Below are 72,089 nucleotides of genomic sequence, written 5' to 3'. Positions count from 1 at the left end.
ATCCGATGCCCAGCTATTCAATAACACTGAACTCAGAACCATGCTAGAAGAAAACAACCTTGGTTTGCCTGACCCTGATCCACTGCCTGGCGATGACATGAACACCCCATACTTCCTCATTGGAGATGACGCCTTCCCGTTGAGAACTTGGATGATGAAGCCATACTCCAGACGCAACTTGACCAACGAGGAGCGCATATTCAATTACAGGTTAGACAATCTTTTGAATTACTATTGGCAAAATAGCTATGCATTTAATCAGAAATTTGTTCTTATAAACCATCACCATCCTTTCATTTTAGGTTGTCCAGGGCTAGACGAGTGGTAGAAAACGCCTTCGGTCTTCTCGCTATGCGGTTTCAGTGCCTACTTGGCTGCTTGAACCAGATGCCCGAAACCGTTGACTTGATTATTCTTGCATGTGTCACACTGCATAACCTTATCAGCATACGGTACCCTGCCATTGCAAGACTGGCCGTCGACCAAGAGGACGAGCATAACCAATTAGTACCTGGTGAATGGCGCCAAGGAAGACAGTTGGCTGATGGTGATCGGACCCATGGAAGAAATGTGGTGACATCCGCTGGGGTCAGTCAGAGGAACTACATTAAACACTACTTCAACTCCCGAGCTGGTTCAGTTGAGTGGCAACAGAATATGATTTAGTGTGTTAGTTGACACTTGACACACAAAATATAAGTCTAATGACAGTTGTTTGTTCGTATTCGAAGGGAAAGCAAAATCAAAAGCTTAGTACCTCTATCTCAGGAGAAGTCGGACGTTCTTCTACTTGCTCTTTTCTGGTTTGCTCGGCAGAAGAGTCAGTAGGGGGTATAGGCGACTCATTACTCTCTTCCTGGGTGGGTTCCACGATTTCAGGCTGAGGCGCAGCAACTGCACATTTACTCGCAATTGTACTGCCTATCGGCCTTTTGCCTTTTCTCGGCATCTTTAGTTTGTAGTAGAAATGGCTTGGCTGAAGATGTTTTAACAGATATTGGTTTGCTAAAGATGTTATATCTTCAGCGTCCAAACAACTTATGAGACACTGGTCAGCACGCTTTTCTTGCTTTAGTCACGTGAGCTCGTGTATGGTCGAACAGTGATCGGGGTTTGATCGTGTGCGGTCGTGTGTGGTCGTGGAGTAGTCGGGTAGCAGTCTTGATAATCTGGACAAGAGATCGAACAGAGATCTACTTAATCGGGATGCGATCGTATATTACTCGAGTAGAAGTCGAGAAGATCGGTTACAGATCGGGTAAAAGATGTCAATCCGACCAAACAAGATCGCTACACGATTGTTTCTCGATTAACTCGATCTTCAACTCGATCAATACACGATCGCTTCCCGAGCTCTTCTCGACCGCTTGGCTACACGATCGCTACACGAATTTTTTTGACATGTCAAAAAAATTCGGGTAGAAAGCCCGAGCGATGCCGACCAAGGTAGACCTCCCCGACCACTCCCGATCAATCATGCCGACCTACCCAGACAAGTACCCGATCGCTTGATCGGGCTTGATCGAGTTGATCTGATCGGCAGTGGGAGCCCAGCTTAAGGTAACAACATATGGGTTTAAGAATAACACAACACATAGATCATGACTGCCACAAAAAAGCCAAATATAAACCAAAGTATCCACAAGGCATTTCAATAATAACTTAATACATAGATCATTGCTGCTGCAAAAGGAGCTAAATGAATACTAATGTAACAACATACCATTTCGATAATAACTTAATACTTACATCATGGCAGCCAAAAAAAGAACAAAATACAAAGATAACAAAATAGACACTCAAAAATAACTATATACATAGATCATGGCTGCAAAAAAGGCCGCATACAATCTTAGGTAACTACAAAGTGGTTCTATTCTAACTTAATACATAGGTCATGACTGCTGCAAGAAGACCCATATACAAACTAAGGTAGAATGACACTGGTTTAAATTCCCTTAACACATAGCTTATAGCTACAATAAAAAGCCTAATACAAACAAAGGTTAATATATTACATAGTGGCCCAATAATAAATGTGTATATAGTTCAAGATTGCCACAAAAACAGCCAAATACAAAGTATGGTAACATAACACTGGTTAAAAGTCACTAAGTACATGTATAGATCAAGCTGTTGCAAAACAACAGAATAACAACACACCTTAACAGTATAGCGGCTGAACAAAAGCTTAATACATAGATACATAGATCATGGCTGCCACAAAAAGAGCAAAATAAAAATCAAGGTATCAACATAGTGGCTCAACAACAACTTAATACATAGATCATGGCTGCCACAAAAAGAGCCATATACAGACAAAGATGACATAAAAGTGGTTCTATAATAACTTTAAACATAAAGCATGGCTGCCAAAAAAAGAGCAAAATAAAAACTAACACCTTTAAGGCTCAACAATAGTTTAATACATAGATCATGGCTGCCACAAAAAGAGCCAAATACATACTAAAGTAACAACCTAGCAGCTCAACAATAACTTAAAACATATATCATGCCTGCCATGAAAAGGGCATGTACAAACTATGGTAACAACATAGCAGCTCAACAATTACTTAAAACATATAGCATGCCTGTCACAAAAAAAAACATAAACAAACTGAGGAGACAAAAAAGTGGTTTAATAATATCTTGATACATAGATCATGGCTTCCAAAGAAGGTCAAATACAAAACTTAGCAACAAATAGTGGCTAAACAACAACTTACCGGTACTACAAAAAAAGCCAAAAACAATCTATGGTAACAACAAAATGGTTATATAATAACTTAATGCATAGATAATGGCTGCCACAAAAAGAGCCAAATACAAACTACGGTAACAATATAGTGGCTAAACAGTAACTTAATACATAGATCATGGCTACCACAAAAAGAGCCAAATTAAAACCAAGGCAATAACATAGCAGCTCATCACAAACTTTATACATAGATCATGGCTGCCAAAAAAGAGCAAAATACAAACTAAGGTTAAAACATATTAATTAATAGAGTATTTAATGCATAGATCATTGATGCCGTAAAAAGAGCCAAATACAACCTAGGGCAACAACATACCTGTTCACAAACGACAGATTACACACATCCTGGCTGCTCAAAAAGAGCCAAATTAAAACTACAGCAATAACATAGCAACTCAACAATATCTTTATACATAGATCATGGCTGCCAAAAAAGAACAAAATACAAACTAAGGTTAAAACATATTGACTCAAAACGTACTTAATGACATAGATCATTGAGGCCACAATAAAAGCCAAATTCAACCCAGGACAACAACATACCCATTCACAAACGACAGATTACACACATCCTGGCTGCTCAAAAAAGAGCCTAATGCAAATTTAAGTAATATAAAAGCAGTTCAATGAGTATTAAAGACATATATCATGGCTGCCAAAAAGAGCCAAATGCAAACTAAGGTTACAACATACTAGTTCTATAAAAAAATAATACATTGTTCATGGCTTCAACAAAAAGAGCCATTTACAAACTAAGGTAACAAATTAGGGATCAAATAATTACATAATACAATAATACATGGCTGCCACAATAAGACCCATATGCAATCTAAGGTAACAAAATAAGAATCAAATAATAACGTAATACATGAAGACATGGCTCCTGCAAAAAGAGCCATATACAATCTTCGTTAACAACAAGGTGGTTCTATAAAAACTTAATACATAGATCATGGCTGCCACAAAACAGCAAAATACAAATAAGGTACCAGCATAACAGCTCAACAAAACCTTAATACATAGATCATGGCCGCCACAAAAACAGCCAAATACAAATAAGGTACCAACATAACAGCTCAACAAAACCTTAATGCATCAATCATAGCTGTCACAAAAACAGCCAAATACAAATAAGGTAACAGCATAACAGCTCAACAAAACCTTAAAACATAGATTATGGCTGCCACAAAAAAGAGCCAAATACAAATAAGGTACCAACATAAAAGCTCAATAAAACCTTAATACATAGATCATGGCTGCCACAAAAACAGCCAAATACAAATAAGGTACCAACATAACAGCTCAACAAAACCTTAATGCATCAATCATAGCTGTCACAAAAACAGCCAAATACAAATAAGGTAACAGCATAACAGCTCAACAAAACCTTAAAACATAGATTATGGCTGCCACAAAAAAGAGCCAAATACAAATAAGGTACCAACATAAAAGCTCAACAAAACCTTAATACATAGATCATGGCTGCCACAAAAACAGCCAAATACAAATAAGGTACCAACATAACAGCTCAACAAAACCTTAAAACATAGATTATGGCTGCCACAAAAAAGAGCCAAATACAAATAAGGTATCAACATAACAGCTCAACAAAACCTTAAAACATAGATTATGGCTGCCACAAAAAAGAGCCAAATACAAATAAGGTATCAACATAAAAGCTCAACAAAACCTTAAAACATAGATTATGGCTGCCACAAAAAAGAGCCAAATACAAATAAGGTATCAACATAACAGCTCAACAAAACCTTAATACATAGATCATGGCCGCCACAAAAACAGCCAAATACAAATAAGGTACCAACATAACAGCTCAACAAAACCTTAATGCATCAATCATAGCTGTCACAAAAACAGCCAAATAAAAATAAGGTAACAGCATAACAGCTCAACAAAACCTTAAAACATAGATTATGGCTGCCACAAAAAAGAGCCAAATACAAATAAGGTATCAACAGCTCAACAAAACCTTAATGCATCAATCATAGCTGTCACAAAAACAGCCAAATACAAATAAGGTACCAACATAACAGCTCAACAAAACCTTAATGCATCAATCATAGCTGTCACAAAAACAGCCAAATACAAATAAGGTACCAGCATAACAGCTCAACAAAACCTTAAAACATAGATTATGGCCGCCACAAAAAAGAGCCAAATACAAATAAGGTACCAACATAACAGCTCAACAAAACCTTAATGCATCAATCATAGCTGTCACAAAAACAGCCAAATACAAATAAGGTACCAACATAACAGCTCAACAAAACCTTAATGCATCAATCATAGCTGTCACAAAAACAGCCAAATACAAATAAGGTAACAGCATAACAGCTCAACAAAACCTTAAAACATAGATTATGGCTGCCACAAAAAAGAGCCAAATACAAATAAGGTATCAACATAACAGCTCAACAAAACCTTAATGCATCAATCATAGCTGTCACAAAAACAGCCAAATACAAATAAGGTACCAACATAACAGCTCAACAAAACCTTAATGCATCAATCATAGCTGTCACAAAAACAGCCAAATACAAATAAGGTACCAGCATAACAGCTCAACAAAACCTTAAAACATAGATCATGGCTGCCACAAAAAAGAGCCAAATACAAATAAGGTACCAACATAACAGCTCAACAAAACCTTAATGCATCAATCATAGCTGTCACAAAAACAGCCAAATACAAATAAGGTACCAACATAACAGCTCAACAAAACCTTAATGCATCAATCATAGCTGTCACAAAAACAGCCAAATACAAATAAGGTACCAGCATAACAGCTCAACAAAACCTTAAAACATAGATCATGGCTGCCAGAAAAACAGCCAAATACAAATAAGGTACCAACATATCAGCTCAACAAAACTTTAAAACATAGATCATGGCTGTCACAAAAAGAGCCAAATACAAATAAGGTACCAACATAAAAGCTCAACAAAACCTTAATGCATAGATCATGGCTGCCACAAAAAGAGCCAAATACAAACAAAGGTTACAACATTTGACTCAAAAAATACTTAATATAGAGACCATTGAGGCCACAAAAAGAGCCAAATACAAGCTAGGGCAACAACATACCCGTTCACATACGACAGATTACACACATCTTGGCTGCTCCAAAAAGAGCCCAATGCAAAAAAAATAAGGTCACATAATTGCAGCTCAATAATAACTTAAAACATAGATCATTGCTGCCACAAAAATAAAGAGCCATATACAAACTAAGGTAACAACATTTAGGTAAAATAATAATATAATGATCATGGCTGCTGCAAAAAGAGCCATTTAAAATATAAGGTAACAACAAAGTGGTTCTATAACAATTTAATACATAGATCATGGCTGCCACAAAAAAAAGAGTGAAATACAAACTAAGGTAACAACATAACAGCTCAACAATAACTAGGTACGTAGATCATGGCTACCATAAAAAGAATCAAATACAATCTAAGGTAAAAACAAAGTGGTTCCATCTATAGAACCTAAAAACATAGATCATGGCTGTCAAAAAAGGCCGAATACAAACTTAGGTAGAACACAGCAGCTCAATAATAAGTTAAGATGTATACCATGGCTTCTACAAAAAGAGCCAAATACAAACTAGGGTAGCAAAAACCAGCTCAACAACAACTTAATACATAGATTATTGCTGCCACAAAAAGGCCAAATATAAACTTAGGTAACAATATACCAGTTCTATAACAACTTAATACATTGATCATGGCTGCCACAAAAAGAGCCATATACAAAATAAGGTAACAACAAAGTGGTTCACTAAAAATTCAATACAAGATCATGGCTGCCACAAAAAGAGCCAATTACAAACTAAGATGACAAATACCAGCTCAACAAAAACTTAATACATAGATAATGGCTGCTGCATAAAAGCCATATACAATTTAAGGTAACAAAATGTGGTTCCATTATTGAATAACCTTACACTTATATCATGGTTGCCACAAAAAGAGCCATATACAATCTAAGATAACAACAAAGTGGCTCTTTAATCATTCAATACATAGATCATGGGTGCCACACAAGGAACCAAATAAAAACTAAGGTAACAACATAGAGGCTCAATAATAACTTAATACATAGATCATGGCTGAAACAAAAAGAGCCCAATACAAACTAAGGTAACAACAAAGCAGCTCAATAAAAAGCAAATGCATAGATCATAGCTGCCACAAAAAAGAGTCATAAACAAACTAAGTTAAAAAAAACAAAGTGGTTCTATAATGACTTCATTCATAAATCATGGTTGCAAAAAAGAGCCCAAAATACAATCTAAGGTAACAAAAAAGTGGTTCTTTAATATTTGAATTCATAGATCTCGGCTGCAACAAAAAGAAACAAATGTAAACTGTGATTCAATAAATAACATAGATCATGGCTGCTACAAAAAGAGCCAAATACAATCTAAGGTAACAACAAAGTGGGTCTTTAATCACTTTATACATAGATCAAAACAAAGTGGTTATATGATAATTAATACATAGATCTTTGCTGCAAAAGAGAGCCAAATAAAAACTAAAGTAACAAAATAGCGGCAAAATAATAAGTCAATACATAGATGATGTTGCTGCCACAAATATAAACAAATACAAATTAAGCAAGCAACAATTTGGTCCAATAACAGCTTTATACATAGATCATGGCTGCAACAATAACCAAATACAAACTAAGGTAACAACAAAGCGACTCAAAGATAACTTAATACATAGATCATGGTTTCCATAAAAAACATAACCAATCTATGTTAACAACAAGTGTGTTATGATAACTTAATACATAAATCATGGCTGCCAGAAAATAAACAGCAAAATAAGAACTAAGGCAACAACATTAAGCCGCTCAACAATAACAAAATAAATAGATCATGGCTGCCTCAAAAAGAGCCAAATATAATACAATCTATGGTAACAACAAAGTGGTAATATAATAACTTTACACATAGATCATGGCTGCCACAAAAAAAGCAAAATACAAACTAAAGTAACAACATAGCAGCTCAATAATAGGTAAATGCATATATCATGGCTGCCACAAAAAAGAGACATAAACAATCTAAGTTAAAAACAAAGTGGTTTCATAATGACTTAATACATAGATCATGGCTGCAAAAAAAGAGCCAAATAAAAACCAAGTTAACAACATAGTAGCTCAATAATAAGTTTATACATAGATCATGGCTGCCACCAAGAAAAAAGACAAAAATACAAACTCAGTTAACAAAAGTATGATTTAATAATAACTGAATACATAGATTATGGCTGCCACAATTAGAGCCAATTACGAACTAGGGTAACAACAAAGTTGTTATATAATAATTTAAACATAGATCTTTGCGGCAAAAAAGAGCCAAATACAAAAGTATTAAAACAGCAGCCAAATACTAAGTTAATAAATAGATCATGGCTACCACAAAAAGAAACAAATACAAACTAAGTAAGCAACAATCTGGTTCAATAATACATAGATTATTGCTGCTGCAAAAAGTGCCCAATACAAACTAAGGTAAGAACATTGCGGCTCAACAATAACTTCATACATAGATCATGGCTACCAAACAATAAGCCAAATTCAAACTGATATAAAAAATAGCAGTTTAATCATTAATTAATACAAAGATTATGGCTGCCATGAAAAGAGCCATAAACAAACTACGGTAACAACACAGCAGCGCAATAATAAGTAAAGACGTAGAACATGGCTGCAACAAAAAGAGCCATATACAAACTTAAGCAACAATATAGCGCCCAACAATAACTTAATACATTGATCATGGCTGCCACAAATCTAAAAGCCAAATACAAACTAAGGTACAAAAAAGTGGTTCTATAATCACTTAATACATAGATTATGACTGAAACAAAAAAAAGAGCCAAATACAATTTAAGAGAACAACATAGCCCCTCAACAACAAGGTTATACATAGTATTAAAAAGATAATTTAAAACATAGTTCATGGCTGTCTAAAAACACACACACACTGGTTAAAAGTAACTTGATACATAGATCATAGCTGAAGCAAAAACAATAACGTTGACATAAATCAAGGCTGCCACAAAAAGAGCCAAATACAGTCTAAGGTAACATAACACTGGTTTAAAATAACACAACTCATCAAATATGCAAACTATGTTCTGTGATGCTTTCTATAAATATTTGGCACTCGTAAACATTCGTGATCCAGAAGTTTGAATCCATGCAGACCTATCTCTGGCTGGGTGTATCTTGTTGTGATCCAGTTGCTTGAATCCCGGCAGACATATCTCCGGCTGGGTGTATCTTGTTGTGATAAAGTAGCTTGAATCCATGCAGACCTATCTCTGGCTGGGTGTATCTTGTTGTGATCCAGTTGCTTGAATCCCGGCAGACATATCTCCGGCTGGGTGTATCTTGTTGTGATGAAATAGCTTGAATCCATGCAGACCTATCTCTGGCTGGGTGTATCTTGTTGTGATCCAGTTGCTTGAATCCCGGCAGACATATCTCCGGCTGGGTAAATCTTGTTGTGATAAAGTAGCTTGAATACATACAGACCTATCTCAGGCTGGGAGGACCATGCCTAATGCCCAGTTAGATTGTCATGATGTAAAATAACCCTGTCTAAAACCTCTGAATCCCCTTCTTCCTATAGCCCCATTTTCAGTCCTAAACAAAACTTACGGTAACAGCTATTAGCAATTCAATGTCTAAGTTTTCTAACTATACAAAAAATAGCTAATATTTCAGACTGGAAAACTGTATGCTGTTTGAAGAAATGATGTTATGACATTGAACCCATGTATTTAGAGCAATTAGAATTGGTGCTGTTATTAGTCATTAAAATTTATGCAATGGTAGATCCTTCTATTTTCCAGATATGCAACATATGGGATCTATGAATATTTATAATTGTTTGCAAAAGAAAAAAATGCTAATCTTCTTCCATCAATGGGTAAATAAAGATGAAATTGCACAAACTTCTTTATCACCCCTAGTGTAACGCAGCTTCAAGCTAAAAGAGCTGTGAACAAATTAAGGTATGAAGAAAAATATTCAAAAACACTTAATACATTGCAATGGAGCAAACAAACACAACAACTACTAGTTTTAAAACCAAAATTCTAAATGGATAATTAGATATAGACCATGACTGCCAACAAAAAGAATCAAAAACAAACTAAGGTAGTTACAAAATAGATACACGAATCTATATATGAGACCATTGCTGTCTGCAAAAAGAGGTAACAAGAGTACCTCAAAGCTTGTCTGTTTTTTAGTCAATAAAGGGCATAACTCAACATTTCCTACTGGTAATATCAATACGATGTTTCATGTTAATGCCCTGGTTATTTCGTTTTGCCTTAGTGAAGTTTTTGCATCACTTTTTTCAATCTATCAAGGGGCTTAACTTGGCAACTATTAGCTATGGTTATGGGTTTTGCTACACATGTGCATTTTGTCACTTGTAACATGTGATCAATGTTTCATGTGTATCTCTTTATAAACTTAGGTCATGACCATGTTCAGGTTTTTGCATCACTTTTTCAAACTTCCAAGGGGGATAACTCAATAATTATTAAAGCCAAGGTTATTGGTCTTGCTACACATGTGCATTTTGTTACTTGAAGCATGATCAATGTTTCATGTGTTTATCTTTAATAAACTTCAGATAATGGCCATGTTCAGGTTTTTGCTTTTCAAAATTCCAAGGGAGTTAACTCAATAATTAAATCCAGAGTAATGGGTCTTGCTGTACAAGTGTGTGTTGTATGAAGTTAAATGTGCACAAAGTTTCATGTAAATACTATGAATGGTTATAAAGTTATGGTCGAAATAAAGTTTGTGCATGTACAAAAATCAAGGGACATTACAAGACAATTTTTAAAGACCTAGATATGGAACTTGCTGTATATGTGCATATTTTATCTTACAACATTTTTACAAAGTTTCATTTGAATATATTAAGTTTTTTTGAGAGTTTTTTTGAGAGATCTATAGCTAAGGTAAAAGGCTTGGCACAACATTGATGGTGACACTAAGGCTGTGACAATAACTGCACTTCTTTAATTTAAAACATTGACCAGCTAAAGTGTAGATACAACAGAAAAATAAAATGATGAGCTTAAAGTGACAATCCTGTTCAAAATCAATACATACACATTATAACAAACATAGATTTTGAGTGGTAAACCTTTAACTTCTTACTAAATAATGCATTTATGGAAAATATTAATAAATGATAGCAATTTTTTTTTAAAGATTGGTGAGTGCTAAAAGATTAACTGTTTCTACTATCATCTCATAAGGTAGAAATACTTTGTTTTTGTTGTTTGCTGGCATCAGGGACTGATGGTTATTACCGTATTAAAGAACTGAGTAAATTGTTGGTATGAGGCATCAGGCTCATATGGTTAGATCTTGAAGGTCTGTCAATAAATTGCTGTTGGGGGATTTAGGTTCCTATAGTAACTATGATCTTGAAGGTCAGAGGTAATCTTTGTTGGAGGGGGATCTGGTTCATATGTTTTTTCATGGTCTTGAATTCTTGCTGGAGGGATCAGGTCCCTGTTTTTTTATGATCTTGAAAGGCTGAGTAAATTGTTGTTGGCAGGCAACAGGTTCCTACAGTTATATCTTGAAGGACTGAGAAATTGTTGTTTCCTATGATTATTGATTATTATGACATAAAGAACTGGGTATGAGGCATCAGGTTCATATAATTAGATCTTGATGGTTTGAATAAATTGCTGTTTGGGGGTTAGGTTCCTTTAGCAATTATGATCTTGAAGGTCTTGAGTATTTTTTTTTGCTGGGGGATCAGGTTCTTATGGTTTTTATGATTTTTAAGTATTGGGTAAATTGTTGTAGGGATCGGGTTCCTATGCGTTTTATGATATTGAAGGACTGGGGTAATTGTTGTTGGCAGGCAGCAGGTTTCTTTAGTTATATCTTGAAGGACTGAGTAATTGTTGTTGGGTGATTAGGTTTCTAGAGTAACTATGGTCTTGAAAATCTGAGTATTTTTTTGATGGTGGTGGGGCTGGTTCATAAAATTATGGTGTTTATGATCTAGAAAGACTGAGTAAATTGTTGTCGGAGGGGTCAGGTTTCTATGTTTTTCATGGTCTTGAAAGGCTGAGTTCATTGTTATTAGGGGGCATCAGGTTCCTATGTTTTTTCATGGTCTAGAAGGGCTGAGTAAATTGTTGTAAGGAGCATCAGGTTCCATTAATTATATCTTAAAGAACGAGGTCAATTGCAGTTTGGGGGAACAGGTTCTTATGGTCTTGAAAGATAGAGTAAATTGTGGTTTGGGGATAAGGTTCATAAGGTTATACCTTGAAAGACTGAGTAAATTGCAGTTGGGTGTATCTAATTCATATGGTTATTATGCCATGGAGGACAGAATAAGTAGCTGATGGGGGGATTCATTCCTATCGTTTATGATATTGAAGAATTGAGTGAATTGTTATTTGCGGGAATCAGGTTACATATTGAAAAACTGAGTAAATTGTTGTTAAGGGATCAGGTTTCTATGTATTTTATGATTTTGAAGGACTGGGGTAATTGTTGTTGGGGTTACAGGTTCCTATGATTTTAATGATGGTTATAATGGCTATCATGATCTTGGGGGAGTGAATAAATTGCTGTCAGGGGAAATCAGGTTCCTTTGGTGTTATCTTGAAGGACTGAGTCAATTGCATTTGGAGGGAACAGGTTCTTATGGTTATTATGGTCTTGAAGGACTGAGTAAAATTGTTGCTGTGGGTCATCAGGCTAAGGTTTTATCTTGGAGGACTGAGTAAATTGTTGTTGGTCGGCATCAAGCTAAGGTTTTATCTTGGAGGACTGAGTAAATTGTTGTTGGTCGGCATCAAGCTAAGGTTTTATCTTGGAGGACTGAGTAAATTGTTGTTGGTCGGCATCAAGCTAAGGTTTTATCTTGGAGGACTGAGTAAATTGTTGTTGGTCGGCATCAAGCTAAGGTTTTATCTTGGAGGACTGAGTAAATTGTTGTTGGTGGGCATCAAGCTAAGGTTTTATCTTGAAGGAATGAGTAAATTGCAGTTGGGGGATCAGGATCCTATAGTTACTATCCTATTGAAGGACTAGGTGAATTGTTTTTGGGGTATCTGATTTATATGGTTATAAAGATCTTATAAGGACAGAGTAAATTGTTGTTTGGGTGTTCAATTCCTATGATTATTATGCTCTTGAAGGATCAGTAAATTGTGGGCATCAGGTTCCAATGGTTATATATTGAAAGACTGAGTAAATTGTTGTTGGGGTAATCATGTTCCTATGAAAAATATGATCTTGATGGACTGAGTCAATTTATGTTGGGGGAATCATGTTCATATGGAAATTATTATCTTGAAGGACTGAGTCAATTGATGTTGGGGGAACCAGGTTCCTTATAATGGAAATTATTATCTTGAAGGACAAGAAAACTGTTGTTTGGGAATTCAGGTTCATATGGCTATATGTTTAACCAAGTAAATCATTTTGGGGGTGATTGGGTTCCTATTGTTTTATGATCTTGGAGGACTGAGTACATTGTTGCTTGCATGCATCAGATTTCTATAGTTAGTATGAAACTAAAGGACTGAGTAAATAGTTGTCAGTGGGGATGAGGTTCCTTAGGTTATATCTTGGATGACTGAGTAAAATTTTGTTGGTGGGATCTGGTTCCTACAGCAAGTAAGTAAGACTGAGTAAAAGTATTGTTTGTTGGCATTAGGTTTATATTAGGTTATCAAGCTCTTTTGGTTATATCTGAGAAGGGCTGATTTATTGTTGATGGAGGGCATCAAGCTCTGGTTATATCTTGAAGGACTGAGGAAATTGATGTTGGGTGGTCAGGTTCCAATGGTTACTATGATCTTGAAGTAATGAGTGAAATGTTCAGGTTCATACAATTATATGATATATTGAAAGATTAGTTAAATTGTTGTTTGCAGGCATTAGATTCCAATGGTTATATCTTGAAGGACTGAGTAAATTGCTGTCTAGGGGTGTGGGTGCATCAGATTCCAATGGACTTGTTTGAAGGACTGATTTAATTGCTGTTGGGGGGGGGGGACAGGTTTCTATGGTAATATCTAAGGAATGTGTAAATTATTTTTGGGAGGATCAGATTTTATTTTGAGGTCAGGTTCATATAGTAACTATAATTATTCTTGAAGGACGGAGTAAATTGCTGTTGGGGGTTGCAGATCTGGTGTGTATGGTTATTATGATGTTGAAGAACTGAGTAAATTCTTGTTGGGATGATCTATGATATTATTATCTTGAAGCACTTAGTAAACTGTTTTTGAGGGGAGGGGTGGGGCCAGGTTTCTATTATATCTTAAAGGACTAAGTAAACTGTTGTTGAGGGGGGTTGGGGTCAGGTTTCTATTAAATCTTAAAGGACTGAGTAAATTGTTGTTGATGGGGGGGGGGGGGGGTCAGGTTTCTATTATATCTTGAAGGACTTAGTAAACTGTTGTTGATGGAGGGGGGGGGGGGGGGGGTCAGGTTTCTATTATATCTTGAAGGACTGAGTAAACTGTTGTTGAGGGAGGGGGGGGGGTCAGGTTTCTATTATATCTTGAAGGACTAAGTAAACTGTTGTTGAGGGGGGTTGGGGTCAGGTTTCTATTAAATCTTAAAGGACTGAGTAAATTGTTGTTGAGGGGGGGGGGGGGTCAGGTTTCTATTATATCTTGAAGGACTTAGTAAACTGTTGTTGAGGGAGGGGGCGGGGGGGGGGGGGTCAGGTTTCTATTATATCTTGAAGGACTGAGTAAACTGCTGTTGAGGGAGGGGGGGGGGGGGTTTCAGGTTTCTATTATATCTTGAAGGACTTAGTAAACTGTTGTTTAGGGGGTGGGGTGGGGTGAGGTCAGGTTTCTTTTATATCTTGAAGGACTAAGTAAACTGTTGTTGAGGGAGGGGGAGGTCAGGTTTCTATTATATCTTGAAGGACTTAGTAAACTGTTGTTGAGGGGGGTTGGGTGGGGGTGAGGTCAGGTTTCTATTATATCTTGGAAGGACTTAGTAAACTGTTGTTGAGGGGGGTTGGGGGTCAGGTTTCTATTATATCTTGAAGGACTGAGTAAATTCTTTTGGGGGGATATCAGGCTCCTATGATTTTATTAACTTAAAGGACTTAGTAAACTGTTGTTTAGGGTGGGTGGGGGTGAGGTCAGGTTTCTATTATATCTTGAAGAACTTAGTTAACTGTTGTTGGGTGATCAGACTTCTATGATTTTACTATCTTGAAGTACTTAGATAACTGTTGTTGAGGGGGGGGGGGGGGGGTTAGACTTCTATGATTTTACTATCTTGAAGGACTTAGTAAACTGTTCTTTAGGGGGTGGGGTGGGGGTGAGGTCAGGTTTCTATTATATCTTGAAGGACTAAGTAAACTGTTGTTGAGGGAGGGGGAGGTCAGGTTTCTATTATATCTTGAAGGACTTAGTAAACTGTTGTTGAAGGGGGTTGGGGGTCAGGTTTCTATTATATCTTGAAGGACTGAGTAAACTGTTGTTGAGGGGGGTTGGGTGGGGGTGAGGTCAGGTTTCTATTATATCTTGAAGGACTTAGTAAACTGTTGTTGAGGGGGGTTGGGGGTCAGGTTTCTATTATATCTTGAAGGACTGAGTAAATTCTTTTGGGGGGATATCAGGCTCCTATGATTTTATTAACTTAAAGGACTTAGTAAACTGTTGTTTAGGGTGGGTTGGGGTGAGGTCATGTTTCTATTATATCTTGAAGAACTTAGTTAACTGTTGTTGGGTGATCAGACTTCTATGATTTTACTATCTTGAAGTACTTAGATAACTGTTGTTGAGGGGGGGGGGGGGGGGGTCAGACTTCTATGATTTTACTATCTTGAAGGACTTAGTAAACTGTTCTTTAGGGGGTGGGGTGGGGGTGAGGTCAGGTTTCTATTATATCTTGAAGGACTAAGTAAACTGTTGTTGAGGGAGGGGGGGGTCAGGTTTCTATTATATCTTGAAGGACTTAGTAAACTGTTGTTGAAGGGGGTTGGGGGTCAGGTTTCTATTATATCTTGAAGGACTGAGTAAATTGTTTTGGGGGAATATCAGGCTTCTATGATTTTATTAACTTAAAGGACTTAGTAAACTGTTGTTTAGGGTGGGTGGGGGTGAGGTCAGGTTTCTATTATATCTTGAAGAACTTAATTAACTGTTGTTGGGCGATCAGACTTCTATGATTTTACTATCTTGAAGTACTTAGATAACTGTTGTTGAGGTGGGATCAGACTTCTATGATTTTACTATCTTGAAGGACTTAGTAAACTGTTGTTTAGGGGGTGGGGTGGGGGTGAGGTCAGGTTTCTATTATATCTTGAAGAACTTAATTAACTGTTGTTGGGTGATCAGACTTCTATGAATTTACTATCTTGAAGTACTTAGATAACTGTTGTTGAGGTGGGATCAGACTTCTATGATTTTACTATCTTGAAGGACTTAGTAAACTGTTGTTTAGGGGGTGGGGTGGGGGTGAGGTCAGGTTTCTATTATATCTTGAAGGACTTTGTAAACTGTTGTTGAAGGGGGTTGGGGGTCAGGTTTCTATTACATCTTGAAGGACTGAGTAAATTGTTTTGGGGGGATTTCAGACTTCTATGTTTTTATTAACTTGAAGGACTTAGTAAACTGTTGTTGAGGGTGGGTGGGGGTGAGGTCAGGTTTCTATTATATCTTGAAGAACTTAGTTAACTGTTGTTGGGTGATCAGACTTCTATGATTTTACTATCTTGAAGGACTTAGTAAACTGTTGTTGAGGGAGGTTAAGGTCAGGTTTCTATCATATCTTGAAGGACTTAGTAAACTGTTGTTGAGGGGGGGGGGGGGTCAGGTTTCTATTACATCTTGAAGGACTGAGTAAATTGTTTTGGGGGGATATCAGACATCTATGATTTTATTAACTTGAAGGACTTAGTAAACTGTTGTTGAGGGTGGGTGGGGGTGAGGTCAGGTTTCTATTATATCTTGAAGAACTTAGTTAACTGTTGTTGGGTGATCAGACTTCTATGATTTTACTATCTTGAAGGACTTCGTAAACTGTTGTTTGGGTGTTGAGCGATATGCTAAGTGGTAAAGTGAAAAATAACTTAGCAAAATAGAAAAAAAGCATGGACAAGCTAAATCTGCAAAATCTGCAAAAATGCACTTGCTTCTCACCAAGGTGACCCGGGTTCGATTCCCAGCCTAGGTGCATGTGAGTTTGGTTAGTGGTCATTGACACAATGTAATAACATGATGAATTAGGCAACAAATAAAGAGAAATAGTGAACAAAGGATCATGGATGAAAACAGAGATAGAAAGAATAAATATAAGATTGATGAGAATGGATTGATGACAGTTGGGTACATATATACCATTTTGTGAAAATAATTCTAAAGTTTTGGAGCATACAAGACCAAATTTAGGTAATTTCTATAATTAAAGGGAGATAACTCTCAAGTGACTTAAGAGCGATATGGCATCATGTGAACATCTTAAATTATTGGCCAAACGTTTTTGCAGGACTTGTTTAAATTACGAAGGGGGGGGGGGAGACATTTTGTATAAAATGACCTGACATGATTTATACAAAACTTCATGTGATTATATAATCAAAATCCAAATAAGATGATCCTGTCATTTGAGGATGTAGGGAGGAGGAGGAGGAGGGGGAGGAGGAGGAGGAGGATGGTGGTGGTGGCGAAAGGTGTGGGGTGGAATGATTATTTTTTCACTGTCAAAGCATCACTCAGATTAACTATTTACTTACTTTTGTTTCATGAGTCATGGCAACTGTTCATGTTGACCAGGCTTCTGTGCTCAGGAGTGGTTCATGCTGTTCACATGTTCATGTTGACCAGGCTTCTGTGCTCAGGAGTGGTTCATGCTGTTCACATGTTCATGTTGACCAGGCTTCTGTGCTCAGGAGTGGTTCATGCTGTTCACATGTTCATGTTGACCAGGCTTCTGTGCTCAGGAGTGGTTCATGCTGTTCACATGTTCACGTTGACCAGGCTTCTGTGCTCAGGAGTGGTTCATGCTGTTCACATGTTCACGTTGACCAGGCTTCTGTGCTCAGGAGTGATTCATGCTGTTCACATGTTCACGTTGACCAGGCTTCTGTGCTCAGGAGTGATTCATGCTGTTCACATGTTCACGTTGACCAGGCTTCTGTGCTCAGGAGTGGTTCATGCTGTTCACATGTTCACGTTGACCAGGCTTCTGTGCTCAGGAGTGATTTATGTTGTTCCCATGTTCATTTATATTAGTACTTCCAGAACCCTGAAATTTAATTATAAAAGGAAAAAAATTCCTTATTTTGCTTCCATTCAAAACAGTTGTTGGTTTTGCAATTGTTCAGACTTTCTACAATTCAATTACTATTCCCTTTTTTAGGGTGTGCATTTTTCAGTGAAATTGTCACACATTAATTTTAACCCGATCTTATCAACTACTTTATATGTACAATTGTATTTACATTGATTTAACCCTTAGAATTGTGATATTTTTTAAACAATTGACTGTTGAGATAAAGTGTATTTCAATAAGCTACTAAAAATTCTCTTTTATACTCCATGATAAAATGGGGCCTGTAACTTTACAATGAAGACAGAAGTCTTTTATTCAAATTGATTATGATAATCAATATGACTTTTTACCTACTTACCTTCTACAGCTAGCAGTTGTATCTGCTGGTTCATGTTGACATGATCAAGTTGAAGCATTGTTTTCTTCAGTTTATGGTGACAAGTTCATGTCCACACAGATCGAGAATTTGGGTTTACAGATGGTTAGAACTTCCGACATGTGCTGCATACCACATAACTGAAAAAATACAGTTTAAATGTGGTAAGGGGGGGGGGGGGGGGGGGGGGTAATGAGGTCCTCACCAGGAATCGTTGGCAACATTTTAATACCATAGTATGAATTCTGGTGAATTCATTATATTCATATTTCCTCTTTGATATTGACATATAGAAACATTTACTTGGAAACTTCTCACATTACAACCCCTTGAATGATAATAATTTCAGTGAAATATCACTTCCGAGTAACTTTTCATACTTTTGCACGGGTACTTCGTTTTGAAATTTAAATTCATACGAATGTCAATAAATATGCATCTTTATTGCAGTAACAAAACATTCTATTCGTTTCCGGTTAAGATATTATCTTTTTATCAGCGACTTTCTTTAACTGCTGGATTGAAACGTTGTTTTTATTTTTAATTTTTGAAACCATTTGTCAGCCATCGTTTCCGGCAGCGTCGCTCTGCATTTTAATTACCGAATCGACTTTTCGTCATATTTGTCGTCTCGTTCCGGGCGTCCTGAAGAAATCGTTTGGTCATCATCATCATCATCATCATCATCGTCATCGTGTCACCGGTTTGGACTTTTCAACCCTTATATTTTGAAGACTTAACAACCCCCCCCCCCCCCCCCCCCCCCCCTGAAATGCTTTAATTGCCATATTTAATACATTTCAACCCCTATATGTCAGTTGTTATATTTTTATTGTTTTTGTTTGATTGTTGCATATGCCTCAATAAAGATGAAGACAGTAATTAACTATGTGTTCATCAAGTGATCAATGTTATTTTCCCGTATACTGAATAGACATAGATCTGTTATCAAAATATGTGTATCAACTGTATATCAAATCTGGGACCAATAACAATCCTACTCCCAGAGAAGCGGCCCACCAGCCCATCCTTGGTGGCGTCCGATGTTTGAGCTCTAGCGGCGCTCTCTGACAGCTGGTTACACAAACGAAAACAAACTGCGAAGTAGGAGCTGCGATGTACATCTGCCCATGTATCGCATGGTGTGGTTACGTTCGTGGGCGCATTTAGTTGTAGGAATATGTCATTAGTGAAATCGATGTGGGTGATCCTGTTCACCAAAATGTTCCCAGTTTGTTGTCTGACCTTCTTTGCTGTAGAGGGTCACAACCGAGGTTGAATATCATATGGCTGGTGTTGCTGGTGCTTTTGTGGTCGCCAGCGCCGAACCCAGCTGCTATTTAGTTGGACCTCTTCCAATTGTCAGATGTTCCTCCTGCTGGTAGAGTTCAGTCGATCGGCGTATAGATACGGTCAACGTAATCTTGAAATGCATTCAATTGCACGAGCAGAGTATCGAGGACTGTCAGCGTAACTTGTTCCTGCGTTCAAATGTATTTAATATTTCATGAAATTAATTAATTCTGTTCAAAATAACATTTAACATTTGTTCGAACACATCTAAAGCTATGGGTCCAGATAAGATCTCAAACGTTATACTTAAGAGTTGTGCAAGCCAGCTTGCTCCTAGCATATTTTCAATCTTCCAACTACATGTATCAACTACCAGCGGCGTGCTACCAAGCGACTGGGTAAATGCGAACATATCACATGTGTACAAGAAGGGAGACGTTCGCCTTGCTGAAAACTATAGGCCTGTGGCCCTCACGTCAATATAATGTAAGACACTTGAACATATCATTTGCAAATACCTGCTTAATCATATGGAAAGGAATAAGATTTTAACAAACTTGAATCACGATTTCCTCTCATGATATTCATGTGAAACTCCACTCTTAGTAACGCTTAAAGACATCCTTACCGTCAATGACGAAGGTCACCAGACATGTCATCATACTTGATTTTTCTAAGGCGTTCGATACAGTCCCGCACCAAGAACTACTCTGCAAATTAAAAAAGCTTTGGTGTCAAAGGATCTATCTTCAATTGGTTGAAATTCTTTTTGACACAGAGACACATGCAGGTTGTTGTAGAGGGTGAATGCTCCCAGAAAGCCACAGTGGACTCCGGTGTACCCCAAGGAACTGTATTTGGTCCACTCCTTTTCCTATGCTATACAAACGACCTGCCATATTCAGTAAAGTCACAAGTGCGCCTCTTTGCAGACGATTGCCTGCTATATCGGAAAATTAGAAATCAGAAAGACTACGACATACTTCAGAATGACCTTCAAGAACTTGAACGATGGGCTGAAAAATGGGGAATGAAATTTAATGCTAGAAAATGATACATAAAATGAGTGTCAACAACAAAACCCCACATTTTTTACACACCATGCGGACATATATTACAACAAGTTACTTAAAACCCGTACCTTGGACCATCTCCGAGAACTTGACATGGTCAACCCATATTACTAAGATAAAACTAAAAAAACAAAATCAACTATGGCACTCCTAAGAAGAAACTCTTGACACTGCCCAGAGGATTGTAGAAAATCAGCATATCTGGCACTAGTTAGGTCTATCGTTGATTATGGTGCTTTTATTTGGGACCAAGGGTTTGGTGTCAGCACTACCAGGGGCGTAGCTTGACGAAAATAAATATGTAGGCCACTTTCTTGGGGTGTCTCCCCCCCCCCCTCCCGATTTTTATATTAGCTATGTTGTGGTTGGTGCGTTTTGTTGTAAAAACATTAATGAGAACAACAATATCAATCTTTTTTACCTTGAAGTAATTTTATATTAAGGCGCATTTGTCGGGATTTCAAATTTAAGCCCCTAACCCCCTATGCCTTTATTACAGATTTAGCAATTTTATTAATTCGATTTTCTGAAAAATGTGTAGGCCGCGGCCTATACGGCCTAAAGGAAGCTACGCCCCTGAGTCTACCAACTGAGTTCCTACAGCCAACTAGGCAAAATTAGAGCTACTAAATTTCAAGACTGTATTAAAACAAACATTATTGTCAAACAAGTGATTAATCATGACAGAGGATTTATAACTCAACAGTGTAAAACTGAGCAGTTAAAACAATCATTCTTCGTCAAACGTGTCAGGACTGAAACCATCTTAAGATTAGTGTAGTCCACGCACAGACAGTGGAGGGCTTGAGGGCCGCCCTTCATTTTTATTAAACGCCCCCCCCCCCCCCCCCCCCCCCCCCCCCCTACGCCGTAACAGGCACTTCACCGTTATTTTTCTCGTTTCCGACAGTGCTTATAATATGAGAGGTACGTTGTTTATACGGGCATTGCCTTGAAACGATAACGATTTATAAATTGCCGGCTCTATTACTTCCGCTTCCGGTACACGAGAGAACAGGATGGTTATTTTGTGAAAATCATATTTTGTGCCATATTTATGTAGTTGTTCGTGATTTAAGAAAAGACTCAAAAAATATGGCGGACGACAATTTAGATGATTTCTTTGCTAAAAAAGATAAAAGCAAAAAGAAATCAAAATCCTCAAAATTGACTCCAAGTGACATTCTCGCACAAACAGATGAAACTACGAAGAAAGGAAAAAAATCGAAAAAAGACAAAGATAAAACGCAAACAACAAATTCTTCTAACACCACTGATGGCCATGGATTAATTGTAAACCCCGCGGAGGTTTGGATTGGTTATTGATCCACTCCTCTTTCTTATGTGAAAAGTTTTTGTGGCATTTAACCAACATAAATATATTTTGTGCGATTATTTGGTGGCACTAAGTGGTTTGCAGTACCAGTTTATGGTTGTCGAACGGAGTGAACCATTATCACAGTGAATCTTTACAGTGTTGTAGTAAAAATTAAAATATTATTCATTATACAATCTACGGTGACATCAAATCCATCTTCAAACATGTTGCACTATTCTTATTAACTTATTAAGTAACTTAATTTTACTTATACATAAACACCCACTGATTGCACTTTATTGCACTATTCGAATTGAGTGACTCACTATGAAAACTTCTGTTTTGGTCTGTTATAATGTTTGGTTTGGTCATCACTGTTAAATTTTCAGAAAATGTACTTTCAGTTTCTGGCTACCAGACAAATCAGCCCCTTACCAAATCGGCCCCTAGCTCAAACGGTTACCTTTTCGGCCCCTTACCAAATCGTCCCCATCCCGTAGACGTTTCGGCCCCTGATCACCGAGACGTTTCGGCCCTTATTATTTTTTGTTTTTATTTCTAAATATTTCTAAATATAAGTAAAACATGTAATTTCATTTGTTATTTTTATAGACAAAGCTATATACATGCATACAAAGGTATAGATAAAAATAGATTTAAAGAAAATATCTGTACACTTGAAAACATTTTTTTTATTTTATTTCTAAATATAAGTTAGAAACTTTAATTTCATTGTTTTTTATAGACAAAGCTATATACATGCATACAAAGGTATAGATAAAAATGGATTTAAAGAAAATATCTGTACACTTGAAAACATATTTTTATTTTATTTCTAAATATAAGTAAGAAACTTGTAATTTCATTTTTTTTTTATTTTAATAGACAAAGCTATATACATGCATACAAAGGTATAGATAAAAAGTTTAAGAAAATATCTGTACACTTGAAAACATGTAAAGATTTATTCACGAGATAATTTTATAAAACGAAATAGATTTGAAGAAGAAATGTTTAAACTTCATTTTTTTTTTAAATAATTTTTAAAAATTATACATAATTATGTTGCTAATGTTATGTATAATGACATGTCCATTGTCTAACATCAGTCTTGACCAAACACCTATCGCCCGCCGTAGATGGCACCAACATTTTTCAGGAACTCCTCGCAGGCGACCCTATGGGAATCGTATGAGTCCCACTCATCCATGATCCTGGCGTTGATGTCTCTGTAACACTCTCGACATACGTTATACATTTTATGAAATTCAGTTATTTATATTCAAATCAGGCAAGGATGAAAATAACTATTATTAATCTTATATTGAATACGTATGCAAAACCATACTGGCTTAAACGGTGTTTTTAGACAGACGGTCTTATGGCGAATTGTCACATTCCACAAAGGTATCAGGTGTTGGAATTGTGACACTTTGTCTTTACAAGCTTATAAATACGTCTACAAGGTTTGTTCCGACTTTCCCAACCGCTTATTCTCACACTTAAAGATTAACACAAATTATCTCTTCGCACCTCAAACAGAATATTATTTCACTTTTTTATTATGGATATATTGTTTTACTCTTTTTAAAATGCATATTTATTGTAGAATATCTGTAGAACTATCAAGTTGTCACTTGTTTGCAATTCATATCTATAAAACAAACATTATTTCCTAATTATGTATAGATAAAACACTAATTGTGAAAAAATAATAATTAATAATTATTCTGGAGCAATAGTATACCACATAGATAACAAATTAATGGTTGAAACGTAAAGGCATTTTTAAAAACGCAACACGTTTAAAACAAATGGTACCCAATTTTAGAAACGATTTAATATATATACTTACGTTCTTTATATTACTCAAATCTTCTTAAATCAACTGTAAATAACATTAACAAATTAAAGACAATTATTCGTTCACACGTATTTGAATGTCTTTTTCACACCCACAACACAAACAGTTTGCCTTGCAAAAAAGAACGCATGGTTCAAAGACAAATTTTGTTTGACGTCTTTAATGATCAATTAATAATTACTACTACTTATAACAGTTATAACAAATAAACTTTCTTAGATTTTCTAACATTTTATATCAAAAATCAGGGTTAATAGTTATTTAGATTTTAATTATATTTTTTATATCAGTCATATCAATGTGTTTTGTCTATTTGTAAATTTCAAGATTTTATTTACAACTTATTTACAGATCTCATTTACATTTATAAGACGACCTACAATGTTTTTCTTTATACTCAAGATAAAAAATAAAATAAAATTAAGGGGCCGAAATGTCTCAGTTGAAAATCACGAAGGGGCCGAAACGTCTCGAGTCATTTCAATTAAGGGGACGAAATGGCAGGGCCGAAATGTCTTAGGGGCCGATTTGGTAGTAGGCCGATTTGGTAAGGGGCCGATTTGTCTTGCTCCCCAGTTTCTATTTTAAATAATTTTTCATTGTTATTTTTTACTAGTATAACATAATAAGTGAAGCAGTGGCTTAATATGTATAACTGTTTTTTAAACATGTTTTCCACTTGTTATTGTCGTAAAATACAAAAATATTTGGTAGATTCTAAATTCATCAGATATCTCATACGTTCATACTTATTGATAGATGGAATTTTAAGAAAATATTTGGAAAATACAAAATTTTGATTATATTTTTTTCGGCAAGGTGGTTCCTAGTCTAAAATAATAGACGTGTTTTACGGGATTCTTCAAATTCCTAGTGTAAACAGATTTGGTTTTTGAAAAATTTTGAAATTGTATTTAGAGGTGGGGGGGGTCTGAATAAAAGTAAAAAGAGATTAAATCAAATCTTGATATTTGGTTGTGATGCTTATTTTCCTTATGTTTATTTTATAACAGTTGGACACATCCAACCAAGAAAAACTAAATATGATATTAGTGGGATATCACAAAAGAAATAAGGGGCTAAAAAGCAAAATTTAAGTTGATGTCCCTGAATACTGTATATAACTTTGTGACAGATAAAAATTTGTTCTTACTGGATTTTAGTCTTTACCTGCAATTTCCTGTGAAGAAAAGTGTTCATGTTGTCTGAGTCTATGACCTTACTTGTTAGAGAGCCTCACAGGGAACAATTCTTTTTTGTATAAAAAAATTGACTCAAATATGAAATAACATTTCAAGAATTAATGTAAAAATGCCGTCTCCGAGGCCTAGTGGTTAAGGCGTCCGCGTACGGGAGGTCGTGGGTTTGACCCCTGACCGCGTCATACAGAAGATGTTAAAAGTTGTTACAAGTAGCTCCCTTACCTAGCGTTAGGCATTTAAAGGGTAGTGCTTGGAAAAGTGGTGTACTCAGTACTGGTTTAGCCCATGAAAGTTGTACCCTGTGTATCGGTGCTTTACACCAAGCACGTAAAAGAACCAAGGGGTCTCTTCAAAAAGAGCTAGGGTATTGCACCCTGACTTCCATGTATCCCACCACTGTCTCTTCTGCGCGCTGTCCCTTCAGCAAAAACAAAGGACTGTTGGAAATAATTGCTTGCACTTCCATGGGTTATCCTTAACCACAAGGTCTAAAGAAGTACATACACACAATGCAGTCATTGAAATTAGACATTTGGATGAACAAGCCCGAATTCTTATTCTATTGCTTGGCTTCCAATTTTTTAACAAGCCCTTATATATAAAATTCAGAATTTGAGCAAGCCCGGAAGACAATTTACCAGTGCAGGGCTTGCGGGCTTGTGCTAAATGCGACCACTGACAATGAATAAAAAACACACAAACACATTGTTTTTTAAAAACAATTATCCAAACGCATCACATTATGCCTTCATCAGAAGATAAATAAATTATGAACAATCAGAATTGAAGTGACGGCAAGGTAAACCACTGTTTAGCTGCAAAGCAAATGAAGTTGACATAAACAGAAATATTATAAAGACAAAAACATATGTACATAAATGTAAAATTTAAGAATAAAGTGTAAATGAATATAATGCCCACAAAAACTTTTTTACTTCTCTTTTCTGCAATCTCCCTTTCTTCCACATGCTGTTTTTGTTTTATTGTTGTATAGATCTTGTAAAATTATGTTTGGTTAAGAGAAAAAATGTATAACATGTTTCTTAAGAATAACTGCTGTTGTCTGAAATGGATTTTTTTGTCTGGATTTAAAGTCAAAAGCAATAAAAAGATCTTTGGCAGGGCTTTTTCAGCAAAATATGAGCATATGTGATAATGTCTTGGGTAATTATAGCGACTTGTCACAAAATTGGAAAAAAACACAACAAAAAATTAAAATGACCAAATAGGAAAATCAGTTTTTGTTCACCTTAAATTCAATAATTTTTTTACATTCATTTGGAGCAATAAGTGCTCAATTTTATAATATTTCTTTATCCAAACTATCCAAATAAGGTGAAAAAGCCCTGCTGCCTACCTGTAAGATTGTTTGAAGTTGCATGTCTTTAGTACGAAATGATGTTCAAATCTTTGGTATAAAATAATGTTCAAATATATGAATCAACTCATTTGATGTACCGTACATCTTGGCTCGACATGAAGAAAGGCTTGAGACACCCCATTTATTTGACTGGAGTACCACAGCAAATTTGATAAAGAATCCACTGGGTTAACCAAAGAACACTTTGCCATTGCTATAATTGTATTGCCCAGGCCAGCTTTGACAAAATGGTGTCCCATGAAGAGGCTTGCTTGATACAATACCAAATATCTAATTTTAATTCAAGTCTTCTACTAATACTAGATTATCTTTATCGTATATGTTTAACTATATATGAATTGGCATTAACTGTTAAATTGCAGGAAGAAGAATGGAATGAGGTTGTGGAAGAACAGGCGAAAGATTACACAGGACTGCGGATAGCAAACCTTCAAGTATCGTAAGTTACCACTAAGTAGTTCTCGAGTTATGATATTACATTGTTAAGGTTTTATCTTTTTGTGAAAAGGGAGCAGTGGTTTGCTCACACTTTTCTCACTAATGTGTCTTAGGTTTGTTTAGGTTTTCAGCCTTGGTGTTTGTGAGTTGATTGGAATTTAGCAAGCTAGGCATCGCAGTATATTTCATGTGTTTCCAGCCTGAGGGTACATGGGAAAGTCTGTCATGTGGCCTGAGTGAGAAGCCTGGTTTTGTCCAGGCTGTTACTTTGTCATACAAGGGGTGTTCTGTTATTAGTTAGGCCTAAAAAAAAATACATTTGGTTCGGGTTACCCGACCCTACCTACAGAATAGGCGCCGACCCTAACGTTTTTATAGTCAGTTTGAAAAAAAAATGAAAAACTAAAAAAAAAAAAAAAAAAAAAAATTCTTTTATTTTTTGCTTTTCAATATGTAGTTTAAAACCTTAATTGCTTATATAGAAGATAACTTTAACACCATTCTCCAATGATGAAAATGACATTCTTATATAAAGCCTTATAAAAAAAAATAAAAAAAGCCTACCTACCCTACCTATTTTTGAAAAGGATGTAACCCTAACCAAACAATTATTTTTTTAGGCCTTAGTAGAAAACCTGAATTTTAAGAGGCTGTTTCAGACATTTTCCTGTCAATGTACATGTAAACAAACCTGGAAATGGTCAGTTGTTATAATACTTTGGATTTTTGTAAAGATGTTAGGATTCGTGCATAAACTTACATCGCTCACTTTTTTACCACATTAAACGATAACTTCAACATAAACAAAATGCGCTGTTAAATAAATAATTAAACATGCTCGAACATAACGAATTGATCAAGCTTATAGCTTTGGACATTGTTCGACCGAACCATCGATCTACTAGTGAATATCTGTCGGTCAGTTGTTATTGTTACCCTGTGTTTATGTATATTTAATACATTTGCAAACTGCATGTTCACATGTTACAGTCAGAAGGGTGAAGATGGTGAGCAGGGTGGGGAAGAGGAGGCAGAGGACGGTGAAGATGATGGAGAGGGCCAGGAGAGAAAGGACCGGGGGAAACAGGGACCCTGGGAAGCAGGAGGACAGCCCCCTATAGCACATCCACCTGCAGAACCAGGTGGAGTTTATATATGATAGCTAATTATAAGTTAAAGGAGAGGGCCACTGTAAGTTGGAAAGGTTAATCACATGTATTCGGTGTTTCGTACAGGATATATTTAAGGGATGTTGGGCCGAAAACTGTTTGCCTGGAATGGATGTCCCCTCCATTTTTACTTTTTTTAAGATTTAATTCACCAATGGTGCAATTTGACGTATGTCATAAAGGGAAAGTTAATCAAACTCAAAATGATGAAATAATGCAATGACTGCAAAGTGAATAAAATTTAATGATTTCTATGATACCAGGGTTTCCGCCAGGAATTTCATAAGGCATGTTGGAAGGGGAGGGTTTAGGAGGGGTGTCCCCTCCTTACGTCGATTTTTTTTTTATTTTCGTATCCAAAATGGTGCAATTTCCTGCATTTTAAACAAGTTTACAGTTATGTTCCTATGATTTAGAATTACCAACTCAAGTCCGATTAACATTAAAAATATTTGTGAAAAGGTTTAATGGTTTCTCTTCATTAATTATTGGTATTTCTCAAGTTTTCCGACAATACAATATCGACGGTATTGATCGACTCATGTTTCGTTTCGTTTAGTGCGGGTATTATTTATATTGACACTGTTGACGTCACAGCAAACCGTGTAAAGCAAGCTGCATGCTGGAACACAAAAGAGCCCGGAGCAAAGCGACTGCTCGTGGGTGTATTCGTATTTAATGCTGCAACAGCTAATATTTTTAAAGTCGGGTCGGCTAAATAATACCTTAAAGGCAATGTAATGTGTATTTCCGATTTATTTATCTTTTTACTAAATAAATTAAAAGAACGATAAAATAATCAAAGTTTAATAATAAGCAACACAAAATATAACTTTACACTAAACTAAAGACGGGAACGCGACTCAATTACATACGACGACATAGCATAATCCTTGTTTATAATAACACCGATATCTTAACACGGTTCTCAATTACAATTTAATAATTTAATTGGTTAACAAACGTACTCGGGATTAAAAAACAAAATAAAACTACACATGATTTATGTTACCGAAATCAATTAACAACTTATTGTTTACTTTGCGTTCATAGATGATTCTAGGGATGAAGGTCGCAATTACGACAGTGGTGTTTTTCACCCATTCCTATTTGATAAAGAATAGGAGGAGTTTGGTTAATTGCACTGTTGAACCTCACCGACACGCCTTCATGCTGTCGTCGATCCTGAATGGCTGATACAAATGCCGTAATAGTCCCGACACGCCTTCTGGCTGTCAGTCAACCGTTGGAATCGCAACAAAACTGTGTATTGTCAAAACTGATGGTTGTTTTGATAAGGGTTGTCGCTACGCGGATTAAAGCATGTCGGCATAATTAACGCGTGTCGGTAATTAGCCTTGCCAGCGGAAGGCACGTCGGGCCCGACAAGCCATAAAGGGCTGGCGGAAACCCTGGTATTTGTTGATGGTCGACATGGGGTTCTATGTTTATATATTAAAGGGGGGGGGGGGTAATTGTTGATGGATAACATGGGGTTCTATGTTTATATATTAAAGGGGGGGGGGGTATTTGTTGATGGTCGACATGGGGTTTTATGTTTATATATTAAAGGGGGGGGGTATTGGATGTTGGTCGACATGGGGTTGTATGTTTATATATTAAAGGGCGGGGTTATGTGTTATTGGTCGGCATGGGGTTCTATGTTTATATATTAAAGGGGGGGGGGGTGTTGGATGTTGGTCGGCATGGGTTTCTATTTTTATATATTAAAGGGCAGGGTTATTAGTTTTGGGTAAACATAGGTTTTTATGTCTATATATTAAAGGGGGGGCATTTGTAGTTGGTCGGTATGGGGCTCTATGTTTATATATTAAAGGGGGGGGGGAATTGTTGTTGGTCGACATGGGGTTTTATGTTTATATATTAAAGGGGGGGTATTGGATGTTGGTTGACAGGGGGTTCTATGTTTATATATTAAAGGGCAGGAAATTTGTTTTTGGTAAACATGGATTTCTATTTTTATATATTAAAGGGCGGGGTTATATGTTATTGGTCGGCATGGGGTTCAATGTCCATATATTGAAATGGGGGGGAGGGTAATTGTTGATGGTCGACATGGGGTTTTATGTTTATATATTAAGGGGGGAGGGTGGGTTATTGGATGTTGGTCGACATGGGGTTCTATGTTTACATATTAAAGGGCAGGGTAATTTGTTTTTGGTAAACATGGGTTTCTATATTTATATATTAAAGGGCGGGGTTATGTGTTATTGGTCGGCATGGGGTTCTATGTTTATTTATTAAAGGGGGGGGGGGGTATTTGTTGATAGTCGACATGGGGTTTTATGCTTATATATTAAAGGGGGGGGGTATTGGATGATTGGTCGAACATGGGGTTCTATGTTTATATATAAGGGGGGGCAGGGTTATGTGTTATTGGTCAACATGGGGTTTTATGTTTAAATATTAAAGGGGGGGGGGATTGTTGATGGTCAACATGGGGTTCTATGTTTTTATATTAAAGGGGGGTATTTGTTGTTGGTCGGCATGGGGTTCTTTGTTAATATATCAGGGGGTGGGGTATTTGTTGATGGTCGACATGGGCTTATATTATTACATATTAAATATTAAAGGGGGGGGTATTGGATGTAGGTCGGCATGGGTTTCAATTTTTATATATTAAAGGGGGGAGGGTTATTGGATGTTGGTAGACATGGGGTCTATAATTATATATTAAAGGGGGGGGGGTATTTGTAGTTGGTCGGCATGGGGTTCTATGTTTATATATTAAAGGGGGGGGGTATTTGTTGATGGTCGACATGGGGTTTTATGTTTATATATTAAAGGGCAGGGTTATTTGTTTTTGGTAAACATGGGGTTCTATGTTTATATATTAAAGGGCAGAGTTATTGGATGTTGGTCAACAAGGGGTTCTATATTTGTATATTAAAGGGTAGGGTTATTCGATGTTGGTCGACATGGGGTTCTCTGTTTATTTTTTAAGGTCAGGGTTATGTGTTGTAGACATAGGGTTGTATGTTTATATATCAAAGGGCTGGGTTATGTGATGTTGGTCAACATGGGGTTTTATGTTTATATATTAAAGGGCTGGGTAATGTGTTGTTGGTTAACATAATTTTCTATGTTTATATATTAAAGGGCGGGGTTATATGTTGTTGGTTGACATGAAGTTCTATGTTTATATATTTGAGGGCTTGGTTATGTGATAAAAAATATATCAATTTAAGCATTAACATTGGCCATCCAGGGAAAAAGGCCAAAATAAATTACCTCAAAATAATTCTGATCATTAAAAAACATATGATACATGACTGCCCTTAAATGAACCAAATACAAAACTAACAGTGGGGTAACAAGAAAATAGTCTTAACAATACATAGATCATGGCTGTAGCAGAAACAGCCGAATAAAAACTTAGGATACAGGATATTATTCCAAGAATAACAATATATAAAGTCACTTAACTCATGTATAAATCAAAGCTGCTGCAAAAAACATTAACAACATAGCAGCTCAAAAACAACTTATAATACTAAGATCATCAGGCTGCCACAAAAACAGCCAAATACAAACTAAGGTAACAACAAAGTGACTCAAACATAATTTAAAACATCGATCATGGCAGCCACAAAAAGACCCAAATAGATCATGGCTGCAAAAAGAGCCAAATACAAACTAATGTAACAACAAAGCGGCTAAAGAATAATTTAATACACAGATTACGGCTGCCAAAAAAGAGTCTTATACAATCTTAGGTAAAGCACATGAATAATAACTTAAAAAATAAACCATGGCTGCCAAAAAAGTGCCAAAAACAAACTAGGTAACAACATAGTGGTTAAATAAAAACTTGATACATAGATCAAGGCTGCCACAAAAAGAGCCATATACAATCTAAGGTAACAACGAAATGTTTCAATAATAATTTTAAACATACATAATGGCTGCAGCAAAAAAAATCAAACTACAAAAAGAAATAGTAGTTGAATAATAAATTAAAACGTAGATCATTGTCGCTGCAAAAGAGAAAAATACAACATAAGGTAACATGACACTGGTTGAAAGTAACTAAATACACAGATCAAAGATGCAGAGAAAAAAGCCTAATACAAACAAAGGTTACAATATCATATACTAAGGTAACAAAAACTTGATTCTATAATAACCTAATACAGAGATCATGGCTGCCATAGTAACAACATATGGGTTTAAGAATAACACAACACATAGATCATCAGACTGCCACAAAAAAGCCAAATATAAACCAAAGTATCCACAAGGCATTTCAATAATAACTTAATTATGGCTGCTGCAAAAGGAGCTAAATGAACACTAATGTAACAACATACCATTTCGATAATAACTTAATACTTACATCATGGCTGCCAAAAAAAGAACGAAATACAAACTAAAATAACAAAATAGACACTCAAAAATAACTATATACATAGATCATGGCTGCAAAAAAGGCCGTATACAATCTTAGGTAACTACAAAGTGGTTCTATTCTAACTTAATACATAGGTCATGGCTGCTGCAAGAAAACCCATATACAAACTAAGGTAGAATGACACTGGTTTAAATTCCCTTAACACATAGCTTATAGCTACAATAAAAAGCCTAATACAAACAAAGGTTAAAATATTACATAGTGGCCCAATAATAAATGTGTATATAGTTCAAGATTGCCACAAAAACCGCCAAATACAAAGTATGGTAACATAACACTGGTTAAAAGTCACTAAGTACATGTATAGATCAAGCTGTTGCAAAACAACAGAATAACAACACACCTTAACAGTAAAGTGGCTGAACAAAAGCTTAATACATAGATCATGGCTGCCACAAAAAGAGCAAAATAAAAATCAAGGTATCAACACAGCGGCTCAACAGCAACTTAATACATAGATCATGGCTGCCACAAAAAGACCCATATACAGACAAAGATGACATAAAAGTGGTTCTATAATAACTTTAAACATAAAGCATGGCTGCCAAAAAAAAGAGCAAAATAAAAACTAAGGCAACACCTTTGGGGCTCAACAATAGTTTAATACATAGATCATGGCTGCCACAAAAAGAGCCAAATACATAATAAAGTAACAACCTAGCAGCTCAACAATAACTTAAAACATATATCATGCCTGCCATGAAAAGGGCATATACAAACTATGGTAACAACATAGCAGCTCAACAATTACTTAAAACATATATCATGCCTGTCACAAAAAAAACATAAACAAACTGAGGAGACAAAAAAGTGGTTTAATAATATCTTGATACATAGATCATGTCTTCCAAAAAAGGCCAAATACAATCTTAGTTAAACACACAGCAGCTCAATAATAAATTTAAGCAACATAAAAGCAGCTGAATGAGTATTTAAGACATATATGACAGCTACCAAAAGAGAGCCAACTACAAACTAGGTAACAAAATAAGGATCAAATAATAAGGTAATACATTTGGACATGGCTGCTGCAAAAAGAGCCATATACAATCTTAGGTAACAACAAAGTGGTTCTATAATAACATAATACATAAAGTATGGCTGCCACAAAAAGAGCCAACTACAAAATAAGGTAACAATAAAGCCCTCAACAACAACTTAATACATAAGTCATAGCTACCACAAAAAGAGCCAATTACAAATACAGGCTAAGGTACCAACATAACAGCTCAACAATAACTTAATACATAGACCATGGCTGCCAGAAATAGTCAAATAAAGACTTAGGTAAAAACATAGCACATCAACAAAAACTTACTACATAGATAATGGCTGCCAAAGAAATACCAAAATACAAACTAAGGTGATAACAAAGTAGTTCCATAATATCTTAATACATAAATCATGGCTTCCAAAGAAGGTCAAATACAAAACTTAGCAACAAATAGTGGCTAAACAACAACTTACTACAAAAAAAGCCAAAAACAATCTATGGTAACAACAAAATGGTTATATAATAACTTAATGCATAGATAATGGCTGCCACAAAGAGCCAAATACAAACTAAGGTAACAATATAGTGGCTCAACAGTAACTTAATACATAGATCATGGCTACCACAAAAAGAGCCAAATTAAAACCAAGGCAATAAAATAGCGGCTCATCACAAACTTTATACATAGATCATGGCTGCCAAAAAAGAGCAAAATACAAACTAAGGTTAAAACATATTAATTAATAGAGTATTTAATGCATAGATCATTGATGCCGTAAAAAGAGCCAAATACAACCTAGGGCAACAACATACCTGTTCACAAACGACAGATTACACACATCCTGGCTGCTCAAAAAGAGCCAAATTAAAACTACAGCAATAACATAGCAACTCAACAATATCTTTATACATAGATCATGGCTGCCAAAAAAGAACAAAATACAAACTAAGGTTAAAACATATTGACTCAAAACGTACTTAATGACATAGATCATTGAGGCCGCAATAAAAGCCAAATTCAACCCAGGGCAACAACATACCCATTCACAAACGACAGATTACACACATCCTGGCTGCTCAAAAAAGAGCCTAATGCAAATTTAAGTAATATAAAAGCAGTTCAATGAGTATTAAAGACATATATCATGGCTGCCAAAAAGAGCCAAATGCAAACTAAGGTTACAACATACTAGTTCTATAAAAAAATAATACATTGTTCATGGCTTCAACAAAAAGAGCCATTTACAAACTAAGGTAACAAATTAGGGATCAAATAATTACATAATACAATAAAACATGGCTGCCACAATAAGACCCATATGCAATCTAAGGTAACAAAATAAGAATCAAATAATAACGTAATACATGAAGACATGGCTCCTGCAAAAAGAGCCATATACAATCTTCGTTAACAACAAGGTGGTTCTATAAAAACTTAATACATAGATCATGGCTGCCACAACACAGCAAAATACAAATAAGGTACCAGCATAACAGCTCAACAAAACCTTAATACATAGATCATGGCCGCCACAAAAACAGCCAAATACAAATAAGGTACCAGCATAACAGCTAAACAAAACCTTAATACATATATCATGGCTGCCACAAAAACAGCCAAATACAAAAAAGGTACCAACATAACAGCTCAACAAAACCTTAATGCATCAATCATAGCTGTCACAAAAACAGCCAAATACAAATAAGGTAACAGCATAACAGCTCAACAAAACCTTAAAACATAGATTATGGCTGCCACAAAAAAGAGCCAAATACAAATAAGGTACCAGCATAACAGCTTATCAAAACCTTAAAACATAGATTATGGCTGCCACAAAAAAGAGCCAAATACAAATAAGGTACCAACATAAAAGCTCAATAAAACCTTAATACATAGATCATGGCTGCCACAAAAACAGCCAAATACAAATAAGGTACCAACATAACAGCTCAACAAAACCTTAATGCATCAATCATAGCTGTCACAAAAACAGCCAAATACAAATAAGGTAACAGCATAACAGCTCAACAAAACCTTAAAACATAGATTATGGCTGCCACAAAAAAGAGCCAAATACAAATAAGGTACCAACATAACAGCTCAACAAAACCTTAATGCATCAATCATAGCTGTCACAAAAACAGCCAAATACAAATAAGGTACCAGCATAACAGCTCAACAAAACCTTAAAACATAGATCATGGCTGCCACAAAAACAGCCAAATACAAATAAGGTACCAACATAAAAGCTCAACAAAACCTTTATACATAGATTATGGCTGCCAAAAAAAGAGCAAAATACAAATAAGGTACCAGCATAACAGCTCAACAAAACCTTAAAACATAGATCATAGCTGCCACAAAAAGAGCCAAATACAAATAAGGTATCAACATATCAGCTCAACAAAACTTTAAAACATAGATCATGGCTGTCACAAATAGAGCCAAATACAAATAAGGTACCAACATAAAAGCTCAACAAAACCTTAATGCATAGATCATGGCTGCCACAAAAAGAGCCAAATACAAACAAAGGTTACAACATTTGACTCAAAAAATACTTAATATAGAGACCATTGAGGCCACAAAAAGAGCCAAATACAAGCTAGGGCAACAACATACCCGTTCACATACGACAGATTACACACATCTTGGCTGCTCCAAAAAGAGCCCAATGCAAAAAAAATAAGGTCACATAATTGCAGCTCAATAATAACTTAAAACATAGATCATTGCTGCCACAAAAATAAAGAGCCATATACAAACTAAGGTAACAACATTTAGGTAAAATAATAATATAATGATCATGGCTGCTGCAAAAAGAGCCATTTAAAATATAAGGTAACAACAAAGTGGTTCTATAACAATTTAATACATAGATCATGGCTGCCACAAAAAAAAGAGTGAAATACAAACTAAGGTAACAACATAACAGCTCAACAATAACTAGGTACATAGATCATGGCTACCACAAAAAGAATAAAATACAATCTAAGGTAAAAACAAAGTGGTTCCTTTTACAGAACCTAAAAACATAGATCATGGCTGTCAAAAAAAAGGCCGAATACAAACTTAGGTAAAACACAGCAGCTCAATAATAAGTTAAGACGTATACCATGGCTTCCACAAAAAGAGCCAAATACAAACTAGGGTAACAAAAACCAGCTCAACAACAACTTAATACATAGATCATTGCTGCCACAAAAAGGCCAAATATAAACTTAGGTAACAATATACCAGTTCTATAATAACTTTATACATTGATCATGGCTGCCACAAAAAGAGCCATATACAAAATAAGGTAACAACAAAGTGGTTCACTAACAATTCAATACAAAGATCATGGCTGCCACAAAAAGAGCCATATACAAAATAAGGTAACAACAAAGTGGTTCACTAACAATTCAATACAAGATCATGGCTGCCACAAAAAGAGCCATATACAAACTAAGATAACAAATACCAGCTCAACAAAAACTTAATACATAGATCATTGCTGCCACAAAAAGAGCCATATACAAACTAAGATAACAAATACCAGCTCAACAAAAACTTAATACATAGATAATGGCTGCTGCATAAAAGCCATATACAATTTAAGGTAACAAAATGTGGTTCCATTATTGAACAAGCATTTTCAGTGAAAAGATATCCCTCGCCAACGATCGCTTGTTTGTGCTTACAAGCATCATCGCAGTATGTTGGTTCATATTTATTTCAAGAATTTCTACCTACTAGTGACTGAGAAATGGCTATGAATGTGCATTTTTTCAAAAAATCAAGGGCAATAACTCTAGGGACAATTGACCAATTGAATTTTTTTTGGACGGGCATCATTCCAGTATAGTGGTTCATATTTATTTTAAGTTTCATGAAATTCTACCAGCTAGTTACTGAGAAAACGCAGGTGACGGACGGATGGACGGACGGATGGACGGACGGACGGAAGGACGCCATTTCAATATCCCCCTCCCTATTTCATAGGCGGGGGATAATAACCTTACACTTATATCATGGTTGCCACAAAAATAGCCATATACAATCTAAGGTAACAACAGTGGCTCTTTAATCATTCAATACATAGATCATGGGTGCCACACAAAGAACCAAATAAAAAATAAGGTGACAACATAGAGGCTCAATAATAACTTAATACATAGATCATAGCTGAAACAAAAAGAGCCCAATACTAACTAAGGTAACAACATAGTGGTTATATAATAACTTAATACATAGATCATGGCTGAAACAAAAAGAGCCCAATACTAACTAAGGTAACAACATAGTGGTTATATAATAACTTAATACATAGATCATGGCTGAAACAAAAAGAGCCCAATACTAACTAAGGTAACAACATAGTGGTTATATAATAACTTTATACATAGATCATGGCTGAAACAAAAAGAGCCCAATACTAACTAAGGTAACAACATAGTGGTTATATAATAACTTTATACATAGATCATGGCTGAAACAAAAAGAGCCCAATACTAACTAAGGTAACAACATAGTGGTTATATAATAACTTAATACATAGATCATGGCTGAAACAAAAAGAGCCCAATACTAACTAAGGTAACAACATAGTGGTTATATAATAACTTTATACATAGATCATGGCTGAAACAAAAAGAGCCCAATACTAACTAAGGTAACAACAAAGCAGCTCAATAAAAAGCAAATGCATAGATCATAGCTGCCACAAAAAAGAGTCATAAACAAACTAAGTTAAAAAAAACAAAGTGGTTCTATAATGCCTTCATTCATAGATCATGGTTGCAAAAAAGAGCCCAATACAATCTAAGGTAACAAAATAGTGGTTCTTTAATATTTTAATTCATAGATCTTGGCTGCAACAAAAAGAAACAAATGTAAACTCAGTTGGCAAAAATGTGATTCAATAAATATCATAGATCATGGCTGCTACAAAAAGAGCCAAATACAAACTAATGTAACAACATAGGGGCTCAACAATAACTTGATACATAGATCATGGTTGCTGCAAGAAGAGCCATATACAATCTAAGGTAACAACAAAGTGGGTCTTTAATCACTTTATACAAAGATCAAAACAAAGTGGTTATATGATAATTAATACATAGATCTTTGCTGCAAAAGAGAGCCAAATAAAAACTAAAGTAACAAAATAGCGGCAAAATAATAAGTCAATACATAGATGATGTTGCTGCCACAAATATAAACAAATATTAATTAAGTAAGCAACAATCTGGTCCAATAACAGCTTTATACATAGATCATGGCTGCAACAAAAAGAGCCAAATACAAACTAAGGTAACAACAAAGCGACTCAAAGATAACTTAATACATAGATCATAGTTTCCACAAAAAACATAACCAATCTATGTTAACAACAAGTGTGTTATGATAACTTAATACATAGATCATGGCTGCCAGAAAATAAACAGCAAAATAAAAACTAAGGCAACAACATTAAGCCGCTCAACAATAACAAAATAAATAGATCATGGCTGCCTCAAAAAGAGCCAAATATAATACAATCTATGGTAACAACAAAGTGGTAATATAATAACTTTACACATAGATCATGGCTGCCACAAAAAAAGCAAAATACAAACTAAAGTAACAACATAGCAGCTCAATAATAGGTAAATGCATATATCATGGCTGCCACAAAAAAGAGACATAAACAATCTAAGTTAAAAACAAAGTGGTTCCATAATGACTTAATACATAGATCATGGCTGCAAAAAAAAGAGCCAAATAAAAACCAAGTTAACAACATGGTAACTCAATAATAAGTTTATACATAGATCATGGCTGCCACCAAGAAAAAAGACAAAAATACAAACTCAGTTAACAAAAGTATGATTTAATAATAACTGAATACATAGATTATGGCTGCCACAATTAGAGCCAATTACGAACTAGGGTAACAACAAAGTTGTTATATAATAATTTAAACATAGATCTTTGCGGCAAAAAAGAGCCAAATACAAAAGTATTAAAACAGCAGCCAAATACTAAGTTAATAAATAGATCATGGCTACCACAAAAAGAAACAAATACAAACTAAGTAAGCAAAAATCTGGTTCAATAATACATAGATTATTGCTGCTGCAAAAAGTGCCCAATACAAACTAAGCTAACAACATTGCGGCTCAACAATAACTTCATACATAGATCATGGCTACCAAACAATAAGCCAAATTCAAACTGATATAAAAAAATAGTAGTTGAATAATTAATTATTTCAAAGATTATGGCTGCCATGAAAAGAGCCATAAACAAACTAAGGTAACAACACAGCAGCGCAATAATAAGTAAAGACGTAGAACATGGCTGCAACAAAAAGAGCCATATACAAACTTAAGCAACAATATAGCGCTCAACAATAACTTTATACATTGATCATGGCTGCCACAAATCAAAAAGCCAAATACAAACTAAGGTACAAAAAAGTGGTTCTATAATCACTTAATACATAGATTATGACTGAAACAAAAGAAAGAGCCAAATACAATTTAAGAGAACAACATAGCCCCTCAACAACAAGGTTATACATAGTATTAAAAAGATAATTTAAAACATAGTTCATGGCTGTCTAAAAAAACACACACACTGGTTAAAAGTAACTTAATACATAGATCATAGCTGAAGCAAAACCAATAACTTTGACATAAATCAAGGCTGCCACAAAAAGAGCCAAATACAGTCTAAGGTAACATAACACTGGTTTAAAATAACACAACTCATCAAATATGCAAACTATGTTCTGTGATGCTTCCTATAAATATTTGGCACTCGTAAACATTCATGATCCAGAAGTTTGAATCAATGCAGACCTATCTCCGGCTGGGTGAATTTTGTTGTGATCTGGTAGCTTGAATCCATGCAGACATATCTCCGGCTGGGTTTATCTTGTTGTGATCCTGTAGCTTGAATCCAGGCAGACCTCTCTCCGGCTGGATGTATCTTGTTGTGATCCTGTAGCTTAAATCCAGGCAGACCTATCTCCGGCTGGATGTATCTTGTTGTGATCCAGTAGCTTGAATCCATGCAGACCTCTCTCCGGCTGAGTAAATCTTGTTGTGATGAAGTAGCTTGAATACATGCAGACCTATCTCAGGCTGGGAGAACCATGCCTAATGCCCAGTTAGATTGTCATGATGTAAAATAACCATCTAAAACAATCTCTGAATCCCCTTCTTCCTATAGCCCCATTTTCAGTCCTAAACAAAACTTACGGTAACAGCTATTCGCAATTCAATGTCTAAGTTTTCTAAATATGCAAAAAATAGCTAATATTTCAGACTGGAAAACTGTATGCTCTTTGAAGAAATGATGTTATGACATTGAACCCATGTAATTAGAGCAATTAGAATTGGTTCTGTTATTAGTCATTAAAATTTATGCAATGGTAGATCCTTCTATTTTCCAGATATGCAACATATGGGATCTATGAATATTTATAATTGTTTGCAAAAGAAAAAAATGCTAATCTTCTTCCATCAATGGGTAAATAAAGATGAAACTGCACAAACTTCTTTATCACCCCTAGTGTAACGCAGCTTCAAGCTAAAAGAGCTGTGAACAAATTTAAGTTATGAAGAACAAGAGCTGTCACAGTATGTGACGAATGCCCCCGAATGTGACATTGACCTACGAACAAGGTCAGTACATGAAAAGTTGATCTTGCCTTTACGTGTCAAATACATATGGCAAGTTATTTTAAATTGCCTCTGAACATAAAAAATACCACCCATACTTGACAACCTACACTGTTATGTCCTTATAATCAGCATTCCATTGTGAATAAACACTTAGTGTATCTTTCACCTTAGAGGTATGGACATGGGTCTTGCACACAACACATCGTCTTCGTATGTGGAACACATGTAGCAAGTGATTTTAAAATCTGTCCATACAAGGGAAAGTAACAGCCCTGACACAACAACCTATACTCTATGTCCTTATATGCAGCACTCCATTGTGAATAAACACTAAGTGTGACCTTGACCTTTGAGGTAGGGACACGGGTCTTGCACGCGACACGTCGTCTTGGTATGTGGAACACATGTGGCAAGTTATTTTAAAATCTGTCCATACAAGAGAAAGTTACAGCCCGGACACGACAACCTATACTCTATGCCCTTATATGCAGCACTCCATTGTGAATAAACACTAAGTGTGACCTTGACCTTTGAGGTAGGGACACGGGTCTTGCACACGACACGTCGTCTTGGTATGTGGAACACATGTGGCAAGTTATTTTAAAATCTGTCCATACAAGGGAAAGTTACAGCCCGACACGACAACCTATACTCTATGTCCTTATATGCAGCACTCCATTGTAAATAAACACTAAGTGTGACCTTGACCTTTGTGGTAGGGACACAGGTCTTGCACGCGACACGTCGTCTTGGTATGTGGAACACATTTGGTAAGTTATTTTAAAATCTGTCCATACAAGGGAAAGTTACAGCCCGGACACGACAACCTATACTCTATGTCCTTATATGCAGCACTCCATTGTGAATAAACACTAAGTGTGACCTTGACCTTTGAGGTAGGGACACGGGTCTTGCACACGACACGTCGTCTTGGTATGTGGAACACATGTGGCAAGTTATTTTAAAATCTGTCCATACAAGGGAAAGTTACAGCCCGACACGACAACCTATACTCTATGTCCTTATATGCAGCACTCCATTGTAAATAAACACTAAGTGTGACCTTGACCTTTGTGGTAGGGACACAGGTCTTGCACGCGACACGTCGTCTTGGTATGTGGAACACATTTGGTAAGTTATTTTAAAATCTGTCCATACAAGGGAAAGTTACAGCCCGGACACGACAACCTATACTCTATGTCCTTATATGCAGCACTCCATTGTGAATAAACACTAAGTGTGACCTTGACCTTTGAGGTAGGGACACGGGTCTTGCACGCGACACGTCGTCTTGGTATGTGGAACACATGTGGCAATTTTTTTTTAAAATCTGTCCATACAAGAGAAAGTTACAGCCCGGACATGACAACCTATACTGTTATGTCCTTATATGCAGCACTCCATTGTGAATAAACACTAAGTGTGACCTTGACCTTTGAGGTAGGGACACGGGTCTTGCACGCGACACGTCGTCTTGGTATGTGGAACACATGTGGCAAGTTATTTTAAAATCTGTCCATACAAGAGAAAGTTACAGCCCGGACACAACAACCTATACTCTATGTCCTTATATGCAGCACTCCATTGTGAATAAACACTAAGTGTGACCTTGACCTTTGAGGTAGGGACACGGATCTTGCACGCGGCACTTCGTCTTGGTATGTGGTACACATGTGGCAAGTTATTTTAAAATCTGTCCATACAAGAGAAAGTTACAGCCCGGACACGACAACCTATACTCTATTTCATTATATGCAGCACTCCATTGTGAATAAACACTAAGTGTGACCTTGACCTTTGAGGTAGAGACACGGGTCTTGCACGCGACACGTCGTCTTGGTATTTGGAACACATGTGGCAAGTTATTTTAAAATCTGTCCATACAAGGGAAAGTTACAGGCCGGACACGACAACCTATACTCTATGTCCTTATATGCAGCACTCCATTGTGAATAAACACTAAGTGTGACCTTGACCTTTGAGGTAGGGACACGAGTCTTGCACGCCACACGTCGTCTTGGTATGTGGAACACATGTGGCAAGTTATTTTAAAATCTGTCCATACAAGGGGAAGTTACAGAGCCGGACGGACGGACGGACGGACGGACGGACGGACGGACGGACAGACGGTGCGATTTTAATATGGCCACCTTCGGGGGCACAAAAACAAACTAAGGTAGTTACAAAATAGATACACGAATCTATATATGAGACCATTGCTGTCTGCAAAAAGAGGTAACAAGAGTACCTCAAAGATAAAATGCTTGTCTGTTTTTTAGTCAATAAAGGGCATAACTCAACATTTCCTACTGGTAATATCAATACGATGTTTCATGTTAATGCCCTGGTTATTTCGTTTTGCCTTAGTGAAGTTTTTGCATCACTTTTTTTCAATCTATCAAGGGGCTTAACTTGGCAATTATTAGCTATGGCTATAGGTTTTGCTACACATGTGCATTTTGTCACTTGTAACATGTGATCAATGTTTCATGTGTATCTCTTTATAAACTTAAGGTCATGACCATGTTCAGGTTTTGCATCACTTTTTCAAACTTCCAAGGTGGATAACTCAATAATTATTAAAGCCAAGGTTATTGGTCTTGCTACACATGTGCATTTTGTTACTTGAAACATGATCAATGTTTCATGAGTTTATCTTTAATAAACTTCAAATAATGGCCATGTTCAGGTTTTTGCTTCACTTTTTTTCAAAATTCCAAGGGGGTTAATTCAATAATTAAATCCAGAGTAATGGGCCTTGCTGTACAAGTGTGTGTTGTATGAAGTTAAATGTGCACAAAGTTTCATGTAAATATTATGAATGGTTATAAAGTTATGGTCGAAATAAAGTTTGTGCATGTACAAAAAATCAAGGGACATTACAAGACAATTTTTAAACCTGTAGATATGGAACTTGCGGTATATGTGCATTTTTTATCTTACAACATTTTTACAAAGTTTCGTTTGAATATATTAAGTTTTTTTGAGAGATCTATAGCTAAGGTAAAAGGCTTGGCACAACATTGATGGTGACACTAAGGCTGTGACAATAACTGCACATCTTTAATTTAAAACATTGACCAGCTAAAGTGTAGATACAACAGAAAAATAAAATGATGAGCTTAAAGTGACAATCCTGTTCAAAATCAATACATACACATGTATAACAAACATAGATTTTGAGTGGTAAACCTTTAACTTCTTACTAAATAATGCATTTATGGAAAATATTAATAACTGATAGCAAAAAATATTAAAAGATTGGTGAGTGCTAAAAGATTAACTGTTTCTACTATCATCTCATAAGGTAGAAATACTTTGTTTTTGTTGTTTGCTGGCATCAGGGACCGATGAATATTACGGTATTAAAGAACTGAGTAAATTGTTGGTATGAGGCATCAGGCTCATATGGTTAGATCTTGAAGGTCTGTCAATAAATTGCTGTTGGGGGATTTAGGTTCCTATAGTAACTATGATCTTGAAGGTCAGAGGTAATCTCTGTTGGAGGGGGATCTGGTTCATATGTTTTTTCATGGTCTTGAATTCTTGCTGGAGGGATCTGAGGTCCCTGTTTTTTTTATGATCTTGAAAGGCTGAGTAAATTGTTGTTGGCAGGCAACAGGTTCCTACAGTTATATCTTGAAGGACTGAGAAATTGTTGTTTGGGGATCCAGTTCCTATGGTTTTTATGGTCTTGAAGGACTGAGTAAATTGTTGTTGGCAGGCAACAGGTTCCTACAGTTATATCTTGAAGGACTGAGAAATTGTTGTTTGGGGATCCAGTTCCTATGGTTTTTATGGTCTTGAAGGACTGAGTAAATTGTTGTTGGCAGGCAACAGGTTCCTACAGTTATATCTTGAAGGACTGAGAAATTGTTGTTAGGGGATCCAGTTCCTATGGTTTTTATGGTCTTGAAGGACTGAGTAAATTGTTGTTGGCAGGCAACAGGTTCCTACAGTTATATCTTGAAGGACTGAGAAATTGTTGTTTGGGGATCCAGTTCCTATGGTTTTTATGGTCTTGAAGGACTGAGTAAATTGTTGTTGGCAGGCAACAGGTTCCTACAGTTATATCTTGAAGGACTGAGAAATTGTTGTTTCCTATGATTATTGATTATTATGACATAAAGAACTGGGTATGAGGCATCAGGTTCATATAATTAGATCTTGATGGTTTGAATAAATTGCTGTTTGGGGGTTAGGTTCCTTTAGCAATTATGATCTTGAAGGTCTTGAGTATTGTTTTTGCTGGGGGATCAGGTTCTTATGGTTTTTATGATTTTTAAGTATTGGGTAAATTGTTATTGTAGGGATCGGGTTCCTATGTGTTTTATGATATTGAAGGACTGGGGTAATTGTTGTTGGCAGGCAGCAGGTTTCTTTAGTTATATCTTGAAGGACTGAGTAATTGTTGTTGGGTGATTAGGTTCCTAGAGTAACTCTGGTCTTGAAAATCTGAGTATTTTTTTGATGGTGGTGGTGCTGGTTCATAAAATTATGGTGTTTATGATCTAGAAAGACTGAGTAAATTGTTGTCGGAGGGGTCAGGTTTCTATGTTTTTCATGGTCTTGAAAGGCTGAGTTAATTGTTATTAGGGGGCATCAGGTTCCTATGTTTTTCATGGTCTAGAAGGGCTGAGTAAATTGTTGTAAGGAGCATCAGGTTCCATTAATTATATCTTAAAGAATGAGGTCAATTGCAGTTTGGGAGAACAGGTTCTTATGGTCTTGAAAGACAGAGTAAATTGTGGTTTGGGGATAAGGTTCATAAGGTTATACCTTGAAGGACTGAGTAAATTGCAGTTGGGTGTATCTAATTCATATGGTTATTATGCCATGAAGGACAGAATAAGTAGTTGATAGGGGGATTCATTCCTATAGTTTATGATATTGAAGAATTGAGTGAATTGTTATTTGCGGGAATCAGGTTACATATTGAAAAACTGAGTAAACTGTTTTTAAGGGGATCAGGTTCCTATGTATTTTATGATCTTGAAGGACTGGGGTAATTGTTGTTGGGGTTACAGGTTCCTATGATTTTAATGATGGTTATGGCTATTATGATCTTGGGGGAGTGAATAAATTGCTGTTAGTGGAAATCATGTTCCTTTGGTGTTATCTTGAAGGACTGAGTCAATTGCATTTGGAGGGAACAGGTTCTTATGGTTATTATGGTCTTGAGGGACTGAGTAAAATTGTTGCTGTGGGTCATCAGGCTAAGGTTTTATCTTGGAGGACTGAGTAAATTGTTGTTGGTGGGCATCAAGCTAAGGTTTTATCTTGGAGGACTGAGTAAATTGTTGTTGGTGGGCATCAGGCTAAGGTTTTATCTTGGAGGACTGAGTAAATTGTTGTTGGTGGGCATCAAGCTAAGGTTTTATCTTGGAGGACTGAGTAAATTGTTGTTGGTCGGCATCAAGCTAAGGTTTTATCTTGGAGGACTGAGTAAATTGTTGTTGGTGGGCATTAAGCTAAGGTTTTATCTTGAAGGAATGAGTAAATTGCAGTTGGGGGATCAGGTTCCTATAGTTACTATCCTATTGAAGGACTAGGTGAATTGTTTTTGGGGTATCTGATTTATATGGTTATAAAGATCTTATAAGGACAGAGTAAATTGTTGTTTGGGTGTTCAATTCCTATGATTATTATGCTCTTGAAGGATCAGTAAATTGTGGGCATCAGGTTCCAATGGTTATATATTGAAAGACTGAGTTAATTGTTATTGGGGTAATCATGTTCCTATGAAAAATATGATCTTGATGGACTGAGTCAATTTATGTTGGGGGAATCATGTTCCTATGGAAATTATTATCTTGAAGGACTGAGTCAATTGATGTTGGGGGAACCAGGTTCCTTATAATGGAAATTATTATCTTGAAGGACAAGAAAACTGTTGTTTGGGAATTCAGGTTCATATGGCTATATGTTTAACCAAGTAAATCATTTTGGGGGTGATTGGGTTCCTATTGTTTTATGATCTTGGAGGACTGAGTAAATTGTTGCTTGCATGCATCAGATTTCTATAGTTAGTATGAAACTAAAGGACTGAGTAAATAGTTGTCAGTGGGCATGAGGTTCCTTAGGTTATATCTTGGATGACTGAGTAAAATTTTGTTGGTGGGATCAGGTTCCTACAGCAAGTAAGTTTTTTGAAAGACTGGGTAAAATTATTGTTTGTTGGCATTAGGTTTCTATTAGGTTATCAAGCTCTTTTGGTTATATCTGAGAAGGGCTGATTTATTGTTGATGGAGGGCATCAAGCTCTGGTTATATCTTGAAGGACTGAGGAAATTGATGTTGGGTGGTCAGGTTCCAATGGTTACTATGATCTTGAAGTAATGAAAGAAATGTTCAGGTTCATACAATTATATGATATATTGAAAGATTGGTTAAATTGTTGTTTGCAGGCATTAGATTCCAATGGTTATATCTTGAAGGACTGAGTAAATTGCTGTCTAGGGGTGTGGGTGCATCAGATTCCAATGGACTTATTTGAAGGACTGATTTAATTGCTGTTGGGGGGGGGAACAGGTTTCTATGGTAATATCTTTAAGGAATGTGTAAATTATTGTTGGGAGGATCAGATTTTATTTTGAGGTCAGGTTCATATAGTAACTATAATTATTCTTGAAGGACTGAGTAAATTGCTGTTGGGGGTTGCAGATCTCGTGTGTATGGTTATTATGATGTTGAAGAACTGAGTAAATTCTTGTTGGGGGTTGCAGATCTGGTGTGTATGGTTATTATGATGTTGAAGAACTGAGTAAATTCTTGTTGGGATGATCTATGATATTATTATCTTGAAGGACTTAGTAAACTGTTTTCGAGGGGAGGGGGTGGGGTCAGGTTTCTATTATATCTTGAAGGACTAAGTAAACTGTTGTTGAGGGGGGTTGGGGGTCAGGTTTCTATTAAATCTTAAAGGACTGAGTAAATTGTTGTTGGGGGGGGGGGGGGGGGGTCAGGTTTCTATTATATCTTGAAGGACTTAGTAAACTGTTGTTGAGGGAGGGCGGGGGGGGGGGGGGGGTCAGGTTTCTATTATATCTTGAAGGACTAAAGTAAACTGTAGTTGAGGGAGGGGGGGGGGGGTCAGGTTTCTATTATATCTTGAAGGACTTAGTAAATTGTTGTTGGGGATCAGACTTCTATGATTTTACTATCTTGAAGGACTTAGTAAACTGTTGTTTAGAGGGTGGGGTGGGGTGAGGTCAGGTTTCTATTATATCTTGAAGGACTAAGTAAACTGTTGTTGAGGGAGGGGGAGATCAGGTTTCTATTATATCTTGAAGGACTTAGTAAACTGTTGTTGAAGGGGGTTGTGGGTCAGGTTTCTATTATATCTTGAAGGACTGAGTAAATTCTTTTGGGGGGATATCAGGCTCCTATGATTTTATTAACTTAAAGGACTTAGTAAACTGTTGCTTAGGGTGGGTGGGGGTGAGGTCAGGTTTCTATTATATCTTGAAGAACTTAGTTAACTGTTGTTGGGTGATCAGACTTCTATGATTTTACTATCTTGAAGTACTTAGATAACTGTTGTTGAGGGGGATATCAGACTTCTATGATTTTACTATCTTGAAGTACTTAGATAACTGTTGTTGAGGGGGATATCAGACTTCTATGATTTTACTATCTTGAAGGACTTAGTAAACTGTTCTTTAGGGGGTGGGGTGGGGGGTGAGGTCAGGATTCTATTATATCTTGAAGGACTAAGTAAACTGTTGTTGAGGGAGGGGGAGGTCAGGTTTCTATTATATCTTGAAGGACTTAGTAAACTGTTGTTGAAGGGGGTTGGGGGTCAGGTTTCTATTACACTTGAAGGACTGAGTAAATTGTTTTGGGGGAATATCAGGCTTCTATGATTTTATTAACTTAAAGGACTTAGTAAACTGTTGCTTAGGGTGGGTGGGGGTGAGGTCAGGTTTCTATTATATCTTGAAGAACTTAGTTAACTGTTGTTGGGTGATCAGACTTCTATGATTTTACTATCTTGAAGTACTTAGATAACTGTTGTTGAGGGGGGATCAGACTTCTATGATTTTACTATCTTGAAGGACCTAGTAAACTGTTGTTTAGGGGGTGGGGTGGGGTGAGGTCAGGTTTCTATTATATCTTGAAGGACTTAGTAAATTGTTGTTGAGGGGGGTTGGGGGTCAGGTTTCTATTATATCTTGAAGGACTGAGTAAATTCTTTTGGGGGGATATCAGGCTCCTATGATTTTATTAACTTAAAGGACTTAGTAAACTGTTGTTTAGGGTGGGTGGGGTGAGGTCAGGTTTCTATTATATCTTGAAGAACTTAGTTAACTGTTGTTGGGTGATCAGACTTCTATGATTTTACTATCTTGAAGTACTTAGATAACTGTTGTTTAGGGGGTGGGGTGGGGTGAGGTCAGGTTTCTATTATATCTTGAAGGACTTAGTAAATTGTTGTTGAGGGGGGTTGGGGGTCAGGTTTCTATTATATCTTGAAGGACTGAGTAAATTCTTTTGGGGGGATATCAGGCTCCTATGATTTTATTAACTTAAAGGACTTAGTAAACTGTTGTTTAGGGTGGGTGGGGTGAGGTCAGGTTTCTATTATATCTTGAAGAACTTAGTTAACTGTTGTTGGGTGATCAGACTTCTATGATTTTACTATCTTGAAGGACTTAGTAAACTGTTCTTTAGGGGGTGGGGTGGGGGGGGGTGAGGTCAGGTTTCTATTATATCTTGAAGGACTAAGTAAACTGTTGTTGAGGGAGGGGGAGGTCAGGTTTCTATTTAATCTTGAAGGACTTAGTAAACTGTTGTTGAAGGGGGTTGGGGGTCAGGTTTCTATTATATCTTGAAGAACTTAGTTAACAGTTGTTGTGGATCAGACTTCTATGATTTTACTATCTTGAAGGACTTAGTAAACTGTTGTTGAAGGGGGTTGGGGGTCAGGTTTCTATTATATCTTGAAGAACTTAGTTAACAGTTGTTGTGGATCAGACTTCTATGATTTTACTATCTTGAAGGACTTAGTAAACTGTTGTTGAAGGGGGTTGGGGGTCAGGTTTCTATTATATCTTGAAGAACTTAGTTAACAGTTGTTGTGGATCAGACTTCTATGATTTTACTATCTTGAAGGACTTAGTAAACTGTTGTTGAGGGGTGGGGTCAGGTTTCTATTATATCTTGAAGGACTTAGTAAACTGTTGTTGAAGGGGGTTGGGGGATATCAGACTTCTATGATTTTATTAACTTGAAGGACTTAGTAAACTGTTGTTGAGGGTGGGTGGGGGTGAGGTCAGGTTTCTATTATATCTTGAAGAACTTAGTTAACTGTTGTTGGGTGATCGGACTTCTATGATTTTACTATCTTGAAGTACTTAGATAACTGTTGTTGAGGGGGATATCAGACTTCTATGATTTTACTATCTTGAAGGACTTAGATAACTGTTGTTGAGGGGGGATCAGACTTCTATGATTTTACTATCTTGAAGGACTTAGATAACTGTTGTTGAGGGGGGATCAGACTTCTATGATTTTACTATCTTGAAGGACTTAGTAAACTGTTGTTGAGGGAGGTTAAGGTCAGGTTTCTATTATATCTTGAAGGACTTTAAAGTAAACTGTTGTTGAGGGGGGAGGGGGGGGGGGTCAGGTTTCTATCATATCTTGAAGGACTTAGTAAACTGTTGTTGGGGGTCAGACTTCTATAATTTTACTATCTTGAAGAACTTTGTAAACTGTTGTTGGGTGATCAGACTTCTATGATTTTACTATCTTGTATGACTTAGTAAACTGTTGATGGGGGGTCAGGTTTCTATTATAACTTGAAGGGCTGGGTAAATTGTTGTTGGGGGATATCAGGCTTCTATGGTTTTATTATCTTGAACACTAGGTAAACTTTCTTTTGAGGGGGGTCAGGTTTCTATTATATCTTGCCGGGCTGAGTAAATCATACATTAAAACCCATTGAGCGATATGCTAAGTGGTAAAGTGAAAAATAACTTAGCAAAATAGAAAAATAGCATGGACAAGCTAAATCTGCAAAATCTGCAAAAATGCACTTGCTTCTCACCAAGGTGACCTGGTTTCGATTCCCAGCCTAGGTGCATGTGAGTTTGGTTAGTGGTCATTGACACAATGTAATAACATGATAAATTAGGCAACAAATAAAGAGAAATAGTGAACAAAGGATCATGGATGAAAACAGAGATAGTGAGAATAAATGTAAGATTGATGAGAATGGATTGATGACAGTTGGGTACATATACCATTTTGTGAAAATAAGTCTAAAGTTTTGGAGCATACAAGACCAATTTTAGGTAATTTCTATAATTAAAGGGAGATAACTCTCAAGTGACTTAAGAGCGATATGGCATCATGTGAACATCTTAAATTATTGGCCAAACGTTTTTGCAGGACTTGTTTAAATTACGAAGGGGGGGGGGGGGGAGACATTTTGTATAAAATGACTGACATGATTTATACAAAACTTCATGTGATTATATAATCAACATCCAAAGAAGATGATCCTGTCATTTGATGCTGTAGGGAGGAGGAGGAGGAGGAGGGGGGGAGGAGGAGGAGGAGGGGGGGAGGAGGAGGAGGAGGGGGGAGGAGGAGGAGGTTGGTGGTGGTGGCGAAAGGTGTGGGGTGGAATGATTATTTTTTCACTGTCAAAGCATCACTCAGATTAACTATTTACTTACTTTTGTTTCATGAGTCATGGCAACTGTTCATGTTGACCAGGCTTCTGTGCTCAGGAGTGGTTCATGCTGTTCACTTGTTCATGTTGACCAGGCTTCTGTGCTCAGGAGTGATTTATGTTGTTCCCATGTTCATTTATATTAGTACTTCCAGAACCCTGAAATTTAATTATAAAAGGGAAAAAAAAAAATCCTTATTTTGTTTCCATTCAAAACAGTTGTTCAGTTTTGCAATTGTTCAGACTTTCTACAATTCAATTACTATTCCCTTTTTTGGGGTGTGCATTTTTTAGTGAAATTGTCACACATTAATTTGAACCCGATCTTATCAACTACTTTATATGTACAATTGTATTTACATTGATTTAACCCTTAGAATTGTGATATTTTTTAAACAATTGACTGTTGAGATTAAAAGTGTATTTCAATAAGCTACTAAAAATTCTCTCTTATACTCCATGATAAAATGGGGCCTGTAACTTTACAATGAAGACAGAAGTCTTTTATTCAAATTGATTATGATAATCAATATGACTTTTTACCTACTTACCTTCTACAGCTAGCAGTTGTATCTGCTAGTTCATGTTGACATGATCAAGTTGAAGCATTGTTTTCTTCAGTTTATGGTGACAAGTTCATGTCCACACAGATCGAGAATTTGGGTTTACAGATGGTTAGAACTTCCGACATGTGCTGCATACCACATAACTGAAAAAAATACAGTTTAAATGGGGTAAGGGTGGGGGTGGGGGGGGGGGTGGGGGGTAATGAGGTCCTCACCAGGAATCGTTGGCAACATTTTAATACCATAGTATGAATTCTGGTGAATTCATTATATTCATATTTCGTCTTTGATATTGACATATAGAAACATTCACTTGGAAACTTCTCACATTACAACCCCTTGAATGATAATAATTTCAGTGAAATATCACTTCCGAGTAACTTTTCATACTTTTGCACGGGTACTTCGTTTTGAAATTTAAAATCATACGAATGTCAATAAATATGCATCTTTATTGCAGTAACAAAACATTCTATTCGTTTCCGGTTAAGATATTATCTTTTTATCAGCGACTTTCTTTAACTGCTGGATTGAAACGTTGTTTTTATTTTTTATTTTTGAAACCATTTGTCAGCCATCGTTTCCGGCAGCGTCGCTCTGCATTTTAATTACCGAATCGACTTTTCGTCATATTTATCGTCTCGTTCCGGGCGTCCTGAAGAAATCGTTTGGTCATCATCATCATCATCATCGTCATCGTGTCACCGGTTTGGACTTTTCAACCCTTATATTTTGAAGACTTAACACCCCCCCCCCCCCCTTGAAATGCTTTAATTGCCATATTTAATACATTTCAACCCCTATATGTCAGTTGTTATATTTTTATTGTTTTTGTTTGATTGTTGCATATGCCTCAATAAAGATGAAGACTGTAATTAACTATGTGTTCATCAAGTAATCAATGTTATTTTCCCATATACTGAATAGACATAGATCTGTTATCAAAATATGTTTATCAACCGTATATCAAATCTGGGACCAATAACAATCCTACTCCCAGAGTAGCGGCCCACCAGCCCATCCTTGGTGGCGTCCAATGTTTGAGCTGTAGCGGCGCTCTCTGGCAGCTGATTACACAAACGAAAACAAACTGCGAAGTAGGAGCTGCGATGTACATCTGCCCATGTATCGCATGGTGTGGTTACGTTCGTGGGCGCATTTAGTTGTAGGAATATGTCATTAGGGAAGTCGATGTGGGTGATCCTGTTCACCAACATGTTCCCAGTTTGTTGTCTGACCTTCTTTGCTGTAGAGGGTCACAACCGAGGTTGAATATCATATGGCTAGTGTTGCTGGTGTTTTTGTGGTCGCCAGCGCCGAACCCAGCTGCTATAGTTGGACCTCTTCCAATTGTCAGATTTTCCTCCTGCTGTTAGAGTTCAGTCGATCGGCGTATAGATACGGTCAACGTAATCTTGAAATGATGCACGAGCAGAGTATCGAGGACTGTCAGCGTAACTTGTTCCTGCGTTCAAATGTATTTATTATTTCATGAAATTAATTGATTCTGTTAAAAATAACATTTAACATTTGTTAGAACACATCTTAAGCTATGGGTCCAGATAAGATCTCAAACGTTATACTTAAGAGCTGTGCAAGCCAGCTTGCTCCTAGCATATTTTCAATCTTCCAACTACATGTATCAACTACCAGCAGCGTGCTACCAAGCGACTGGGTAAATGCGAACATATCACATGTGTACAAGAAGGGAGACGTTCGCCTTGCTGAAAACTATAGGCCTGTGTCTCTCACGTCAATCTAATGTAAGACACTTGAACATATCATTCGCAAACACCTGCTTAATCATATGGAAAGGAATAAAATTTTAACAAACTTGAATCACGATTTCCTCTCAGAATATTCATGTGAAACTCAACTCTTAGTAACGCTAAAAGACCTCCTTACCGTCAATGACGAAGGTCACCAGACAGTCATCATACTTGATTTTTCTAAGGCGTTCGATACAGTCCCGCACCAAGAACTACTCTGTAAATTAGAAAGCTTTGGTGTCAAAGGATCTATCTTCAATTGGTTGAAATTCTTTTTGATACAGAGACACATGCAGGTTGTTGTAGAGGGTGAATGCTCCCAGAAAGCCACAGTGGACTCCGGTGTACCCCAAGGAACTGTATTGGGTCCATTCGTTTTCCTATGCTATACAAACGACCTGCCATTATCAGTAAAGTCACAAGTGCGCCTCTTGCAGACGATTGCCTGCTATATCGGAAAATTCGAAATCAGAAAGACTACGACACACTTCAGAATGACCTTCAAGAACTTGAACGATGGGCTGAAAAATGGGGAATGAAATTTAATGCTAGAAAATGATACATATATAATGAGTGTCAACAACAAAACCCCACATTTTTACACACCATGCGGACATATATTACAACAAGTTACTTAAAACCCGTACCTTGGACCATCTCCGAGAACTTGACATGGTCAACCCATATTACTAAGATAAAACTAAAAAAACAAAATCAACTATGGCACTCCTAAGAAGAAACTCTTGACACTGCCCAGAGGATTGTAGAAAATCAGCATATCTGGCACTAGTTAGGTCTATCGTTGATAATGGTGCTTGTATTTGGGACCCATATCTAAAACAGGACATTCTAAAACATTATAAAGTTCAGTGCCAGGCAGCCCGTTTTATAACCGGGAAAGTCCATAGAAGAGGTTTGTGTGTTGAATATGCTACAATCTTTGAAACTTCCTACTCTACAAGAACGACGAACAGACAGCAGGTTGATCTTTTTATATATGATAGGGTGACCAAGGGTTTGGTGCCAGCACTACCAACTGAGTTCCTACAGCCAACTAGGCAAAATTAGAGCTACTAAATTTCAAGACTGTATTAAAACAAACATTATTGTAAAACAAGTGATTAATCATGACAAAGGATTTATAACTCAACAGTGTAAAACTGAGCAGTTAAAACAATCATTCTTCGTCAAACGTGTCAGGACTGAAACCATCTTAAGATTAGTGTAGTCCACGCACAGACAGTGGAGGGCTTGAGGGCCGCCCTTCATTTTTATTAAACGCCTCCCCCACCCCCACGCCGTAACAGGCACTTCACCGTTATTTTTCTCGTTTCCGACAGTGCTTATAATATGAGAGGTACGTTGTTTATACGGGCATTGCCTTGAAACGATAACGATTTATAAATTGCCGGCTCCATTACTTCCGCTTCCGGTACACGAGAGAACAGGATGGTTATTTTGTGAAAATCATATTTTGTGCCATATTTATGTAGTTGTTCGTGATTTAAGAAAAGACTCAAAAAATATGGCGGACGACAATTTAGATGATTTCTTTGCTAAAAAAGATAAAAGCAAAAAGAAATCAAAATCCTCAAAATTGACTCCAAGTGACATTCTCGCACAAACAGATGAAACTACGAAGAAAGGAAAAAAATCGAAAAAAGACAAAGATAAAACGCAAACAACAAATTCTTCTAACACCACTGATGGCCATGGATTAATTGTAAACCCCGCGGAGGTTTGGATTGGTTATTGATCCACTCCTCTTTCTTATGTGAAAAGTTTTTGTGGCATTTAACCAACATAAATATATTTTGTGCGATTATTTGGTGGCACTAAGTGGTTTGCAGTACCAGTTTATGGTTGTTGAATGGAGTGAACCATTATCACAGTGAATCTTTACAGTGTTGTAGTAAAAATTAAAATATTATTCATTATACAATCTGCGTCGACATCAAATCCATCTTCAAACTTGTTGCACTATTATTATTAACTTATTAAGTAACTTAATTTTACTTATACATAAACACCCACTGATTGCACTTTATTGCACTATTCGAATTGAGTGACTTACCACGAAAACTTCTGTTTTGGTCTGTTATAATGTTTGGTTTGGTCATCACTGTTAATTTTCAGAAAATGTACTTTCAGTTTCTATTTTAAATAATTTTTCATTGTCATTTTTTACTAGTATATCATAATAAGTGAAGCAGCGGCTTAATATGTATAACTGTTTTTTTAAACATGTTTTCCACATGTTATTGTTGTAAAATACAAAAATATTTGGTAGATTCTAATTTCATCAGATATCTCATACGTTCATACTTATTGATAGATGGAATTTAAAGAAAATATTTGGAAAATACAAAATTTTGATTATATTTTTTTCGGCAAGGTGGTTCCTAGTCTAAAATAATAGACATGTTTTACGGGATTCTTCAAATCCCTAACGTCTAAACCGATTTTGTTTTTGAAAATTTTTGAAATTGTATTTAGTGGGGGGGGGGGGGGGTCTGAATAAAAGTAAAGAGAGATTAAATCAAATCTTGATATTTGGTTGTGATGCTTATTTTCCTTTTGTTTATTTTATAACAGTTGGACACATCCAACCAAGAAAAACTAAATATGATATTAGTGGGATATCACAAAACTTATAGAAATAAGGGGCTAAAAAGCAAAATTTAAGTTGATGTCCCTGAATACTGTATACAACTTTGTGACAGATAAAAATTTGTTCTTACTGGATTTTAGTCTTTACCTGCAATTTCCTGTGAAGAAAGTTGTCTGAGTCTATGACCTTACTTGATAGAGAGCCTTACAGGGAACAATTCTTTTTTGTATAAAAAAATTGACTCAAATATGAAATAACATTTCAAGAATTAACGTAAAAATGCCGTCTCCGAGGCCTAGTGGTTAAGGCGTCCGCGTACGGGAGGTCGTGGGTTTGACCCCTGACCGCGTCATACAGAAGATGTTAAAAGTTGTTACAAGTAGTTCCCTTACCAAGCGTTAGGCATTTAAAGGGTAGTGCTTGGAAAAGTGGTGTACTCAGTACTGGTTTAGCCCATGAAAGTTGTACCCTGTGTATCGGTGCTTTACACCAAGCACGTAAAAGAACCAAGGGGTCTCTTCAAAAAGAGCTAGGGTATTGCACCCTGACTTCCATGTATCAACCACTGTCTCTTCTGCGCGCTGTCCCTTCAGCAAAAACAAAGGACTGTTGGAAATAATTGCTTGCACTTCCATGGGTTATCCTTAACCACAAGGTCTAAAGAAGTACATACACACAATGATTAGACATTTGGATGAACAAGCCCGAATTCTTATTCTATTGCTTGGCTTCCAATTTTTTAACAAGCCCTTATATATAAAATTCAGAATTTGAGCAAGCCCGGAAGACAATTTACCAGTGCAGGGCTTGCGGGCTTGTGCTAATTTCGACCACTGACAATGAATAAAAAATACACAAACACATTGTGTTTTTTTATATTTTTTTTATCCAAACGCATCACATTATGCTTTCATCAGTAGATAAATAAATTATGAACAATCAGAATTGAAGTGACGGCAATGTAAACCACTGTTTAGCTGCAAAGCAAATGAAGTTGATATAAACAGAAATATTATAAAGACAAAAACATATGTACATAAATGTAAAATTTAAAAATAAAGTGTAAATGAATATAATGCCCACAAAAACTTTTTTACTTCTCTTTCCTGCAATCTTCCTTTCTTCCGCATGCTGTTTTTGTTTTATTGTTGTATAGATCTTGTAAAATTATGTTTGGTTAAGAGAAAAAATGTATAACATGTTTCTTAAGAATAACTGCTGTTGTCTGAAATGGATTTTTTTGTCTGGATTTAAAGTCAAAAGCAATAAAAAGATCTTTGGCAGGGCTTTTTCAGCAAAATATGAGCATATGTGATAATGTCTTGGGTAATTATAGCGACTTGTCACAAAATTGGAAAAAAACACAACAAAAAATTAAAATGACCAAATAGGAAAATCAGTTTTTGTTCACCTTAAATTCAATAATTTTTTTACATTCATTTGGAGCAATAAGTGCTCAATTTTATAATATTTCTTTAAGCAAACTATCCAAATAAGGTGAAAAAGCCCTGCTGCCTACCTGTAAGATTGAAGTTGCATGTCTTTAGTACAAAATGATGTTCAAATCTTTGGTATAAAATAATGTTCAAATATATGAATCAACTCATTTGATGTACATCTTGGCTCGACATGAAGAAAGGCTTGAGACACCCCATTTATTTGACTGGAGTACCACAGCAAATTTGTTTAAGAATCCACTGGGTTAACCCAAGAACACTTTGCCATTGCTATAATTGTATTGCCCAGGCCAGCTTTGACAAAATGGTGTCCCATGAAGAGGCTTGCTTGATACAATACCAAATATCTAATTTTAATTCAAGTCTTCTACTAATACTAGATTATCTTTATCGTATATGTTTAACTATATATGAATTGGCATTAACTGTTAAATTGCAGGAAGAAGAATGGAATGAGGTTGTGGAAGAACAGGCGAAAGATTACACAGGACTGCGGATAGCAAACCTTCAAGTATCGTAAGTTACCACTAAGTAGTTCTCAAGTTATGATATTACATTGTTAAGGTTTTATCTTTTTGTGAAATGGGAGCAGTGGTTTGCTCACACTTTTCTCACTAATGTGTCTTAGGTTTGTTTAGGTTTTCAGCCTTGGTGTTTGTGAGTTGATTGGAATTTAGCAAGCTAGGCATCGCAGTATATTTCATGTGTTTCCAGCCTGAGGGTACATGGGAAAGTCTGTTATGTGGCCTGCTGTGTGTCCTGAGTGAGAAGCCTGGTTTTGTCCAGGCTGTTACTTTGTCATACAAGGGGTGTTCTGTTATTAGTTAGACCTAAAAAAAAATACATTTGGTTCGGGTTACCCGACCCTACCCGACCCTAACGTTTTATAGTCAGTTTGAAAAAAAATTTTTTTTTTTTTTTGCTTTTCAATATGTAGTTTAAAACCTTAATTGCTTATATAGAAGATAACTTTAACACCATTCTCCAATGATGAAAATGACATTCTTATATAAAGCCTAATAAAAAAAAAAAAATAAAAAAAAAGCCTACCTACCCTACCTATTTTTGAAAAGGATGTAACCCTAACCACACTATTTTTTTTAGGCCTTAGTAGAAAACCTGAATTTTAAGAGGCTGTTTCAGACATTTTCCTGTCAATGTACATGTAAACAAACCTGGAAATGGTCAGTTGTTATAATTCTTTGGATTTTTGTAAAGATGTTAGGATTCGTGCATAAACTTACATCGCTCACTTTTTTACCACATAAAACGATAACTTTGTCAACATAAACAAAATGTGCTGTTAAATAAATAATTAAACATGCTCGAACATAACAAATTGATCAAGCTTACAGCTTTGGACATTGTTCGACCGAACCATCGATCTACTAGTGAATATCTGTCGGTCAGTTGTTATTGTTACCCTGTGTTTATGTATGGTCAGTTGTTATTGTTACCCTGTGTTTATGTATATTTAATACATTTGCAAACTGCATGTTCACATGTTACAGTGAGAAGGGTGAAGATGGTGAGCAGGGTGGGGAAGAGGAGGCAGAGGACGGTGAAGATGATGGAGAGGGCCAGGAGAGAAGGGACCGGGGGAAACAGGGACCCTGGGAAGCAGGAGGACAGCCCCCTGTAGCACATCCACCTGCAGAACCAGGTGGAGTTTATATATGATAGCTAATTATAAGTTAAAGGAGAGGGCCACTGTAAGTTGGAAAGGTTAATCACATGTATTCGGTGTTTCGTACAGGATATATTTAAGGGATGTTGGGCCGAAAACTGTTTGCCTGGAATGGATGTCCCTCCATTTTTACTTTTTTTATGATTTAATTCACCAATGGTGCAATTTGACGTATGTCACAAAGGGAAAGTTAATCACACTCAAAATGATGAAATAATGCAATGACTGCAAAGTGAATAAAATTTAATGACTTCTATAATATGGACATATACAGCCTAGTAATAGGTGAATAAAATCTAATCACACTGTGTCAAAATTTGAAACCGTCAATACATCGATATACATCGATAAACACATGATGACCAAGTCATATTAAAGTTCATATGTTACACAGAAAGCCGCATATTTTTTCCTAGTGCCCAGCACATCACAGCCACATCATGGTCGTACATGGCCTGGCCTGGCTTTCGCTTCATCAGACGCACAAGGTGCATAACGCGCCCTTGCCTGCAAACTGAATTTACAACTGTGGATTAAAATTTGAATGTTTAAATGCAACCCAAATATGTTACTTAAAAGCAAGATCATCTTTTACCTGCGTTCCTTGTGGGCCAGCATGACAAGCAATATGTGCTACTCATTTATTTCCTGCACTAGGGTGCCCCCTTAAAAAACGTGCTAAATATTTGTGCTGAAATAAATGATAGAAAATTAAGGACACTTACCATTAAGGGTGATGATCAGCAAGGAAAAAGAATTATTTCCAGTTGTTGTCTGCCCCAAGTCTCCATTGCTTGAATTGTGTTGGCTTATGTCCATTGGAGGTGGCAGACTTCTGTACATATTTTTATTGAGAAATTGCAATCTAAAGGACCTGAATGGACAGCTTTCGTCTCAAAGTAAAAAAAAAAATGGCCACCCTTCTACTGTTGGTTATTTTTGTGTTGTTTTTTTTTTTTACAGGATTTTCTTCATATCGTATAAGAGTGAAAAAAGAAATTAGTTAAAAGATCAGTCGGCAATTAAATCTAATTCAAAGAGATAGTTTTCCCAGTTTTCAGATATTTAATGATACAGTTTGCTATAATTAATTAATTCAAACTAAGGATGACAACGAGTACTTGGGTACTCGATCAATCAACCGAGTACCAAATCACTACTCGAGTACTCGAAATAAATATTATTTTTTATATAAAATTCACCAAATACACGATTTACAGACGAAAGTATCTGATTTGGCGCGTTTCCAAGACGACAATTTACGGTCCCTCTTATCCCCACTGTGTACACAATTGACCCTAATAAATTAATTGACATTTGTTGTGAGAGTTGCAAACTGTCAACAAAATGCCCTAATTGGCAAATAGCACTAGCGTCAATTAGCGAAGTTTTGATAGCGGTACATCTCCTACATATACTTGTATTGTTTACCTATTAGAGAGTTTTCACCAACTGATGGACGTTGACGAGCGAATTAGTATCGACAGTTACGAGCAATGATTCCTGAATAGGTGTATTTTGCAATGCTTATAACAATTGTTTGATGAATATCTTGATTCAGGAATTATGCATATAATGCGGTAAACAACAATATTTCAGTATGAAAAACTGTCAGTTTAAATATTATTTCGTAGAGTAAACAACTTAACAAATTAATAAATAATTTTCGTTCATTGTAATTCTGAATGTGTTTCATTATGGAGTTATTCCAGATCATTTAGATGCTTGAATATGATTCGAGTTTTACTTTCCATTTATATGAAAGTACATGTGTATGTATAAAATGAAAGAAAAAGGAAAGATTAAAAGCATGAAACAACATTTGTTTTCTGTTTAGGTAAATAATGACATTCTTACTTAAAGATGAAAATGGCAAATATAAGGACCAACGCACAATATACATGTACATGAACGATACATTTATACACAAACTTGTCTTTCCGGAATACCAATTCAAGTTATCCGAGTAATCGAGTACCTGAGTACCCAAGTACTCGATCTGAAGATTGTACTTGAGTACCAATTCTACTACTCATTGCCATCCCTAATTAAAACCCTAACAGAATGCAGCACCGCTAATTAATCATTTAACACCATACACTGGATTTAGCACAAACTTTACAGCCTACCCACAGGTAGAATTAAGATCAGTATCATGAATTATTGCATAACTAATAACCTTTATGAAATATTGCATGCAAGGATTAGGCATGCCAGACCAATTTTAGCATGTTGGGAATCCAGTTTTGCCTTCAAGGGATGTCGGTACCTAATTCCAAGGGGGAAATACTGCATGTATTTACATGTACCTGACATAAGAATATATACATGTGCTGCTATGTTTAGATCAGATTTTATTTGTCTAGCTTTGCTTGTGAAGGGATTTCAGTACCTACACAAGATAAGTTCTGGGGGTAAATACTGAATGTATATACACATAGCTGATTTAAGACTATATATACATGTGCTGCTAAGTGAAGAGCTGATTTTATTTGTCAGTCATACCTTTTCAGCAGCTCCAGCGGTAGAAGACCTGAAGCCCAAGGAAGAGCCAGCAGGGGAGAAGACAGGAGGAAAGTATATGACACCCGCCGCCCGGGCTGCAGCAGCAGCTGGCGGCGTAACTCCAAGCGCAGGACCCACCCTTCCCGGCCACATTAGGAAGAAAAAAGCTGCACCAAACCTGAGGAGTGAGATGGACTTTCCAACACTGGGAGGCAACACAGGGCCATTTCAGTCTGATAGGTGAGACACTGTTTGTGATGAATTTAGCAATATGTGGAGAGATTTCACTGACCATCTACCAATTTTGCTTTTGGTTTTGTATTTGTTGATGTTTATTGGATATAATTACATCTTTTAGTGTGTTTAACGTGATTAATGACATTGTTGTTCACAATTTGATATTGTACTCAACTGCTCATATGTTTAAATAAATCAACTACAGCTGAAACAGTTGGTTTTTTATCTTGTTAGAAATACTGTGGATCACAAGTGTATCTATTTAACTTTCAGAGTAATTAAGATTTGAAAATTAACAATGATGACATAAACAATTAACAACGTTTAAAAGATTGAACAATTACCTAGTTTTTTAGCTCTACTGGCCAAAGGCCAAAAGAGCTTATGCGATGGTAATGTGTACGTAGTATGTGCATCCGTACGGTCGTGCGTCTGTAAACAATTGGTTGTGAACACGATACAGTCTTCAGTTTTGATTGTATCTCGATGTAACTTGAATGTACAGTATCTAGATACCCATTAGAGCTTGGTTCCTATCGAAAAACCAGCCAGATCCGCCCATAAATGCCTAGATTATGGGCCATGAAAGTTTTAAAGAAATGCTTTCTATTTTTAGCTAGGTCTGCATGAGCAAATTCTATTTTTAGCCAAGTTTACATGTACATGTAAATTCAAGTCTAGAGTTAAGGGAAACAATTTGCAAGTCTAGGATTTTGAGAGACAATTTGCTTTTTGCTTCTGCAGTTGATTTTGTGAATTACTCTGCCTTGTTCTTGTTGAAAGCCCAAAGGCCATTTTTTAGCTTTAAGTTCTGTAGTTTGCGCATTCATCTTAACAAAATTGGTTGTGAATGCTTAAGTTATGCACCTGGTGTCATTACTGGCCACACCCAGGGTTCACAGGTTTGGTAAACATAAATCTGGAAAGGTTTGAAAATCTTTTTGTGTGTTAGTGCATCCATCTCAGCACAATTGATTGTGAATGTTTGTTCAAATTGATCAATGTTGTCCTAGGATGCCCTTGACTTTGAACTTTTGACCAACTTTTTTTAACTTTTAAAACTACAGAAATTTTAACTATGAGTACAGTTTTGAAAGCATTTTTTTTTGTCAGATGACTTTTACTTGGCACATATTAAAATAGTTCATGCAACTAATCTGCTTACAATACTTTCTGGGCTCAGATGTTGAACCTGCTACGTTTTCAGGTAACCCAAACACAAAACATAAACTATATGTCTGTTGTTTTTTACCCATACATACATGCTGTAGATTGATATGACCACAAAAGCCATGCCAGTAGAGCATAGGCCCTTTTGGGCCTCTTGTTTAAACCAGTATTCCCATAGGCCCATTTCATGCTTCGGTACAAACATCCCTTCAAACTGATTGCTCATTTATATAAATGCTTGCCCTTTTCAGTGATACAAGGAATTTCGAGCAAGTACAGCATGGAGGCCGACAGATGGAGAATGCAGCAAAGATTGCACAACAGGTTTCGCTTGGAAACAAGTTTTCAGCACTACAAGATTGACCTTAGTTTTTCTGAACATGTCTTTGCCATTAATGAAACTGTTTTATGGCTTGTTGCGAACTGGTCTTATCTCTTAGTGAAAATAGTCGAAAGGTCTTCATTTTTGTCGAAAGATTTGTATTTTCAGGTTATATGATACATATATGTTAATCAAATTATCAAGATGCCAGCCTTTTAACGTATCATTGAGTTGTAATTTACAAAAATACAAAATTACAAAAAATTGAAGATTGTGCATGCTGCAAGTCAAGTTCGGTGATATGTTGGCTTAGTTGAGAGCAGAGTATAGTTTGCATTACGTGCATGAAATGGTTACAAATCAACTGCAATAAAAGCATTAAATGTTAAACTATGACAACATGCCAGCTTTATTAGTTTTCAAAAATGTACATCTTGCGGATAAAGGTGTGTTTCTTAACCAGTTTTCAATAATATGCTCTTGTTTTATGCTTATCAGTATAGCCGCTTCATGTCGGAAGGGTTTTTTAGGGATGTGGGAGTTAATACATTTTAAGTTAAATAGATATGTACAAAACTTTTTTGCTTCAAGTGCAGTCATCATATTTAGACTTTCGGATGAACAAGCCTGAATTCTAACACCTGTGTTTGGCATCCAAATTCTTAACGAGCCATGCTTTATGAAATCCGGAATTGGAGAAACCTGTATAGCAGTTTACCAGTGTAGGATTTGCAGACTTGTGCTCATTTCAACTTATGAGAATGTGACATTCTAATTGTGCTTTAAACTGCTTAATAGTGTCAAATTCTTGCTTCCAATTGAATATTTATCTAGCTCACTGAGATTTTGTTTCTTTTATTTTCAATGTTTCCATTGATATTTGATTCCTTTTTTAATTTAAAACATGTAAACTAGGCATAATCTGGAATCTCCGTATTATTTTTGCTCAAGCTGTACTGTGAAAGTGCTATACAATGTGCTATGTTGCTCCTTGAATTGTCGAAGACATGACTCGTCGTTTTTATATCAAAAATTATAACGTAGTTTCTGATTGGTGCACTTAAGTTTGTTCGTTCAAGTTTAAAGGATCGTACAAATGCATGCACAATGTAAAGTACTACAATGTAGTCACCTTTTCACAAATGGTATTAAAATGAATAAGCCTATGTATTTCAATATGATGGCTGGAAATCAAAATTGTATGAACCTTGCCCTATACCTGGCATTTACGGTTTTGTTTATATATATGATTGCATGAATTGGTACTGGTGTTAAATTCTTTGACATTTCTGGGTATGTTTTATGTAATTAACGGCATTACAGTGTGATCTGCAAATTTAAACTTCTTCAGGCTTGATCATTTCAGATTACATATGTTTATTTGCATGTCACGTGATAATATGTGCTGAATGTGGGATAGTGTGAATATTCTATTATGAATTTCAATGTGATCATTCTTAAATACCTCTGTGTTTGCATAAAAAAAAGAAAGACATGGCTGTTTTTTTGGCTGAGTTTTTTAGCACAAATAAGATTCACCTTGCTGAATAAATGCTAATTTTGATGCACAGTGACTCAATATAAGTTTGGTATATATATATATATATATATAAGAAATGACCATAGCGACCTTAAAGATAATTTATTGCAGTCAAATTTTACATAATTATTTGTACAATACATGTAACTGAAACAAATGGATTATGACATGATTATTCCTGCTTACCCATAAAATTGCTACCTCTTGGGAGAACGTCGTATGCGTGTACCTGTATACAGAGTTGGACGGAAAATGTGCAAGCTTAAGCAAGTGAATATATCAACATTCGCAAGTGGTCAAGCTGCCAACTATTTTCATATATTTATTCATTTCATTATTGTTTGCTGTTAATTACTGAAGGTTGCAGTGGTTGTTTCAAAATTTAATGAAATTATCTTTTTGAAGTCAAGTGTAAGTTTATTACAGTTTATGGGGCTGTGAACATTATTGCCCTTCTTGTTTTGAATCAAATTATTGCATCTTGTGTATGAAATGTTTTCAGTTTACTTCACTGAATGATTGATTGAATGTTGAAGTATCACCAATCAATGTACCGGTATAATCATGTGAACTGTTGACATGCTATGATGATATCTGGCAATGATTGTTAAAATATCGTTGAATGGTAAATGATAAATCCATTGGAAATAAAGATGAAACACTTATATATGGTGGATTTTTTGTTTACATTTATCGTAATATAACAATGTTTGGTCTCTATGGGGCCTTATTCATAAAGCATCTTGAGTCATTTTCTAACTTGAGTGGATTTCTTAAAACTTGTTTAGTCAAATTAAAAGAAATGTTCAAGTGTTTTTAACATTAAATAAAAAAATTTTTCACAAATTCTAAGTTTTTATTTCATAGGACTTAAGAGATACTAAAATAAGGAAATTGACTTTAAGAAATGACAAAAGAAGTTTTATGAATACCGTCCCAGGACCATTTCATTAAATGATTTTAGTTGCTACTTAATAATCTTAAATCTATATAAACAGCACAAATGGTAACGACTGGATGGCTCTTCTTTATGTACACTAATATTTGGCAAAATAATGAATATATTATACAGAGATAATACCTTTTGACAACTAAGATCATTGGTTGTTTGGCAAACGTCACAGGGAGAGAAATTGTAGGCAGATGGGCTCGAACTTGGACCCCTCACTTTCAGGGCGAGTGCTCGACCGACTGATACTTATTTACCTTCTCATCACTTGTATAGATATATGTACTGTGACATACTCGCCTGTAAACTAGAAATTTGTCCTTGAATTTAAGGAACACCAGTGCTTAGAAATGCAAGTAATTAACACTGAGAGCGGGTCATGCTGTTAAACAGTGCTGCCACAGTCACTCGGATGCCAATTGTCACAGGGTGAGGAAAATGTGCATCTTTCAACCTTGGATGGATGCATGGCTTACATGGCAAGTGCTCTACCGAATGAACTACCAGACCACTTGCGCACCTTGAAAACCACCTGTACCATGACACAAAGAACAGAACATAAATTATTTGCCTTGTCAGACTAATATTAGCTAATTATCTAGCACTGAATGTAATAGAACCAAGATACTTTAGTATTTATGGAACTTGAGAGGGCAATGCATATTTTAATACAAGTATGTTGTAATACTACCTCTAAAGTTGTGTATTGACCTTGTAATACAATCTCTCTGAAGCTGTATGTTGACCTTGTGATACTACCTCTGAAGCTGAATGTTGACCTTGTGGTACTACCTCTGAAGCTGTATATTGACCTTGTGGTACTACCTATAAAGCTGTATGTTGATCTTGTGATACTACCTCTGAAGCTGTGTTTTGACCTTGTGATACTACCTCTGAACCTGTGTGTTGCTTTGTTATACTACCTCTGAAGCTGAATATTGACCTTGTGGTACTACCTCTGAAGCTGTGTACTGGTCTTGTGGTACTACCTCTGAAGCTGTATATTGACCTTGTTGTAATACCTCTGAAGCTGTGTATTGACCTTGTGATACTACCTCTAAAGCTGTGTATTGACCTTGTGGTACTACCTCTGAAGCTGTGTGTTGCTTTGTTATACTACCTCTGAAGCTGTATATTGACCTTGTGATACTACCTCTGAAGCTGTGTATTGACCTTGTGGTACTACCTCTGAAGCTGTATATTGACCTTGTAGTAGTACCTCTGAAGCTGTGTATTGACCTTGTGATACTACCTCTAAAGCTGTGTTTTGACCTTGTGATACTACCTCTGAAGCTGTGTGTTGACTTTAATATACTACCTCTGAAGCTTAGTATTGGTCTTGTGATACTACCTCAGGAGCTATGTGTTGACTTCGTTATACTACCCCTGAAGCTGTGTATTGGTCTTGTGAAACTACCTCTGAAGGTATGTGTTGACTATGTGATACTACGTCTAAGGCTATGTGTTGACCTTGTGATACTACCTTTGAAGCTGTGTGTTGACCATGTGATGCTTCCTCTGAAGCTGTATATTGACCTTGTGGTGAAAACCTCAGAAGCTGTATATTGACCTTGTGGTACTACCTCTGAAGCAGTACATAAACATTGTGGTACTACCTCTGAAGCTGTATATTGAACTTGTGGTACTACCTCTGATGCAGTATATTAACCTTGTGGTACTTCCTCGAAAGCTGTATATTGACCTTGTGGTACTTCCTCTGAAGTAGTATATTGACCTTGTGGTACTACCTCTGAAGCTGTATGTCGACCTTGTGGTACTATACCTCTGAAGCTAAATATTGACCTTGTGGTACTACCTCTGAAGCTGAATATTGACCTTGTGGTACTACCTCTGAAGCTGTGTATTGACCTTGTGGTACTACATCTGAAGCTGTATATTGACCTTGTTGTAGTACCTCTGAAGCTGTATATTGACCATGTGATACTACATCTAAAGCTGTGTTTTGACCTTGTGATACTACCTCTGAAGCTGTGTGTTGACTTTAATATACTACCTCTGAAGCTTAGTATTGGTCTTGTGATACTACCTCAGAAGCTATGTGTTGACTTCGTTATACTACCCCTGAAGCTGTGTATTGGTCTTGTGAAACTACCTCTGAAGGTATGTGTTGACCATGTGATACTACCTCCAAAGCTATGTGTTGACCTTGTGGTACTACGTCTGAAGCTGTGTTTTGACCTTGCGATACTACTTTGAAGCTGTGAGTTGACTTTGTTATACTACCTCTGAAGCTGTGTATTGGTCTTGTGGTACTACCTCTGAAGCTGTATATTGACCTGTGATACTACCTCTGAAGCTGTGTATTGACCTTGCGATACTACCTCTGAAGGTGTATATTGACCTTGTGGTACTACCTCTGAAGCTGTATGTTGATCTTGTGATACTACCTCTGAAGCTGTGTTTTGACCTTGTGATACTACCTCTGAACCTGTGTGTTGCTTTGTTATACTACCTCTGAAGCTGAATATTGACCTTGTGGTACTACCTCTGAAGCTGTGTACTGGTCTTGTGGTACTACCTCTGAAGCTGTATATTGACCTTGTTGTAATACCTCTGAAGCTGTATATTGACCTTGTGATACTACCTCTGAAGCTGTGTATTGACCTTGTGGTACTACCTCTGAAGCTGTATATTGACATTGTAGTAGTACCTCTGAAGCTGTGTATTGACCTTGTGATACTACCTCTAAAGCTGTGTTTTGACCTTGTGATACTACCTCTGAAGCTGTGTGTTGACTTTAATATACTACCTCTGAAGCTTAGTATTGGTCTTGTGATACTACCTCAGAAGCTATGTGTTGATTTCGTTATACTACCCCTGAAGCTGTGTATTGGTCTTGTGAAACTACTTCTGAAGGTATGTGTTGACTATGTGATACTACGTCTAAGGCTATGTGTTGACCTTGTGATTCTACGTCTGAAGCTGTGTTTTGACCTTGCGATATTACCTTTGAAGCTGTGTGTTGACCATGTGATGCTTCCTCTGAAGCTGTATATTGACCTTGTGGTGAAAACCTCAGAAGCTGTATATTGACCTTGTGGTACTACCTCTGAAGCAGTACATAAACATTGTGGTACTACCTCTGAAGCTGTATATTGAACTTGTGGTACTACCTCTGATGCAGTATATTAACCTTGTGGTTCTTCCTCGAAAGCTGTATATTGACCTTGTGGTACTACCTCTGAAGCTGTATGTCGACCTTGTGGTACTATACCTCTGAAGCTGAATATTGACCTTGTGGTACTACCTCTGAAGCTGAATATTGACCTTGTGGTACTACCTCTGAAGCTGTGTATTGACCTTGTGGTACTACATCTGAAGCTTTATATTGACCTTGTTGTAGTACCTCTGAAGCTGTATATTGACCATGTGATACTACATCTAAAGCTGTGTTTTGACCTTGTGATACTACCTCTGAAGCTGTGTGTTGACTTTAATATACTACCTCTGAAGCTTAGTATTGGTCTTGTGATACTACCTCAGAAGCTATGTGTTGACTTCGTTATACTACCCCTGAAGCTGTGTATTGGTCTTGTGAAACTACCTCTGAAGGTATGTGTTGACCATGTGATACTACCTCCAAAGCTATGTGTTGACCTTGTGGTACTACGTCTGAAGCTGTGTTTTGACCTTGCGATACTACTTTGAAGCTGTGAGTTGACTTTGTTATACTACCTCTGAAGCTGTGTATTGGTCTTGTGGTACTACCTCTGAAGCTGTGTATTGACCTTGCGATACTACCTCTGAAGCTGTATATTGACCTTGTGATACTATTGCAGAGTGGATTGTGGAGTCAATAGCCGCGTGGTTTGTGGAGTGGATTGTGGAGTCAATAGCCGCGTGGGTTGTGGAGTTGATTGTGGAGTCAATAGCCGCGTTGGTTGTGGAGTTGATTGTGGAGTCAATAGCCGCGTGGGTTGTGGAGTTGATTGTGGAGTCAATAGCCGCGTGGGTTGTGGAGTCAATAGCCGCGTGATTTGTGGAGTGGATTGTGGAGTCAATAGCCGCGTGGGTTGTGGAGTTGATTGTGGAGTCAATATCCGCGTGGGTTGTGGAGTTGATTGTGGAGTCAATAGCCGCGTGGGGTGTGGAGTCAATAGCCGCGTCATTCGGAGCTCCTCGGCCATTTTATCGAAAACAACCTCGGATGTATGCAGGTACATAAGGTGAAGTAGTTCGTAAAATTTTGAATTATAACATTAATTAAATGTAGTGTTTTAGAGTTGTATTTATTGATCTAAGTTTAAGTTGATTGCCATTGAATTGAATTATTGCAAACATAATAAAGAATTCCATGAGTTAAGTCACAAAGTTTAACTGCTAAATAAAATTACTACGCGATCTACTTGCAGCGGACTTAAACGTACCACTTTTTGAGTATGTAAACCGTCCAAATACATCCGAGGTTGTTTTTTTAAAAAAAATGGCCGAGGAGTTCCGAATGTAGCCGCGTGAGTTGTGGAGTGGAATGTGGAGTCATAGCCACAAGGGTTGAACAATGAACAGCAGCATCTGCTATTGAGACGGCTGCGGTGTTGATCATGGAGACAACTGCAGCTTGCGTTGTGAAGTCATCTATAGCGTAGCATGTTGAGTGAATTACGGCGTGTATTATGAAGTGAACTGCAGCGTGGTCGGTGAAGGCCGGAATTGCAGCGTGTGTTGTGGAGGGAATTAATTGCAGCGTGGGTAGAGGTTTGAGCTGCAGGGTGAATAAAGGATAGGCTCGGTTTGATAATACTAATGATGATGATGATGAGTAGGAGGGTGAAGAGGAGGATAACGCCATGATTAAGATACAATCATGTATACTACAAGTAAATAGGTTTTTAGATAATTATGAGATGCAACCATTTTTTTACATAAATGTTGTATAGAGATACCCTTTTCTCGGTCTAATTTCACCAGGCACTTAACAGTATAAATGTTTGCATACTCATTCTCACAGGGGCAGGTTGCGTTGTTTTGACACACCACGCCCCCGTCCGTTTTTTTTTATCATTTTTTTTATCAAATTTTAGTATGAATATGATGTGGTAACTGTAACTTGTGAAAGTTGGCAAAAAAAAATATTTTTTTAATTTTTTTATTTTATTATCTTTGTAAAGAGTAAAGGGTGACGACTTGACCCTGAATTTCCATGTATTTGCCGACATGACCCTGTTTAAGAGGCCATAACTTTATCAAATCTTAACCAAACTCTACATTTTTGGTCTTTCCTTGTAGAGTTAGTGTCAATCTTAAGAAAATGTACAGTTTTAACGAAAACAAATGC

General features: G+C 36.5%; 3 protein-coding genes across 6 annotated transcripts in view; 2 read left to right on the top strand and 1 right to left on the bottom strand.

Moving 5' to 3' along the window:
* LOC128235630 (putative nuclease HARBI1) overlaps nucleotides 1-666 on the top strand; it is a 1,986-nt gene extending 1,320 nt beyond the window's left edge. The window contains exons 2-3 of the mRNA XM_052950434.1: nucleotides 1-210; nucleotides 303-666. The exon at nucleotides 1-210 is cut by the window's left edge and continues 402 nt beyond it. Coding sequence (XP_052806394.1) covers nucleotides 1-210; nucleotides 303-666 — 574 coding nt within the window. The remainder of the gene's footprint in view (nucleotides 211-302) is intronic.
* Nucleotides 667-21,847: 21,181 nt separating this feature from the next.
* LOC128234524 (protein CDV3 homolog) lies at nucleotides 21,848-66,509 on the top strand. Of its 4 annotated transcripts, none has more exons than XM_052948786.1 (5): nucleotides 21,848-22,138; nucleotides 26,973-27,049; nucleotides 28,039-28,190; nucleotides 62,584-62,815; nucleotides 64,234-66,509. In XM_052948786.1, the coding sequence occupies exons 1-5, from the start codon at nucleotides 21,941-21,943 to the stop codon at nucleotides 64,343-64,345; spliced, it is 771 nt and encodes a 256-aa protein (XP_052804746.1). In that variant the 5' UTR covers nucleotides 21,848-21,940; the 3' UTR covers nucleotides 64,346-66,509. The 4 variants fall into 4 exon arrangements, with proteins under 4 accessions (XP_052804746.1, XP_052804744.1, XP_052804745.1 ...); XM_052948784.1 differs by having other exon boundaries at nucleotides 21,848-22,153; XM_052948785.1 differs by lacking the exons at nucleotides 21,848-22,138; nucleotides 26,973-27,049; nucleotides 28,039-28,190 and adding exons at nucleotides 55,751-56,038; nucleotides 58,823-58,899; nucleotides 59,895-60,046.
* Nucleotides 66,510-70,480: 3,971 nt separating this feature from the next.
* LOC128235629 (uncharacterized) lies at nucleotides 70,481-71,603 on the bottom strand. Its single transcript, XM_052950433.1, has 2 exons — nucleotides 71,312-71,603; nucleotides 70,481-70,929 (listed from the first exon to the last, which is right to left on the bottom strand). The coding sequence occupies exons 1-2, from the start codon at nucleotides 71,601-71,603 to the stop codon at nucleotides 70,481-70,483; spliced, it is 741 nt and encodes a 246-aa protein (XP_052806393.1).
* Nucleotides 71,604-72,089: the final 486 nt, after the last annotated feature.

The sequence above is a fragment of the Mya arenaria genome, chromosome 5, assembly GCF_026914265.1.
Source record: "Mya arenaria isolate MELC-2E11 chromosome 5, ASM2691426v1".
Classification (NCBI taxonomy): Eukaryota; Metazoa; Mollusca; class Bivalvia; order Myida; family Myidae; genus Mya; species Mya arenaria.
This window is presented reverse-complemented; position numbering and strand designations above follow the sequence as displayed.

Excerpts from the sequence above, each read along its gene's own strand:
- LOC128235629 (XM_052950433.1), bottom strand. The coding sequence starts at position 71,603 with ATGGCGTTATCCTCCTCTTCACCCTCCTACTCATCATCATCATCATTA. Across the intron at positions 70,930-71,311 it reads AGCAGATGCTGCTGTTCATT|CTCCGAATGACGCGGCTATT; the intron begins GTTCAACCCTTG and ends ATGGCCGAGGAG.
- LOC128234524 (XM_052948784.1), top strand. The coding sequence starts at position 21,941 with ATGGCGGACGACAATTTAGATGATTTCTTTGCTAAAAAAGATAAAAGC. Across the intron at positions 22,154-26,972 it reads TAATTGTAAACCCCGCGGAG|GAAGAAGAATGGAATGAGGT; the intron begins GTTTGGATTGGT and ends GTTAAATTGCAG. Across the intron at positions 27,050-28,038 it reads ATAGCAAACCTTCAAGTATC|TCAGAAGGGTGAAGATGGTG; the intron begins GTAAGTTACCAC and ends CACATGTTACAG.